The sequence below is a fragment of the Selaginella moellendorffii genome, unplaced genomic scaffold (assembly GCF_000143415.4).
Source record: "Selaginella moellendorffii unplaced genomic scaffold, v1.0 SELMOscaffold_60, whole genome shotgun sequence".
Classification (NCBI taxonomy): Eukaryota; Viridiplantae; Streptophyta; class Lycopodiopsida; order Selaginellales; family Selaginellaceae; genus Selaginella; species Selaginella moellendorffii.
The window spans coordinates 577841-647689 of NW_003314321.1; the positions used below are offsets into that span (position 1 = coordinate 577841).

The following is a 69849-nucleotide window of genomic DNA, read 5'->3' on the forward strand; positions in this document are numbered from 1 at the left end:
TTGAGAAACTGGTCAATGAACATGCACTTAGATTGGATAAACATAAGGTAGGAACCCTATGTGTTTCTTGCTGAGCATACTCGGCCTAGTTTGAGAAACTTGAGTCATTGGCTTGCACTTGCTAGTATCAAGAACCCCCGTGATATTGAGATTGGTCCCTCAATATCGCTAGATGATAGCTTACCGTGTCTGCCAAACACCCTCGCTATCATGCCCTTTGTGTTAGTCTCATTTCGGTCCCAAATACTATTTATGGAAAGTGTCCAGATTTGCTCATTTGGCATATCTACGAAATGTAGAGATCATCCTGAACACAATGGTGTTCGTCCCGTGTCCAAATTCGCAATCTAGGGATATTCCATATTTAGTAAGTTTCGAGCTTGTCCCAGAGACTAACTCCTGATACTAAGGGAGGCTTGGGGTGAAAGCCCAAAGCGTGTGTTCCTCAAGGGGGGGGGGGGGGGGCTGTGGGGGGTTCCAAATGTATAGTAGGGATAGTGGGTAGGTTGGGCATGGCCGACCAACCTGAGGCATAGTCTAGCGCCCGCTTGCGTGCCTGTCCTTGTTCTGCATTCAGCTTGGGTCTAAGCCCAAGTTCCATTCCATGCTAGCTGGTGGAGTACCCATGTCCTCGCGTTAGGCCACCGGTATGCCGAAATAGTGCCAGACTCTGTTTGGCTCCGTTTTGCATGTTGGTCCTGGCATTGGGATGCTGGTTACTCTAGGACTGTTCCAAGTCGCTTCGGGCTCCTGTCCCTTCGCTCCTTGGGCTTTATGCTCGGGAGTTGCTCCGTGGTTCGGTTCCATCATTCCTTGGCTCCATGCTTGGGAGTTTGGCACCGTTCCCTCGTTCAGTGGCCCAAGGCCCTGAACCTCGGGTTCCTATGGACACGTGGCATGGACATGTGGCATGTGACACGTGGCATCTGTCACGTGGCACAAAGAGGGTTTAGGTTCCGCTTCGTGGTGTTATCCTATGGTAAATCACCATAGGATAAAGGGTCAAAACCACGTGCGCTACATTTGGTATCAGAGGATGAGTCTCAACGAGTACTATTCAATGAGATTGGGCAACGAGTCTCGTTGCATACGCAAAGATGAAAACGATGTTCCGAGTGGGTACACGTTTGGTGCAAAGGGTTCACATTCGTTCCTTGGGTATGGTTTTGGTTACCTTTTATACCTAATAATGTGAGCTTGCTCTTGGGTTCATAGGATGGATTTGAGATGATCCGTTAGCACGAGTTTACGCTTGGGCTTGTGTGTGAGGCACATTAGCAACTCAAGGTTACGTTTTGAGTTGCCAGGATTAATGTTAGCCTATCGGCGGTTCCATGAGTTGTTCCATGTACCGTGGGTAAAAGCAAACCTTCCCTGAGTTTGCTATGAGTGCAAATAGGCTGGTCCGTAGCTGTTTAGCACAGCACTAGTGGATCCTTCCTAGGCATGATTACAAGTGAATCAACCAAGACTGTAGGGATTAGTTTATTGGTTCAAGTAGTCATTGCCGTGCTCTCTCATAAACTTTTCTTGGATTGGACTGAAGGCAATGCGAAAGCAAGCTTGAGGTTTAGTCAAAGATGAGACCGAAAAAAGAGTCATCGGGGACGAAGGATCAAACACGTAAATCATGTTCTCTTCTCGGAGGGATGATTTGCAACGAGGTGTGACTCATTGCTCATGTTCACATTATGCAATCAAGAGTCCCTACCTTGATGCATGTTGGAGATGATGGTCTTACAAATGGTGAGTTGTGGGACGGATAGCGGTGAAGCGCTATACCATTTTGTCTAGGCTTGCTATTGGAAGACTTGGGTTGCAATGCTCAATTCTTTTCCGGGGAACCTTGCTATTGTTCCTTGAGTAGCTTGGTGTTGGATTAGTTTTGAGTTTGGTCGAAAAAAGAGTGGCATGTGCTTATCCATGTTGTGAACAAAAGTTAGTGGTGTTGGGTGTTGTAAATCTCTATCGGTGGAGTGTGGCATTTATGTTGCATTTTGTCGAATCGAGTTGACACTTGATAGTCACATAAACCTTTGAAGTAATGACATGGGTGTTGCTCATGGTGTTTCTCAATTGATGATCAAGTCATTGTAATACTTATATCATATCCATGTGATAATGAGTAATGTGTTTACGAAATTGCTTGGTTAAACGATGATCAACCCCAAAGTGGTTGATGGAAAAGCTAGTCTACTTGCACGAAGTAGCATTGTAGTAGCTTTGACTGGATTCTCGATAGTGGTCCATTATGCTAAGCTTATATTGGTACCTCGTTCCCTTGAGTTTGCCCATAAAGTGTTGGAAAAAGGGTTATAGCATTCATTTGCTATAGCTTGTTGAATGATCTGTTAACACTTGGAGTAGATTGTTAGATGGAGACGATGTGTAGTTGAGGCATTGACATTACTAGCACTTGTGTTAGTGGAAGTGGCATTGTTGATTCGAGTGATGAGGAATTTTCCTTAGAGCTTGATTTTCCATGTCATTTTTTTTGTTAGTGTTTTGGCTTCACATTGGATCTATTGGATGGTTGAAGAAGAGTGTTAGTGCAATGTGGATGTCCGAAGATGTGGTCTTCGTGATCAAGCTTTAGATGTTCATTTTTGCACTTTGTGGATGTCAATGTTAGATGTCGGAAGTATGGGCAAAAAGAGATGTTCGAGGCTTAAGCATACTATGGGTCTCGAGAATTTGTGTTGAGGTGAACATATATGAAGTTGTTAGTAGGAGGAAGTTGGTTGAGTCTTGAAAGTTTGCATTCCTGGATTGAGAGCTATTCTTTCTCTAGGATGGAAAATTTTCCACAAATTTTCTTAAACTTTTCCAATGGCTGATCTGTTATCACTTTGTCTAAAAACCATTCTGTTTTCGTAAGCCAGTACAAACTAGTGAAGGGGTTGGAGTTGACTTCAGTTGGCTTAGATCTTAGTAGGTAGTTTGTATGATGCAGCCCGAAAGGGATGCTAGCTTTTGGGGCTAAGGCAATTGAGTTGGATAGAGTCTGGAGTTAGTGTAGAAAAGTGGCTGTTGCACTTTTCTAGAAAGGTGACCCTTGTGCCTTTCTTCTGTAGCGTTATGCTTGGTGGCAGGTTGCACCCTGCATTTCGTTAGACTCTATGAGAGTAGTGAGCTCTCACTCATCTTGACTTGGTCTTGGTGGCTTTGCTCCTTGGCTAAGGATGGTGATGTCCAACTTAGTTGTTTAAGGTTAAGATGTTGGTACCTATACTATAGCTTTGTTTATGAGGAGGTTGTGTACCGATATGAGTCCATCTCATGGTCTTTACTTTAGTTTCGACTTGGTGTTGATCATGTGTAGCTAGCCTCTTCAAGGCATGCTCAGAGCTATTGACTAAATGTGTTGGTGAGCTTATCGTAGTTGAGTTGGATTTGAGTGGTCATTTAGTTCGTGCTTGTCCATAAACCTTTATCTCGTACCTGGGGTATTACGTTTCTATTGGACAAGTATATGACTCGATGACATGAGCTTAGTGTTTGGGCCTTATAAAGGCAAGTTGAAGGGTGATTGTTGGTTGCTTTGCAACTAGTGATTACCTGTAAACTTAGTCGAGGACTGTTGACACTTGCTTCACTCGATGAACATTTAGCAGTGGTGGGCTTGCTTTACCGGATGGTGTTGCAGAGGATCGTGTCGTTACACTTACGTGGGTTTTCCATGTTGGCATTTTGACTCTACCTCTGTCGATATCATTTGGTTACGTTTGGTCTGTAGTGTTGGATTTCATTGAGTCGTGGATGTGGTGAATCACTCCTTGATGATGTGTTATCTATAAATGAGTTTTGCTGAAAGATTGGTCTCGGATACTAAGTAAAGTATCTTCGACCTTGGTTAGCTTGGTTGTTAGAGAGTTTTGAGTGGTGATTCACTCTTGCTTTCTTCTAGCTTTGTTATGGTGTTAATGGCATTGAAGTGATGCCTTGTCATTGATATTATTGATGTTGAGATTCAAGTGAAATGAAATGTTTCTCCTTAGGTTTGACATTGAGTTTCATTAGTCTTGACGAAGATAGTGTTGATGATTTGGCTATAGCTTTGTGTTATTGGCATTCGTGCATTTGCTAGTTAGCAACTGTATTGACGTTCAAATGCCCTGAGTGGCAAGTTGAGTTAGTGGTGTTCTAGACGAGATTATTTAGTAAGGGTTAAGCTTTGGCTTTTCCTTGAAAAGTGATTCAGTCGTGGACTATGCTAACTCTACAAGCGGAAGAGTTAGTGATCGATATTGGAAAGTTTGAATCTTTATTGGGTTTGAGTTGGAATATATCGATCATTAATGATTCTTCTTGTGCTTGTTATGAAGTGAATTACGTCTTGCTATAGATGGATTCATGGAGGATCGTTTGGTGATCACTTGTCAAACATAGCTTCGTTATGCTTAACTTTTGGATTGATGCAGATATGCTCTTCATTAGCTTTGGCATTATGAAGTTTAGCTTATGGATGTGTTGAAGAGAATATTGTGGGTTATACCATGCTTTCTTCTTTGGCATTGAAGTTAGTTCATGCGAGACTTATGATCATTACTAAGCATGACTTGGCTATAGACTTCTTCGAACTTTTGGTTCTTTGAGTTTTATGCTCATTATTCCATTTGGTAGAAGTTGTTGGGGAAAGCATTTTTGCTCGTTAGTTTCGATGTTGAAATTGGCTTTTGCATCTGGCAATCATTGGTGATGATTGACTATCATCTAGGATAGTTACTTATTTTTGTCAAAAGGTTTTGTTTGATTATTGTCGATATGGAATGATTTGTCATTCTTCGGGATGGTAGATTCTTTCTTCAACAATGATTATGCATCTCTTTATTGATGGGATGATTGATGATCTTTCGTGATAGTTGTTCTCCTTGATAGCTTATGGCTTTTTGCAATACTACAAGTTTTTTGTGGTTTGCTTTGGATTGGTCTCTTGGGTTTGAGACATCAATAGGATGTTGCTGACACTTGCTTGAGCAACTCTGGTTCCTTGGTATTGTTGACCGGGATCTATTTAGATTGACTTCTGCGGTAGTTGGCATGAACAAGTGTTTGTTGGTTTTACCATATTCATTCTGTTCTGTTAATTATTGCTTGAATTAGTTCTAATAGATTAGGATGTTATTTCCTTCGGGTGATACATTCGCGAGCATTTTGCTTGCTTGTCGATGATACTTGGTGTTCTATGAGTTCCCTTTTCTAAGTTGTTGGCTTACTGTCTGCTATCTTCGGTAGTTAAATTTTATCATTAAGTTTCCTTGATGATATACTTGCTATTGGATTTTATGGGATGGTGAATCCTATGTTTACCAACTATGATGATCTTGGTGGTTCCTATACTCTACAATAGTAGTTTATCGGATGATAACTTACTTGGAATACTTTTGTGTTCTAATCTAAGATTTAATCACTGGTAATTAAGTCTCTCAGATATCATTATCTCTGACTTTGATAATGTCCATCTATTGATCTTTGAGTTTGGGCCAGTAATGGGCAGACTGGCTTCGGCACTTCGTGTGCATGGTGAAATCTCTAGTCATGGGGTAGCTACTATAGACTGGTCACATAACCCGCCTCTTTGTCGATGTTCCTTATTCTGTTGAAAGGGCGTGACTGTGTAAACAACTCTAACTGCCTGTTTACAGTAGTCTATCTAAACCTTACCGACGGGTTTGGTTTCTTTGCTCAGGAGGGTTAGGGCCCCTGGCTCCTCTCTCTATGTCTCTGCGGGCAGGGCATATCACACTTTTGTAAGCTGGATGACAACCAGAGCAGCAAGGGTGGCTGACTCCATTGGTCATTTCCTTGTCGGCGACGGCCGGAAGGTGTCTGAGCTGGTAGCGCATCCACGTTAGACAAAGAGGTTACCCCTAACTCATTTAAGTTGGTGCATTTCTCACATAGTGTGAGTACCGTGAACTTTTTCTGGAGTTGTTTCCTTGGCGGTATTCTAGACTCGAGTATGCATCGACGAGGACGTCGATCTTCCCAAGGGGGGGAGAGTGTTGCGAATATGACTTCGGGTATCGAAAGTTACCTGTTGGCTAGTCCTTTCGGATATTCTTTCCTTACTGTCACAATGGCAGGAGGTCGGTATTGCTGGACCCGTTATCAGTTCCCACTTGAGCTAGTTGAGAAACTGGTCAATGAACATGCACTTAGATTGGATAAACATAAGGTAGGAACCCTATGTGTTTCTTGCTGAGCATACTCGGCCTAGTTTGAGAAACTTGAGTCATTGGCTTGCACTTGCTAGTATCAAGAACCCCCGTGATATTGAGATTGGTCCCTCAATATCGCTAGATGATAGCTTACCGTGTCTGCCAAACACCCTCGCTATCATGCCCTTTGTGTTAGTCTCATTTCGGTCCCAAATACTATTTATGGAAAGTGTCCAGATTTGCTCATTTGGCATATCTACGAAATGTAGAGATCATCCTGAACACAATGGTGTTCGTCCCGTGTCCAAATTCGCAATCTAGGGATATTCCATATTTAGTAAGTTTCGAGCTTGTCCCAGAGACTAACTCCTGATACTAAGGGAGGCTTGGGGTGAAAGCCCAAAGCGTGTGTTCCTCAAGGGGGGGGGGGGGGCTGTGGGGGGTTCCAAATTGTATAGTAGGGATAGTGGGTAGGTCGGGCATGGCCGACCAACCTGAGGCATAGTCTAGCGCCCGCTTGCGTGCCTGTCCTTGTTCTGCATTCGGCTTGGGTCTAAGCCCAAGTTCCATTCCATGCTAGCTGGTGGAGTACCCTCGCGTTAGGCCATCGGTATGCCGAAATAGCGCCAGACTCTGTTTGGCTCCGTTTTGCGTGCTGGTCCTGGCATTGGGATGCTGGTTACTCTAGGACTGTTCCAAGTCGCTTCGGGCTCCTGTCCCTTCGCTCCTTGGGCTTTATGCTCGGGAGTTGCTCCGTGGTTCGGTTCCATCATTCCTTGGCTCCATGCTTGGGAGTTTGGCACCGTTCCCTCGTTCAGTGGCCCAAGGCCCTGAACCTCGGGTTCCTATGGACACGTGGCATGTAACATGTGGCATCTGTCACGTGGCACAAAGAGGGTTTAGGTTCCGCTTCGTGGTGTTATCCTATGGTAAATCACCATAGGATAAAGGGTCAAAACCATGTGCGCTACAATTATCAACTGAGTTTGATTGTTCAATTGCAATCACATACCATCGAACAATTGCACCAACTGCTACTCCAGAGTCAAAGGAGGAAAAGATTGTTATTTTGCCATGAAGATGAATGAAAAAGAAAAAGCAAAAGAAATGAATGAAAAATAATTAAAAGGAAAGGGAGATCTAGACAATGCAAAAGCTAGATCTAAACCAAAATCCTAAAAGGAAATAACAAAAGAAAGGAAATGGAAAAAACTAAATCTAGATGATATAAAAGTTAGATTTAAACCAAAATCCCAAATTTAAACACTCCTCAAACACAATCAAAAGTGCCCCTCACCTCCACCAATATGAGTGCATGGAATATGGAAAGGGATATAAAAAATATACATATCAATTAGCCCAAAAATCCTAGCTTATATACAAAAGCGAGTGGTCCAAATTGAAATTAATCCGACAACTACTAAAATCCCACTATGTTAGTATTAATATATGGCATCATAACTATATACTTAAACCTCACATATATATACATATACATACATATATATATATAGAGAGAGAGAGAGAGAGAGAGAGAGAGAGAGAAATGTGATAAATCCCAATTACAAGAGTGATCCTTAAGATTATCTGTTTGTGTGAAGAAGAAAAAAGGTCATAATTAGAACCTTTTTTAAAGTACTGAAGCTACCAATTGTTAAGGGAAACTAGTGATGGCTAAACTTGATGATCCAAGGCTAGTTAAGTCTCTACTCTACTTCTGCTCAGTGAGGATGTCGCTGGGCCTCATGCCCGCAACTCTTATCATGTTTCGCAACTATGAAATGGACCTGCAGCAGCTTCAAATCTGAAAACCATTGAGGTGTGAAGTTTTCAAGGAAACACCAAATGGTTTGTTTGATTGTATTGTTTCAGGTAAAGGATGCTGATGTCGACGTGATCTTTGCGAAAAAAAAGATCACCAATTTCACAACTTTGACAGGAGCGTGCATTATAGCATGGGGCAAAGTTGTTTAAGACATTCCAACTCTATAGCAAAACAGGCATGACTCCCAGTGACAAGCTTTATTCCAAGGTGAAAGATGGTAGATGCCAATGGATGAGAGCTAATGAAAATTGGAATCACGAACATGGTGAACATGGGTGGACGTTCAGGCAGGTCAATAATCGCGTCACTCTTCTTGAAACACGTATCTTTTGTTTTGTTCTTTTGCAAGAAAACTCATCAAAATCTTACTCAACTATAAACTAACCTCTTATATATAAACGACGCGGCAAGCGGTTCACAACCCACTGTTTCTTGCAACTGCGTAACACCATTGTTGCCTTGACAATGCAAGTGAAGCAAGAGGCCAACATGAGAGAAAAGCTAAGCCAGCAAAAGGAGAACAGCTCCTTCTTGGGAGGTGTGCTTCACTCTGTGTTCCTTTTCTGTCATGATTTTATTCCTCTTGTTTCCTCCAGCTTCCCAGGCAAACACTCGGCAGCCACACCAAAATCTTGTAGCCCTAGCAGTAATTCTTACGTGTAGCATTCTCCCATCTTCCAGGGGACTCGCACATGCTCCCAGAATGCTGGAGAAAGTGTATATATCCGGTGTCCAGTGGAACAAAGAAAATGCGTCCTTGTCATGTCCATAGAGAGTGTAAGCAGCGATCACACTTTGCATACATGGTGATGAGAGCGTTTCTCACACTTATGTTTCCAAAGTGCTCGCTCTCAAGTATGTGCTTGCCGTTGAGCAAGAAATCCGGACAGGGCAAGCTCCAAGGATTGCGGCATACGTGAAAGCATCTGGCTCCAGCCCCTGCAATCGCATCTTCCAGTAAGTATCAAGAGCCATATCATCGCAGTCACCGAGATAAAGCTCCCATGTACCGAAAGGCCTCCTCTAGGCACCCGGACTTCGCGGAGAGATGGATCAGAGACGTGGCTACCACCACGTCTTTCTCAAATCCAAGCTCCTCGGCTTTTCACTGGACCATTCTCCCTTATTCCACGTCCAAAAGTTTCGTGCATGTCGCCAGGACGCTGGAGAGGGTGTAAGCGTCGCTTTTCTCACCATCTCCTTGTAAACTTCCAGTGCCTCTTGGTACATTGCGTTCTGGACGTAGCACTCGACGAGGATGTCCAGGAGAAGGTGTTCCGCTGATTGATTCGATCGAAAACCTGGCAGCCATCCTCGTGCTCAACACCTCATCTATTTGGCTCGAAAGAATGCAAGCCCTTGTGAACTCGCACCCGGATAAGTGAGTGAAACGAATGGCGGCAGTGAGCAGTCTGGCCGCGCTACAATGCTGATAATGTCGAGTGAAGCCTCAAACAGCTCGTGTGCTTCTGCGAAGGCTGCCACCATTGATGTGCAAAGCAACGAACTTCACTCTTGGCGCTCTCGCATTTTCCAATTGACGTGAAGCTCATCACCTTGTTTTCCCACTTATCCTAAAGAAAGAGATGAAATTGTAATAAATCCCAACATTGCTGATGAAAGTCCCTGGCTTGCATAGGAATGTGCCTCCGAGATGTAAATGGAGCTATTTTGTGCATCATAGCGAAGAAACCATGTATTCACATAGTTTGATAGGAATCCAAACCGAAGATTATTTTTATCTAAATACCATGCAATTTGACCAATGATATGGTAATAAGGTCCTCCGGTTGGATGAGGATTCCTCTTCCCCAGATGGGGCTTTGGATGATGTTGTTCCCATTTTTCATGCAATTCGTCATATGAGCTCACATAAAGTGCATTCAACGTTTTCATTTCACCAGGAGATATTGGTTGCCACATTCCATTTTGCAATGCACAAGCTAGCAAATGGTCAGGCATGCCTTTGAAACTGCGGTCAAGAGATCTGACAGATCTGAACGAGCTCCGTTGCAAAGGCATTTCATAAACATGCTGTAAAATCAGTGAAGCCACCTCTAACACTTGTGTAAGTGCGCTTTGAAGGCATATTTCCTGGACAGCATGCACAGTGTGCTGATTAAAAGCAGGGATCCCAATGGTGTTGTCTGGATCCAAGATCAGCAACGTTTGTTGCTTCAATTGGTCAAAGTCTACCCACCTGACCATGCTTTTTGGAAAGGTTTTTGCGGAGTCTCTTTTATGCGTTGATCGATTCATATCCGGAGCAATATCAACATGAGGCAATCTTCCCAAAACGATCTCTCGAATTGTTTTTTGCTCAGATAGTGGCCATCTCTGAAGAAGCGGAGCCCAATCCATCGAGCGGCACAAAGAAAACAGATCAAGAGCAATCGGTTCTTGGCATCTTTGGTAAACGAGCACTGGCCTGATCGCTCACAGCTCCTGGCATCTTTGGCGGCGCTAGATACTCCCAGAACGCATCCGATGAAGAACTCAAGCCTTCCAATGGATCACCGGCATCAGATGTCCCCTTTCCGGCTATTGCAACCAAATCCGAGCTCCTGCGCGGGCAAGATTGATTGAGGAACCTCAAATCCGAGCTACTCTGCGTGCAAGATTGATCGGTCCTTCACTGCTTACGCTCTAGCCAGAGCAACCAGACACAAAGATTGTTCCTTTAGAGCAACCCGGCTGCCATGAGCCACCGCGCGTTCGCCGGGAACAAAGATTGCTTCTTTAGTGTTGCTGTTGCTCCAGGAAGAAGCCCCGACATAAGCTCACCACATCTCGATCTCCCGCTCAGGGTCAGGATCCCGGAGGCCTTAAGGCGCTTCCTTGTGCTAGCCACAAGCTTATGCTGGATCCCGAAGGCCTTAAGGCGCTTCCTTTTGCTAGCTACAAGCTTGAGCAGGATCCGGAGGCAAGGATCTTCCTTGTGCTAGCTACAAGCTCGCGTTTCCTTGCTGATCAAGCGAGCCAAGCATACATTGCATCAACGCAACGGAAACAGAGCACTTTAGCATACATTTTTATCCGCGCAGCAGAGAGACACCTCTGTATCTTGTCAAGCCGCGAACACCGTCATTTCCAGTAGAACGCGCGCCCGAGAGAGTGAAAACTGCCCCAAAATCCCGGGGAAGAGCGATGAAGTTTCAAGTTTTGTTGGAGTGTTTTTGTTTTAATCGGGGCCGTCTGATCCTGGCGATCCGACGGCTGTGAGGCTTTCCGATGGGAGCTCCTAGGGCTTGTGAATGAAACACCCGCTCGCCCTCAATCCATCTCCGTGTTTCTCCTACTTGTGCCAGATCGCGATGCAAATCCACCTCGTTTTTAACTTCCAGGAGGGCGAGAGGCAGAGACAGCTGCCAGTTTTCAACGCTGGAGAGGTCGCTCACCCTCATTCTCAAGAGTGGTGCCAAGGGCCTCCTCCGGATTTATGGAAGAGATGCCCGATCGAAAGCAGGGAATGTTCTTTCCCAGTAAGGTGTGAGCTTCTTTTATTTTCTCTTGTAACGCTCTTGTGTGGATCGCTGTACAATGACCGCTGTATCATACTGGCGATGGCGATCTTCGCGATCTTCATCAGGCCAAGAGCGTCTTTGATCGAATGCCCGAGTGGAACACTATCTCCTCTGGGATCCAGCGGAGAAGTCGAGGCCTGCAGAGGAGATGTTTGAGCTGCGAGCCAGAGGAGAGCTCCGGGACGTCGTGACTTGGAACTCGATGATCGCGTCCAAGCGGAAGTCTTCTTCACGACGAACTGGAGCGCTTGCTTGATCTTCGCTCGGATGCGGACTTGAGTTGCTGCTCATCTGACATGCCGCAGCTTGGAAGATGCTCGCAAGTCCTTCGAGAAGAGCTCTGCCACCACTAGTGTCAGATCCTGGACTGCCTTGATTGGAGCGTTCGTGGCAAACGACTCAAGCCGGTTGAGAGCTTCCACAAGATGGTGCCAGAAGGCGTCCACTTCGACAAGGTGGCGGTGCTGAGCGGCCTGGAAGCCTGCTCTGGAGCCAGCAGAGGAGAGCTGCTCCATTGCTATGCGGTTGAGAGAGGCTGGCAAACGGACGTCTTGGTCGGGACCGCGGCGCTCAACATGCATGTCAAGTGTGGGAGATTCGAGCAGTCGAAGCTCGTCTTCGATGCCTTGCCGGAGAAGAGCCTCGTGTCCTGGTGTCGAGCTATGACGGGAGCGGACGGCGCTGAGCATGGACTTGGCCGGCCTGGGAATGGACGGTGTCGCTCTGCCTTGCATCTTCGACGTGCGCGCGGCCTGCACAGCTCTCTCGGACGGCAGCGCTGTCTACTCGAGCGTCGAGGCGAGCGGCGAGAAGCTCGATGTCACTGCTGGAGCAGCCGCCATCAACATGTATGGAAAATGCGGAGATGTGTCGAGCGCGGCGGAGATCTTCTCCCAGTACCGGGCCTGGGAGTGGAGTTTGGTGCTCTCCACGACCATGGTGGCGGCCTTTGCTCGAAACGGACATGGCCGACGAGCTCACGAGCTGTTGGAGTTGATTGAGAGTAGAACTGGACGTTGTCAGCTTCACCACCATTCTTGCTGCGTGTAGCGCTGCCGGGCTGCTCCACGATGGCCACGGGTACTTTGTTTCCCAACTTTGTTACGGCAAGGAGTGCTGATGCATGTGAATTTTGCGTGATGACTTCCGTGGGCGAATCTGGCAAGGGGTTCTCGGCAACATCCGCTGGGAAGTTCCGTCGATGAACTTCTCGCAGAGCGTGGGCCGAGAGCCGCCATAATAGCTCCACAAATCTAGAGAAGGAAAAACCAAAAAAATTCAATCATAGGAAGCACGGAGGCAAAACAAGACCCACCTCTGACCACAGCATGTAGCTAGCGAGGAAACCCGAGAGCTACTCCGAGGTAAAGCCCCTTGAGCCTCTAGCTCGTTGATAAGACGCTGGACAATCTGCAAAGAAAGAAATTTCCATCCCTTTGAGGACTCTCACACGAAACGGAAACACAGCGAAAGCATGCGTATCACTGTACTTTCCGGAAGTCGCAAGAGTGTGCCGCGTCGAAAATTGGCCAGACACCGGCGAAATCCTGCGAGATCGAGAGCGCCTCAACTCAACCTACATTCTCGCCTTCTTCCTCACCTTGGCGGCGAGGAGAAAATGTAGCAGGGCTTGGAATGCGCGCCTTGCCCTAGAATGCTGGCATCCCGTAGCTTCCATCTCCGTCTCCTTGTCGCGGATCACATCCTTCTTGCAGAGAAGACCGCCAACATCCATCACCGCTCAAAGCAAAACATCAAGCAGCGTGTCCCTAGCAAAGACTCAGTGCAAAGCCAAAGAGTCCCTGGATGATGTGGCGATTAAAAAATGGTTGAAGGGAGGAATGGTTGTTTAATTCGGACCGTTTGATCTATGCGGTCCGACGGCTGTGAGGCCGTTCTCTCTCCAGAACTGGATCAGATCTCTGGAGCTCCTAGGGTTCGTGGCTTTGTGTCGCATGGCGGCTGCCTGTGCGATCGAGGTGAAAATTCTCTGGGGCGTGGAGAATCCAGGCGCTCGTCATTGCATGGGAGAATGTTTTCCGCCGATTTCTCTACAGGAGGCCCCCCGTGGAGATATCCGAGAGCTTTCCCTCATACATTCCAATCTCCATTCCCAGCGCATTCACCCATTCTTTTGTGAATCCAGTCTTTGACTCGTGTTTCTCCGCGGACGTCTTCGAGGAGGAGACTTACAAGCTCTACTTGCGCCAGATCGCGATGCAAATCCACGAGCAGTTCCCCGATTCGTCCTTCCTCGTCTTTAACTCCCCGGAGGGCGAGAGGAAGAGCCAGCTGACAGAGATGTTATCGCACTACGATATGACGGTGATGGATTATCCACGCCGCTACGAGGGCTGCCCGATTCTTCCCATGGAGATGATCCATCACTTCCTGCGATCCAGCGATAGTTGGCTCTCGCTCGAGGGGCAGCAAAACATCGTCTGATGCACTGCGAGAGGGGGGGATGGCCGCTGCTGGCGTTCATTCTCGCCAGCTTTCTCATCTACAGGAAGATGTACACGGGCGAATTCAAGACGCTCGATATGCTCCACCGGGAGGCTCCAAAGGGATTGATGCAGCTGCTCACTCCTCTCAATCCGATGCCATCGCAGCTGAGATATCTCTAGTACGTTGCTAGAAGGAACAACACTCCAGAGTGGCCACTCCCGGATCGCTCGCTCAGCCTCGACTGCCTCATTCTCAAAGTGGTGCCAGCTTTCGATCCGGACGAGGGGCCGGAGTTATGGAAGAGATCCCCGATTGAAAGCAGGGAACAGGACGACGAGGATGCTTTTTGCCTTGGGAAAGATGTCCGGCATTATTGACCGGTAAGGTGGTGAGCTTGTTTTCTTTCTCTTGCTTTGGTCAGTAACGCTCTTGTGTGTTCCAGACAGATTGTGATGTGATGAAGATCGATGTACAGTGTGCTGTGCAAGAGCAAATCCAACTCAATGAAATCTACCAAGAAAAACTAGTGAATTCAACTCAATGAAATCTAGCAAGAACTACCTATAGGGGCTTTCCACGCTAGAATAGTAATCTTCACTCTGGCCTTCCTCCACATCCTCAGCGCCATCTTCTTCCGATGATGAATCCTCTGTGATCCCGATAGTTGACATGACACAACTCAACTCATCCTTCCAAGGATTATGCTCAATTGAGACAATGCCGCCCAAGGAGAAGCCCACGATGCTAACTTTGGGTGGCAGATCACCGTCCACAGAGATCACAACATCTGATGCCTCAAAAGTTCCATGATAAGCACCGCACTGGTAGATCTCTCGCAACACCCTTGTGGCAGGCTCTTTGAGATGGGGATATGTTTGGGAAGGAAGAGTGTTATCACCTTCGTCAGACATGACAATCACTGAGAACATATCCCTATTGAGGACGCCATACTCTAAGAGCTTGGGAACTCCACGACCCTGCATGGATTTGAGCCTGGAATACATGAGGATCTCCCGAACAAACAACATAGCAGCACCTAGTTTTGAACCTGGTTGAGAGATGTCCACTATTTTCACCACCACCTTCTCAGATCCTCTGTACACAGCCCTTGCCACATTTGGTGACAGCACCATTCCCTGCCGAAAGTCCCTATAAAACTCCCCAAACCTCCAACACTTCAACTTCTTGTGCACTTTGGCCATGGAGATGTATGCCAACTCGCTTGCCAAGTGCTTCATGTTGCGCTTGACAAACTTGTTGAAATCCTTTGGCAGCATCACATGATGAGGGGGAGGCACCATTGTGAGCTCCTCGCAATTGTCCTGATCGTCTTGCCGAGGCAACTCAGTGGCATTGACCACACTAGAGAAGATAATGTACCAGAAGTGCTTCATTGGCACCTCAGAGATCTTCATCGGTTCAGCTATAGCAAAGCCATTGTAGCCACGCCTGACACAAAACCACAGATGGCGTGCACCAATAATCACTGCATAATCTGTCTTCCACTGCTCACAGTAACAATAAACCTCTCCACAGCTTCTCTAAAAGAAGAGCCATGTTCCAGATTTGTAGCAATGTCTCGCACGCACAGCCCCTCAAGCTCCAAATGAATTACTCGCACGAGACAACCTCAAGGTTTCACGCTGCGATCACTTCCTGTCAACAGTACATTAACCTCGGGAACCAAGCCTACTCGACGGATTGCCCCCGGCAGCCGCTGGAAGAGTTGGGAGCTGAGGATTCTTGCCATCGCACCTGGAGAATCCACAGGATGAACTTGTCGATCCCGATTGGGCACAAAAAAGACCTCTTCCGTATCATTGATCTCTCTTGCAACAAAACGATCGACTAGCTCGTGGATGTTGTGCCATACATAAAGCTTGGATGGGAATAACTCCCGTCTGACTCCCCAATCAGTGAAGGTGTCCACCTTCATGTTGCTGCTGATGAGCGGCCGCATAAATAGTCTACCAAGGAAATTCTTGGCATTCAACAAAGGCCCATCTCCATCATTCCATAGCATATTGCCTCTTTGAGGCTCTCAGAGCACTTGTAAAACTGCACGCGCAGCAAAGGAGCTTACCCTGTATCGTGCTTCTTCTTCTGCCATGCTCTAAACCCTTCTGCGTGAAAACCCTAACGTTCTGGGCATGCTAGTAAAACAGCCTTGGAAACGTATCATTGAATTTCTTTTCTTCAAAAATCTTCTTCATGTCAATAATCTATCCGGAAGAATGTACAAACAAAGACCCCCTTTCAAAATCTCCGACTTAAATGGTCACGCTATCCTGCTTCGCCGGGGCGACAGTAGCCCATCCAGCTCTCTTCTCAGCGGGAGAACCTTGTCTTTGTCGGCCTCCTTCTCAGCCTTCTTCCTTTCCATCTCTGCTAGCTTGCTGTTCTCTTCCAATGCACGCTTGAACATCACGATGAAATTAAAAATGATCGACACCGCTGCGAACCAAATCCAAGAGACGTTTGTAAAATCCAGTGCATATAGACCAAATGGTTAAGTACCTTGCTCAAATGGACAGCGAGCGGGATCTTCATTGAAGTAGCGCGCCAAGGAATCGGCATTGTGGCCCTGCAAAGTGACAATGCTTTCAACGAGCCATACATACAAACTTAACATCTCTTACCACTTCAGAGTACAAAGACGCCAGTGTTCTCACCTCCGCCTCCGCTGTATCAAGGAAACTCTTCAAGCTCTGTGCGTCCATGGAAAACATTAGGACAATGCGCGCAAAGCAGGCAGACATCACCTTCCGAAACCCATCAGAGACGGCTCCATCGTTTTCAGACGCTGTCAATTCCTGCTCAACCTTTTCCAGGCCTTTGCTTACGGCTTGCATTTCTTCTGCAAGAGCTTTCAATTGAATCTGTAACACAGGTCAGAAAACCAAGACACAAATACTGGAGTATGAAATATAAGAACCTTGGTGGCTGCCTCAAGGTGAGGCAATTCCTTGTCGAAATCAAGTATTTCGGGCATTTTCTCGGATACAATCTGCCACCAGTGTCACGTGTCAGCCAAGCCAAAACAGTTGCACCTAACTTACTTTACACAGATAATGTAATAACGTAGTTCTAGAATTACGAGCTCGAGTTTCTGTCAGCTTAAGTAGACTATCGAGTCTGAATCCAATCGCCGCCCCTGGAACAACAGCCACACTTGTTACTTAGCTCAAGCTCCCGGGCACTCTTCTTACCTCTAGCAGTTCCTTGGTTTAACGCATTTCCCAGGGACAGAACCGTTTGCATCACTCTTTTAAGCTTAGGAGACTCTTTCACCTGCAAGAATCCGGCTTCAGGCAACATACAAGAAGAGTGCGAAATTACCTCTGCTGAAGCTTCATTGACTACTACCAGATTTTCTCGTAAATCTGACACCTGATACCATCGTTTGAAAGGGTAGACAAAATAATTTTGACCAAACCTGCGACGTGAACTGAAGTTTAAAAGAAAAAACCCTCAATTTGGACTCTACCCGAGGAACTTTCATCATCTCCAGAAAATACTGCAAAAGCAAACATATTGTCTAGTAAACGATACTGTTTCGGACAAAGCGGGACAAACCTGCTCACATTTGCCCAGGCATTCTTTATCGCCCGTGTAGTTCTGCAAAACCACCAGCGTGTAAGTTAGATGGCAAGATCATATCTGGAAATAAAACCTTGAGCGTTTCCATCTCCTCCTTTGTTGGACAAAACTTGATCAGATTATCAACCTGATCTACATCCAGTACTGTCCCATCCAACGCTAGTATTGCTTTCTGAGTGCTCAAGTAAAAACCACATAGCATAATGTAGAGAGCAACTTACAACAACTTCTGGCAGTGGCATCTTCACTTTTGTCAGCATTATCTCGCAATTGTACGCTCGTCTATGTTCAATCTGAATAAAACAAAAGTGAGGCCTCCGCTTCTACTACAAAAGGCAGCTTACCAGGAGCACTTTTTCTTGCTTGGGAACTAGAGATGCACGACGACCACCCGCTCTGTCACCACCCGCAGCAGCATTCGGAACAGCGGCCGAGAAGAGGCTCTCTAGCTCGTTCATGTCAAATTCAGGTTGCCTATCACGCAACAAAAAGAAATTGTGAGCACACGTAACAAAAGAAAAAGACCACAAGACACACCTTGACTGCTCTTCCTGCTTCTGACTCTCCGCCCATAGACTGCCCTGCATAGCCCGTGTAACCTTTACCCAGTGGTATGGCTTCAGAGAGGTCTTCTTCGGCGTAGCAGATGCCAGACCCGAAGCACCAGCAACCTGTCCTCGGCCTCGACCACCAGGAGGCGAAGGTGTCAAAGGACTACTACCTCGTCCTCTCCCCAATGCAGGTGGCGGAGGAGGTGGCAATGGTGACTTCACACCGAGAGGAGGTGGCGGTGGCGGCGGAGCTGCTGATCCGGGAGGAGGCGGCGGAGGTGGAGGCGGTCCTTTCAAAGGCGGAGGTGGAGGCGGAGGAGTGCCTCGCATTCCCGGTGGAGGCAGCGGCGGCGGTGGCGGCGGCAGTGGTGAGCTTGATGAAGCTAGAGGCCGCGCAGCTTGTGGAAGAGGAGGTGGTGGCGGTGGAGGTGGCGCAGCGGTATTGCCACGTGGCGGTGGAGGAGGTGGTGGTGGTGGTGGTGGTGGTGGTGGTGGTGCAGCTGAAGTTCCTCGAGGCAACGGAGGAGGCGGAGGCGGAGGAGGTGGTGCAGCTGAATTCCCTCGAGGCAACGGTGGCGGAGGCGGCGGCGGCGGGGCAGTTGAATTCCCTCGAGGCAGCGGCGGAGGAGGCGGAGGTGGCGGTGGCGGCTTTGCAGTAGAACTTGGGAGCTTGAACGGAGGTGGTGGAGGAGGCGGAGGAGGGGGACGACCGGCAACAGAAACTACTGGTGGTGGTGGTGGTGGTGGTGGAGCAGGAGGTGGAGACCGCGAAATAGCCAACCTCGGAGGTGGTGGAGGAGGCGGAGGCGGAGGTGGCGAAGGAGTACCTGGTGCGAAGCTAGGGTTAGACGATGACGTTGGACTTGTCCCGTTTTGATCGTCGGTTAGGGGTGTGGTGGAGGAGGTGGTGCTGCTGGAAATAAGTGTCCACTCGTCGTCCGCTGCCGCTAGTGCTGCTCGATCCATTGGAAGTCTCCTGTCCTCAAACCCATTGCCAACCGTGGTCAGCTGCTGGAGGAACTTCAATGCCGCGTCTCCGCCACCGTCTAACCAGTCCCCGCTACTGAAGAGCTCCTGGACCTTGGCAAAAGCTTCCATCGGCAAGCCACCTTTGTCTTCCATCAGCGACGGCACAGGCGCCACAGGGGACGAAAATCCATCCGTCTCGCCAAAAAGCACCTAAAAGGAAAAGATTGATTTTGCCAAAATTGGTCCAGCTTTGCTTGCTTACCTCTGCTCGGAAGTCCTTGGAGAAGCGCTCCTTCCCGTTCCAGAGTATGTCAATGTCGTCCCGGTTGAGCATCAGGATGTTGGAGCGGATGAACGCGGTGTTAAACATGACCCGGAACATCATCTCCTCCCGGTCCGACTCCAAGTCCAAGTGGATGCACTCGAGAACCACGTCGCCTTGCACGGCACACTGTACATCGATCTTCATCACATCACAATCTGTCTGGAACACACAAGAGCGTTACTGACCAAAGCAAGAGAAAGAAAACAAGCTCACCACCTTACCGGTCGATAATGCCGGACAGACTTGCTCTTCTTTCCCAAGGCAAAGAGCATCCTCGTCGTCCTGTTCCCTGCTTTCGATCGGGGATCTCTTCCATAAATCCGGACGAGGGGCCGGCATCCATCCTCGGCATCGAAAGCTGGCACCACTCTGAGAATGAGGCAGTCGAGGCTGAGCGAGCGATCCGGGGGTGGCCACTCCGGAGAGTTGTTCCTTCTCGCAACGTACTGGAGATATCTCAGCTGCGATGGCATAGGATTAAGCGGAGTGAGCAGCTGCATCAATCCCTTGGGAGCCTCCCGGTGGAGCATATCAAGCGTCTTGAATTCGCCCGTGTACATCTTCCTGTAGATGAGAAAGCTGGCGAGAATGAACGCTAGCAGCGGCCATCCCCCCCTCTCGCAGTGCATCAGGACGATGTTTTGCTGCCCCTCGAGCGAAAGCCAACTATCGCTGGATCGCAGGAAGTGATGGATCATCTCCATGGGAAGAATCGGGCAGCCCTCATACTGGCGTGGATAGTCCATCACCGTCATATCGTATTGCGATAACATCTCTGTCAGCTGGCTCTTCCTCTCGCCCTCCCGGAAGTTAAAGACGAGGAAGGACGAATCGGGGAACTGCTCGTGGATTTGCATCGCGATCTGGCGCAAGTAGAGCTTGTAAGTCTCCTCCTCGAAGACGTCCGTGGAGAAGCACGAGTCAAAGACTGGATTTCACAAAAGAATGGATCAATGCGCTGGGAATGGAGATTGGAATGGATCGAGGGCGAGCGAGTGCTTACCGAAAACCCTCTCGGATATCTCCAGGAGCCCATCGGGGGGCCTCCTGTAGAAAAATCGGCGGAAAAGCGACATTCTCCCATGCAATGACGAGCGCCTGGATTCTCCACGCCCCAGAGAATTTTCACCTCGATCACACAGGCTGTGATCTTAGCTCAATGCGGCCATCGCGAACCCGCAGCGCATCGAAATCCCTGCCTGGACTTGCCTGATATCGATCGGCGCCATAGCCAGTAAGCTCATCCGCCGTGCGACAGAAACCCAGGAACCCTAGGAGCTCCCAAGAGATCTGATCCGGTACCTAAGTTTAATCCCGCCTCTCCTGGAGAGAGAACATTGAGCGCCGGAGAAGGGGCCTCACAGCCGTCGGATCCAACAGATCGAACGGCCCCGATTAAAACAACCATTCCTCCCGTTAAACCTCTATTTTCTCATTTAAGGGGAGTTATCATTAAATTTAGGTTAAATTTGGCCAGCTCTTTGGCTTTGCACTGAGTCTTTGCTAGGGAGACGCTCCAAGGAGGATGTGATCCGCGACAAGGAAACGGATGCTTGCTCTGGATGCCAGCATTCTAGCTGCAATCCGCGAGTCGGCGAGCGCTGGGGAAGAAGGCGAGAATGTAGGTTGATTTGAGGCGCTCACGCTCGATCTCGCAGGATTTCGCCGGTGTCTGGCCGATTTTCGATGCGGCACAGTCTCGCGACTTCCGGAAACAGTAACACGCATTTTTTCGCTGTGTTTCTGGAAAGAAATTTCTTTCTTTCCAGATTATCCAGGGTCTTATCAACGAGCTAGAGGCTCAAGGGGCTTGGAAGGGGCTTTACCTCGGAGTAGCTCTCGGGTGTCCATGCTGTGGTCAGAGTTGGGTCTTGTTTTGCCTCCGTGGTTCCTATGATTGAATTTTTTTCGTTTTTCCTTCTCTAGATTTGTAGAGCTATTATGGCAGCTCTCGGCCCACGCTCTGAGAGAAGTTCATCGACGGAACTTCCCAGCGGATGTTGCCGAGAACCCCTTGCCAGCGTCGTTCACGGAATTCATCACGCAAAATTCACATGCATCAGCACTCCTTGCCGTGACAAAGGTGGAGTGTTCAGGCACGTATTGCTCTATAGCGTAGGCGTTTCCTGCAAGGTGCGTCTGCGGCCATGCATAAACAAGCGTTGTGGTCCGGTCTAGCTCATGACATGAGATCCATGGTGGCAGCGAGAGCATAGTCCCCTCTCATGGAAACAAAGTACCCGTGACCATCGTGGAGCAGCCCGGCAGCGCTGCACGCAGCAAAAATGGTGGTGAAGCTGACAACGTCTAGTCCTAGTCCTTGAAGCTCAGTCAACTCAAACAGCTCGCGAGCTCGTCGGCCATGTCCGTTTCGAGCAAAGGCCGCCACTGTGGTCGTGCAGAGCATCAAACTCCACTCCCAGGCCCGTCCTGCGAGAAGATCTCCGCCGCGCTCGACACATCTCCGCATTTTCCATACATGTTGATGGCGGCTGCTCCAGCAGTGACATCGAGCATCTCGCCGCTCGCCTCGACGCTCGAGGAGACAGCGCTGCCGTCCGAGAGAGCTGTGAAGGCCGCGCACGCGTCGAAGATGCAAGCCAGAGCGACACCGTCCATTCCCAGGCCGGCCAAGTCCATGAGCTTGAAAGCTTTCAGCGCCTCGGCAGAGCGTCCGCTCCTGGCATAGCTCGACACCATCGACGTCCATGACACGAGGGTCTTCTCCCGAAAGGCATCGAAGACGAGCTTCGACTGCTCGAATCTCCCACACTTGACGTACATGTTGAGCGAGCCTCTCTCAACCGCATAGGAGCAGCTCTGTCCAAGTCTCCGGCTCCAGAGCAGGCTTCCAGGACGCTCAGCACCGCCACCTTGTCGAAGTGGACGCCTTCTAGTACCATCTTGTGGAAGCTCTTGATCGCTCTCCGGCTTGAGTCGTTTGCCACGAACGCTCCGAGGCAGTCCAGGATCTGACACTGGGGTGGCAGAGCTCTTCTCGAAGGACTTGCGAGCGCCTTCCAAGCTGCGGCATTTCCCATACATGTTGATGAGCAGGCAACTCAAGTCGACGTCCAAGCGGAGATCAAGCGAGAGCTCCAGTTTTTTGTGGAGAAGCCTTCCATGGTGGAGATTGTCGCAGCAGTCGAGGATGGTGATCCACGTAGGGTATGGAGGCTCACCTTCCAAGTCCATCCGCTTGAGCAAGCTCAGAGCTCGAGAGAAGCTCCCGTGGCGAGCGTAGCCCGCGATCATCGAGTTCCAAGTCACGACGTCTCGGAGCTCTCCTCCGGCTCGCAGCTCAAACATCTCCTCCGCGGCCGCGACCTCCCCGTTGGATCCCAGCCCCGCCAGCATTGAGTTCCGAGAGACAAGCTTCCTCTCGGGCATTCGATCGAAGAGCTCAGTTTCTCCGATCCAGTCTGGCCCTTTTGGTTTCACGCAATGAATCTTCCATGGGCAAACCAATCAAAACACTAAAGGCATTTTTAGGTTTATATAATTAGTATATGGTACGTGTATTTCCGTCCTCGCCAGAGGATTATCTAGAGGAGCTTCTAAGGAATTTGCCGCTTTTTTGTGGAATGCAATGGACGGCAAAATGGCTGCTAGAGAGGCTGACGGTTGAAGACCTTGGATTCCATTACAAGCCACTCGTTCTGAAGCTTGTTGAGCAGGGATGCTTCCGTAGTGGCCACGAATGGAACAGAGCAGGAAAGAAGATCTAGGAGGTCGATGTCACCTAAGCAGAAGAGAAGCCAAACCGACCGTGATATCCCTTCAAATGCCCAGGACCTCTTCTCGAATCTGCAAAAAGCTCTCTTTCTCGGTTTCTGGGAAGATGTATCACTTCAAAGGGAAATTGCGTTTCAAAAGGAGTTTGAGCAGTTGAGGAAGTGCATCGAAAAGTTGGGGGAGTCAAACGACTTTGTCTTTCTCATCGATAACTATCAGAAACTAGATGAACCCAGGGTGGCGGACATTAGAGGAAAGATTGAGTCCGTTGAGAGTTTATGCTCCAAGACTCTTTGTGCACGCCGCGACACTGTCATGAGGAGTTTGTTAAGTGGCATAGATTGCCTTTTGTACCGAAAAATTGCAGTGTTCACGGTGGGGGAAGCTCAAACCTTTCTCGGTGCGCATGGAATTGCGAAGGGGAGCGATTTCCTACCTGACCGGGAGGCTTCCTGTGCTCGTGTCCGGGTACGTCACTGCATCCAAAGCGAAGTGCGACTTTAAAGCTATGAAACAAGTCAAGGTCATGGTGACTGCTCTAGAAAGGATGGTCCGGGGTGTTGATTCACTCCCTGCGGCCGATCGAATTGCTGCAGTTCAGGCGTTTATTGTTTGTTCCAGAAAGGGTGGAGGTTGTTTGCTCAAGTTTCTTGATATGAGATGGGTTCTGGAAGGTGCCGAGGACACTACGATTCGTCTCCGATTTTGCAAGGGACATTCTGATCCAAACACTCGAAAAACTGTCAAATCAGTTTTGTGAAATGATCGTGATTGATTACACCAGTGAGATCGTCCTGGAGTGTAGAAACCCTGGCAAAGCACGTTTTCATCAATGTTGTCCGGAGGTGGTCCTTTTCTGGTCATCCAGATCCACAAAGGTGCTGCTTCTTTTCAGATAAGCCCAATGGATTCACGCATATTCCAACTCTTTACATCCCTCCTGTCGGCTATTTCTACGTGGACGCTGGATTGAGATACGAAGCCAACGGGAGACTTGTGGTCAGAGTTTTCCAAGTTAGTTTGGGCCTCCAGAGTGGAGACGATCATTGGAAAACCACAGACAAATTCATGGATTCTGAGCAATGCGGAAATTTTTCGGCACAATGTGATCCGTATCAGATCCACTGGATTTACTCGTGGATTGGAAGGGAATGCGATCGCCCTTCTTGGGCTCCCATGAAGACGACTCAGACAGCCGCCGGAATTACATGTCAGGAAGAGTTTTTTTCGTTTGAGGACATAGCAAAGGAAATTCCTTCCAAGCTGTCAACAGGGGTGTACATTGTACAAGGGTTACAAAGTGTCTCAGGCTCGGAGTACAAGTTCAACAGTGCCTCTTGTCTTGGGCTCCAGCTCTGGCTCTGGCTCGGGCTCGGGCTCGGGCGGATGCGAAACTGGAAGCACCACTATCCCGAGCCCGAGCGTAACTGAATTAAGAAGTCCACCAAACGCCGACCACGATGTGGGGACAGCATGCAGAAGTTGGCAGCGAAGAAGAAGAAGGATTAAACTGTATCTGGATGAGCTTTCCCTTAATTCGAAGATTTCTTGTTCCCCAAGAGTTTGCCGGCTCAGGGTGTTGCCAGATTGCCTTCAGCGGGCTCCAACTCACGCACTTTTACTCGAACTTCGCTCCCTCGAATGCCAGGCACCACCACTCGGGCGAGAAATTCTCCGTGTCGATGTAGGGTGATGTCAAGGGTGACTCAAAGCTGATGGCTATAGAGTGAGTGCGAAAGAGAAGAGGGAGGTTACTTTCTCTGCAGTCGTACCTTTGCAGAAAGTTTCTCCAGTTTCTCGACGTCTGCGCGGCCTTCACAGCTCTCTCGGACGGCAGTGCTATCTATTCGAGCGGCGAGAAGTTCGATGTCACTGCTGGAGCAGCGGCCATCAACATGTATGGAAAATGCGGAGATGTGTCGAGCGCGGCGGAGATCTTCTCGCAGTACCGGGCTTGGGAGTGGAGTTTGTTGGTGACATGGCCGACGAGCTCACGAGCTGTTCGAGCTGATTGAGCTTCACAATCCATGGTTTTGAAAGTGGAAACTGCAAAGAAAAGGATATATAAATGAATGCTCTAAGAAATGCCGCAAGGTGCAATGATCCGTTATCACCTCTGCTGGAGTGACTGCACAATGGCTTCAATGTCATTGCACTTCCTCTAGAAGTATGAAACTGGATAATCATCTTCAATGCAAAGTTGGACGCATCATACAACACTCATCCAAAGTCGGACAATACTAGGAAGGAATCCAATCCTTGGTGGATCGAGTCAATCTTGGATTGGAAACGAATGCCATGAAGTGTGAAGTTTCTTAGGATTGAACCTCAAACTCGCATTTGGTTTTCGTAGCATAAAGTTTATTCTTGCGCAATCATTTGGAATGCCATTTGCAAATGTTCAAAGTGCTTGAGGATAGTCCGCAAAAACTTGATTCACATGGCATCACCACGTGGTATTGCATAATTGTCCCTCGCCATTACCTCGTTCAAGGCATAATAGTCGACACACCATCTTTTTTACATATGAACAAGACAGAGGCTCCAACCAAAGGGTGACTTCAAGGGGCAGATAAATGTTCAGTTAGCAAAACATCTAGGAACTCCAATAGTTTCTCAATTCTTCATTCTCCCAACTAACAGTATTTAAACTCAGTAATCCCACCCATCAAGAATTTGCACTTCAAAAACGAGAGGATTCCCTCTCAAAACGTTAAAAGTATACTTTTGAGGCAACTGGGTCAAAAAGTCAATGAAAGTCAGCTTAATCAATAAAATGCCAACAGAGTCAATTCAAAGTAAATGTAAGTCTTCAAAGGCTATGTTAGACTTTCATTGACTACCCTTGACTGAGTTGAAATTAAGCTCACCTAATGAGTTGAGCTGAATTTTGGTCCATCTCTGTTTCTAGGATTGCTAGATAATTTTATTTGCATCCCATCAAATCTCTTATCAATTACATCAAACTCCACTATTTTCCAATAGCTGGTTGACCATGAAAACAGATTTCTCTCTCCCCTTATCAGCATCTTATAGCAGCATGAGAGAATGAATCTTCTCCTCTTAATCCTTTCAGTGCTTTAATATTTCCATACCTCTCTGGTTTCTTGCTAGAAGAAGAAATTCTGAAAAACTTCCTTCAGGACCATTCAATTTGCCAGTCATTACCTGCACTCCCTCACACTTTACTCCACAAACTTTCGCGGGCTGAGGATACGTTTTTAAATATAATTGATTTATCCTTTTGCACTCAACAAAGTAAATGAGTGATATGGTGATTTAAGGCTTGGCATATTGTAATTACCTCAAAAAGAGCCGCCATAGAGATTTTTTAAGTTCCATGCCTTTGAGATTGCTCTATTGATATTTGATAAATATTTTGTCAATGGAGCTTTTTATACTAAACTGTATAAGTTCTATCCTATGTAGGTACATGATGACATTACTGCTGCCATGATGTCCACTTTGATGATCACTGAGATTACTGTTTCAATGTCTCATCAAGCTTGTGGAAAGTAGTAGTTGTTGATCTGCTCAGGTCTCCAGGAATTACACACCAATCAGTCAGGAATAATTTATATATAGAGTGTGATTGACATATGAATTGCAATTCATTTTCTCTTCATGATATTAGAGCACAGGCTTATTACTTTTCTTTTCTTTTTTTTGTTCCTATTTCTTGCTCTCGTTACTGATAGAGCAATTGGCTGCTACCATTCTTGCAAATCTCTAGCCTCAAAGTGTTTTTGGTACCAAATGTTTTTGTGTATATTTTTTAAAGACCCAGTCAAAAGTGGAGAATACATGTACTTACCTTTAAAATAGTTTAAGTTTTTGTACGAAGAAAATGGAATATGCGGCATTGAGCTCGCAGCAGCGCAAGAACAGCAGCTCCGATCGCCCGGTTTCAAGCCTGGCTTTCGTGTCGGACGTGGTGGACAATAGGGGATCGATTGCCGCCTCAAAATCCCGCTCTACTTCACCGCCCAGGATAGCTCGCCAAGTGGCTCGTTCGCAAGTTTGAGAAGACGCCACTGTTGCAGGGAGTGTGCACCGCCTGCTGTTTTGCATTGACGAGTGTTGTTTTGGAAAGGAGTTTAAAGAGGTCTTTAACAAACGATTGCCAAGAACAGTGATCAACTGCAAGGCAAAGATCAAAAGAAGAAAGACACCCAAAAGACAAAGAAGTGGAACTAGAAGCTAGAAATCTCTCATTCTAACTTTGAAGCTTACAAGAAACACTAGTATAAACAAGCTAGACTTTAAACCAAGGATTGTAGAAACTCCCACTTTCCTTCAGGCCTCTTCTCTTGCTTGGATGATTCCTCGTTCTTCTTTTTCTTGTTCTTGCTCTTGTTCTTCTTACTCTCTGCTGATGGCTTGTCTTCCACCTTCTTCTCGACCTTCTTCTCGCTTTCTTCCATGATCACATCCTCCGATTCCGTAGGCTCTGGGAACCCCTCAATGACCTTCATGAGCTCGCGGGTCTCGTCGTTTGGATCGATCTCAAACCTGGCCAACATTCTCGGCCCCGGCCGCTTCCCCGCCGCAACGTAAACTTTGAGCATCTTGTTATAGAGGTAGACGTCTCCACGGTACTGGAAGAGATAGGCACGGATCAACTTCTTGGTGGCGAGTGTGTCTTTTTTGCTCTCGAGCACCGGGAGGAGGCCCACAACTGCCTCGTAGCTCGGGCGGCTCGATCCGAGCTCCTCCATCTTCTTCAAAGCCTTGTCCGGGTCGTTTAAAGACAAATATCCCTCCACCAGAGCGTTGCAAGGATAGAAGTTCCGGTACTGATCCTCGGCTCTCTCCTCCAAGAGCTTCTCCGCCTTGTCCATCATCCCCATCTTGGCGTACACGTCGAGCATCTTAAAGTACTGGTTTCTTCCCGGGATCACCTTGACCACCTCCACGGACTCCCGGAGCAGCTCCTCGGCTCTGTCCACGTCCTGGAGGTAGCCAAACGCGAGCATTGCACTGAAGTAACAGTTGCGAAAGGTCCCTCCCGGCTGGGCCCGTATGATGCTCCAGATGTTCTCGACTTTGTCTCGATCGCCCAAGTATCCATACATCTCCAGCATGTAGTTCCGGATCAATGGCTCTGCGGCATGCGGATCAATCTCTTCCAGAGCAGCTCGAGCTTCTTCCTCGATTCCTGGAAGACCCCCAACCCTCTTGTGGTACTTGAGAAGCATCAGCATGACGATCTCCAGGGTCGGCTTGATTCCCAGCTCCTTCATGTCGGTGTAAAGAGCCAGCATCTTTTCGTGCATGGCCAAGAAGGCGTACACGGAGATCATGGAGCTGTAGAGCGCTGGGGTGGTGGGCTTGAGATCTTTGATCAGAGAAAGTGCCTTGGACGCTGCGTTGATCCTTGTCAGAGCCCGGAGGTATGCAGCTACTACTTCCTCGTTGGACCGGAACTTCTCAGGGAGGGAATTGATTTTTTTCTGCCCTGCGAAGGACCCAAGCTTGCGAGTTGCAATGGTCACCTCCTGCTTGGCATCCTCGAGCGAGAAGACGAAATCAGTCCTCTGGCGAGCGAATTCCATCACCTGTTACAAAAAAACTTTAGGGAACGAAAAACAAATCACAGTCACTCAACGAGAACACGCCAAAACTAAGACGCGAGAAAAAAAATCAATGCGCAAGAACGAAGAAAGCAAAGATACGAGAACAACACGCAAAAAAAAAAAGCAGCAAGAAATGGGAGAACGAAGAACAGGAAAGAGGAGAAAGAAAAGAAGAAAGCCCTTACCCGCAATGCTGCGAGAAATCTCTTCTGGACACAAAGAGCTTCGATGACCTCGGAGATATTTCCCTGCGTGACAGTGTTGCCTTGGGCGGCCCATGCCTCGATCCTCCTCACAGAGAGATCGGGAGTCTTTAAGCACAGGCTAACGAGGCTGCCCTTCTCCTTCTTCCCTTCTTCCGGATCGTTGCCACTCTCATCTTCATCCTTGGCGTCCGCCGCCTCGGCATACGCTCGCCGGCAGCCAAGACTCGCAGAGGGATTTAGCCTCGGAGGAGCGAAAGAATGCTGGCCATTACTCCATCTGGAAGAGCGCGGGGATGAGATTGCAGCTAAAATGCGTCTGGGAATCCCCGTTACCTGGATGGCGCGACGATGATTCTCCACGCCCTCGACGCAGTAGCACGCATCGCGAGAAACAAAACCCTAAAAAAGGGTTCAGGGTTTATGGCTTTAAAGCGGCTAGGGTTTAAACGATCTTCTCTTTCGAAATGGAATGGAGGAATTGGCAGCCCAGCTGCGATCGTGTGGGCGCACTCGCGATCTCGCCCATGCCCGGACTCTCCACAGTCGGATTCGCCACAGCAAGCATCGCAACAGTAGATTTCTCGCCAATCTTGTCGTGGAGATGTATGGGCGCTGCGGGAGCACGGCCGACGCCCTGGCGGCCTTCCAGTCAATCGACAAGCCCAATTCCTTCTCCTGGAACATCGTGATCGCGGCATTCGCCCACAACGGCCAGATCGACACCGCGCGGGCCCTCTTCGACCAGATGCCCGAGAGAGAGAGAAGCCAAGACCCAATCTCTTGGAATTGTCTCATCACTGCGTATGGCGAGCGCGATCGTTCGGGCGAAGCGCGCGAGCTCTTCGATCAAATGCCCTCTCGCGACACGATTTCCTGGAACGCAATGCTCGCAGCGTATGCCCAACAAGGGAATCTAGACGAATCTAAACTCCTCTTCGATCGCATGCCCAACAAGGACATTATCTCGTGGAACACCCTCATCTCTACGTACGGAAGAACTGGCCAGTTTGAAATGGCCCAAGCTACGTTCGACGCAATGGCTGTACGTAACTCTGTGACGTGGAACTCTCTCCTAGCAGCATATGCCCAGACCGGGCATCTACACAAAGCGGAATCTTTACTAGATTCCATGCCCGGGCATCTACGTGATGCTGTCACCACGACCATCATGGTAAACGCATATACCCAGGCAGGGAAAATCCAGGAATCTAGAAGAATATACTCCAGCTGCCACAACAAAGATGATTTTACTTCCAGCGCTATGATACACGCGTATGCCCAACACGGGCATCTCCACGAAGCTAAGCAAATTTTCGACACATCTCCACACCACGACGCTGTCTCCTGGAACTCCATGCTTGGAGCTTACACCAAAAACGGCCACTTTCACGAAGCTTTGCTTCTCTTCCAAAAAATTCCCACCAAGGACGTTGTCTCCTGGAACTTGATGATTGTCACGTACTCTCAAACCGGCGATTTTGCCTCGGCGATTCGGTTCTTCCGCGCTATGGATCTCGATGGCGTTCATCCTGACAATGTAACTTTCCTCGCTGTGATAGAAGCCTGTGGAAGCCAAGCGGACCTGTTGCTGGGACGAGCAATCCACTCGGAGGTCTCCCACCCCGATATACTTCTCGTCAATGCCTTGATCGGGATGTATAGCAAGTGCTCGAGCTTGGAGGCCGCCAGAGAAATCTTCGTGTCCTGGCCTTGCAAAGACGTGGTGTTGTGGACGAGCCTTGTCTCGTCCTATGCTGAAAATGGTCGAGGGCAGGAGTCACTCCACCTCTTCCAATCGATGCAGCTCGATGGTATCAATCCCGACCAGGTGACTTTCATCGCTATCCTGTCCAAGTGTGCTCAAGCCGGCCTTCTTCACGCGGCTCACACCTTCTTCTCCTGTATCCCCAACCACGGCCTTGTTCCAGCGCTGGATCACTACGTCTGCCTGGCTGATGCTCTGGGACGATCTGGCTGGATAGAGCAAGCCTCGGAGCTTCTCGACTTAATGCCGTACGAACCCGACGCTGCCGCTTGGACGAGCCTTCTCTCTGCCTGTAACGTTCACCACCACACTACTTCCAGCATTGGTGGAGCAGCGGCTCTGCGAGCTTTGAGTCTACACCCGAGCGACGGCACTCCGTATCTCCTGTTATCAAACCTGCGCTCTCAAACTGTGATCTCGGCTGTCCAGAGTCACTCCTCGTAATCGGTCATAAAGTCTGGCTCGCTGGGCTTGTAAAGTAAACGAGCCGTGGCTCTGCTTGATCTCAACCGCTGGACACCCCGCATTGCGTTGACAGCAAACTTAGAGGCGAACAAGGCTGCTCCGAAGCTGATGGAAGTAGAAGTTTTAAGCGGTGCCCCTCCGTCGTCTATGAGACTGGCTAGTAACTCGAGTTGCCGCTTTTGGTCTTGTTTCTTAACGTGACGTCTCCAGGCAGCTTGAATGTACTGAGCTGCCCAGGTACGCCACTGCTGCGAGTAGTAGCGTATCGTATGCTGGAGCTGTTTGCTGTGCATCCTTCGGAACTGACCGGCCACAAATCTCAAGTCCTCGGCTTTGAAAGAGAAACCTTCCACCTCTTTCAACGCTTTAACCGTCCGAGTCGAGGTCGGAAGGTTTTTCGGCTTTGGGAGCAAAGCCCAGGACAAGAGTTCTTCGCCACAGAAATCTCCCGGCCCCAGAATGCTCACGTTCAAAAAACCTGTGCGCCCTCCATCTGTAGTTACACTTTCCAAGTTTCCTCGGATAATAAACAGCATCTCGTTGACAGGATCACCTTCCCGAGTAATAAACGTTCCTTCCGTGTGAAGAGCAGAGGTAAGTCTCTCACACATAGCATCTAAAAGTCGTTCGTCCATCTGACTAAACAATGGGACCTGTAAACATCATGACTTAGCTCGAGATGAAAGTAGATAGCCAAGCAACTTACCCTGCGAACTAGATTCAGGCAAAGATGCCGCTTGATATCTCTTTTCAGGTCAACTGGTAAGCTTTGGACGAGCGCTTCTTCGTCAACTCCCCTTGTTGCCACCCATTTCTGCTGGTCATATCTCCGTACTCGATCACGTAGCTCAGGCGGCAATTGCCGGTGGCTCATCCACTGCTCTGTGTCACGACGTTTAAGCCTCATTTGTTCCAACCTCACTGTAACAGATTGCAAGTACGTCTGCATAAACACAAAAGAAGCTAAAAGAATGACGCTTTGAGAAAGACAGGGCAACCGACCTGCATGTTTCCAATGAGCAGAGCGAACAGAACTAATCCCAGGATCGCGATAACAATAGCAAACAGAATCTCCCAAACAAACGTACTTGTTTCCAGATTTTGACCCAGCGCACTACAGAGCGCACGTTCATTGTGAGTCCAAGAATATAAAAAGACGCGCTCATACCTCAGGTTACGCAATCCCCACCACAGACAGTAGAAATATTTCTTGAAGAACGCGGTGTTTGTTGTGATTCCGTTCTTGAGAGCTTCATTATAAATGCCAAAGTTGAAGCTGTCCTGATCGGCGGAGCATCGTTGACTTATATCGGTCGAGTTAGCCCATTGCCTCCGCTGCCCGGATAAACCATTTGTCCGACTTTGACAGTCCAGAAAGCGCTTGCACAAGTGTATACCAAAAGTGGTATCACGCCGACATTCTCTACGCCAGCAAGTGTCCTGGCGTTCCACCGCTAGCAAGTACCACGTAGCGCCAAGTACCTGCAATAAAGAACAACGGTTTCCTTAAAGTTGGATGGATGTAGACGGCACGACACAGACTTACATGACTTGCGAGCATGAAAAGTATAAGATTGTATGCCGCTCCAGCCCACGGAGTCTCCAGCACCATTCCAGTGCTCTTGACCATCTTCATTGTTAACGGATAGATCCTGAGCAGCCGCGGGAGGTACTGGAAAAAGACCACGAATCTCAAGGCGGTCTTAGTGCTTGCTGCCGGTGTGCTCTTCAGAACTGGTATCAAAATCCAGATTATGAACTAGAACAAAAGTTTGGATTAGCCTTGCCGGAAAAAAAAAAAAGAAAAAAAAAAGAAATAGAGAGAGAGACAATAAAGACGGCAGACCTGTGGAAGAGGCAAGACAGCAACCAAGTCAAGCCAGAAGTTCCTGGTGAGATACTTCATGGCAATTTGCTTCGTATCCACGACGAGCTCTCCTTTCCCAAAAACTTGCGAAGAGGGAGCGATGAAACCCATCCGGAACTCCAAAACCATGTGTAGAATGTAGAACAAGTCGGTGAGTGTTCGCAGCAGTGTCACGGCGATGGCGAGATCGGTCTCGATTCTCACGCAAATGCTATTGCTCACCACCGGAAGGTAGAAGAAGAGTGGATCCACAAACACGGCGATCCAGCAGGAGACGACGAAGAATTTGTTCCACTGATGCACGAAATTGCTGCGTGGATCCAGGACCTTGGAATTCGGCAGCCTGTCATCCAGCTTAAAATCCGATGCCTCCATCACTTTGTCGAGATCCCACACCGCCGCGCCTGGAATCCCCTGGCTGTCCCACTTGTGCCTAAGAGCAGCATCATCCATGGGCTTGTAGTGCCCATTCTCGGCCGGGCGCACCGAATTCGAGACATCCGAGCTAAGATCGCTCGGGAACCTGACGGGCGAGAGGAGAATCGAGGGAAAAAATAAGCTTGAGATTCCAAGAATGTTCCCTACCTGACGAACGATCGCCCCATTTCTGATCGCCGATCAACAATGACGCGAATCCCCCGCCGAGAGGGCGCATCAAATCCTTGACCCCAGCGTCGCGATGAACCCTAAAGACCGTCCTGTTCACGATAATCAAAACACACGATGCCGGCACTTTTGTCCCAGTCCTTTCTATCCTTTAGGTAACTTGGGTAAATCCGACAACTATCCAAGTTAAAAAAATAATTGATAGCTGATCGATCACTCGGGAATTTTCTCTAGAGCTCCATTCTCGCCCTCTAGATCTTTCGCCGGAGGGGGAAGAGGATCGCCATCCTCTTTCACTCCTCCATCGCCACCATCGCCACCATCGCCATCGCCATCTTCTTCTTCATCGCCATCGCCATCGCCATCGCCATCGCCCTCCTCCTCGTCGTCTCCTTCATCGTCTTCCTCATCCTCATCCTCGTTCTCCTCCTCTTCCTCCTCGTCGGAGTTTGCCCGGTACTCACTGTCCGCAACCTCGCGGGTGGCTTGCTCCTCGGCCCGCCGGAACCAGTCGGCGATGGCCTCCTTGTAAATCTTGGCCTTCTTCGCCTCTGGAACCTCCTCCTCCGCCTTCTCGATGTTCCCCTTCCTCTCCGACCAGGGAGGGATCGTCACCACCACAGCGCTCGAGTGAAACCACGAAACGTCCACTTGCTCGGTCCGGTAGCGTCCACACTCCTTCCCAGTGATCCACGCAAAATTCCTCAAGCACCACTTCAAGTTGGCGTCCGTCTTGACACCGTCGCGACCTCTCGGGAGCTCCTCGGCTGCGGTGGTATCCCTGTCCAGATCGTCAAAGCCTTCCCGGAACTCTCCCAAGAATCCTGGAGCTTTCTCGCCGACGATCTTCCCCAAGTAGAGCAGTGCCGGGTTCTCGCTCTCGCTGTTCTTGTAGACTGGCTTGAGCTCCACTTCCAGCCCCGCTGCCTTTGCTGCCGCGAACAGCATGGCATCGGCCCCCTTGAGCAGCCAAGTCTTGTCATCCCTGAGACCATCGACCCTGAGCTCGTCGCTAACTTCGTACTGCTGCTGGCAAGCAAAACCCAGGACACCACCATCGGGGTAGAAGTTCGCGTTGTTGGTGGCTTCGATCCAGAGCTCGTAGAGCGGCAGGGTGTGAGCGTCAACCAGAGTGTCGTTCACTCCTACCACTCTCTTTCTCTTGTTACTGTCCACCAGTCTGAAAAGCTTGTAAGTCAGTGTGATCTGGTAGCCCGAAGTTACCTCGGTGATCAAGTGGTCGCAACCGGCAATGAAAGCTACCCAGTGGATTGACTCGGTGGTGTCCCAGGTCGAGAAAGTATTGAGCTTGCTTCCGGACTTTCTCACCATGACCTCTCCGCCCGTGAAAGAGAATGGAAGTCCGACGATCAAGTAGCCAAAGACGTCGCCCTCTTCGTTTGGGAGCATCGAGTCATTGAGCTCTCGCTCGCCGCCGGTGACGATCACTGTGAGCTTGTGGAGCTGCGCGCGGAGGATGGCGCCGGGGCCGAGGAGCTTGGTGATCTCGTCCATGATGAAGAACTTGCCCAGATCGAAGTTTGTGGCGAAAGAATGGGGGTCGAGCTCGTGAACAAGGTGTCCTGGGAGTTTTTCTAGAGCTAGAATGGAAGAAAAGAGGATTTCTAACTACCTTCTTGGAGATTTGCGGTCTCGTCCAGGAGCTCCTCGATGCCGGTATCATCGTAAGGCTCCACGGGAAGGTGGAGATGGCCGTGAGAATCGTTCTCCTGGACGATAGATCGATCGATGAGAAATGTATTTTGGTAGACCGATCGATCGATCGATCGATCGATATATTTTCGTACCTTCGTGTACCAGATCCCAATCCCTTCCTGTGGCAGCGGCAATGATCCGCCGCAGCAAAATCTCCCTTCGCTCTTCTTGATGGCGGAGTTGATGCCGCGGATGATGCTCGTCTCGTCCATCTGGCCTAAAACCCTAGAACATAAACCCTAAGGTGGAAAAAAAATCAAAATAAAGGCTGGAGCAAAATGGCGCTTATTTTTGGCCATGGCCGCCTCGCGATCGCTCCTCCTCCTCCTCCTCTCTCTCCACGCGCGGAGAATCTCGATCGAGCCGGCCAGACCCGGCGCACGGTTCTCACCGATCGTAATCGCACCAAGCTCAACATCGCTCCAGATCGCGATTTCTACGCATTCCCCAGGCTCGTCACGCACGTCGACGATGGATTCATCCGGGAGCTCACGGATGTCTACCGGCAGCGCATTCCAGCGGGATCCGAGGTCCTGGATCTCATGAGCTCCTGGGTGAGCCATCTCCCCCCGGAATTCTCCTACAAGAGAGTCGTCGGCCATGGCCTCAATGCCCAGGAGCTCCTCAAGAACAAGCGCCTGGACGATTTCTTCGTCAAGGACCTCAATCGCGATCCATCCTTGAGCGGAATCGCGGCCGAGAGCTTCGATGCCGTGGTGTGTGCCGTGAGCGTGCAGTACCTGGAGCAGCCGGAGAAGATTTTCGCGGAGATTCTTAGGGTTCTTCGCCCCGGGGGAGTGTGCATCGTGAGCTTCAGCAATAGGATGTTCTACGACAAGGCAATCGCGGCGTGGAGGAATGGGAGCGATTACTCGAGGATCCAGCTCGTGGTCCAGTACTTCCAGGCCGTGGCTGGATTCACGCAGCCGGAGATCATCAAGAGGATTCCCGGAATGGTGGACGATTCGACTCTCATCTCTCGCCTCCTCAATTTCTGGCGAGCGCCAGGGAAAGATCCATTCTACGCTGTGATCTCCTACAGGAACATCAAGCCGGTGTGATCCTGGATTCGCAATGCTCCTTCGCGATCGATCGATCAACCGGAGTTTCGCATAAGATTTTTGCAAAAAAAAAATTACCATTAAAAATTTTACAAAACTTCAGGGGTCGGAATATGACTTATACTTCGAGACACACAGACGGGTCATCAGACGCATACTCTACGACCCAAGAAGTACATGTGTACAAAACGCGACACTATTTAAAGAGATGAGCTTCATTTGCGCTTGGGCATGTGGGATAATTGTGCTTTGCCCTAGACCTAAGCAGGGCAAAGTCATCAAAATATGGAATATGTTGATTTTTAAATTGTCAGTTTTTAAAATTGATTGCGTCAAGAAGCTCCCATCCAGCTGTCAAAAATGGAAGGGCTGAAATATGTTCTATCGGAGAGCAGCCTGGATTTTCCCGAGTACGTGAGATTGCTCAAGAAATGTGGCCAGGAGAGGGCTTTGGCCCATGGCAATCTCGTCAGGGATCACGCCAACGACGAGCACGACACCAATATGATCATCCAAATGTATGGGAGAGGGGGAGATGCAAGAGGCCCGAGGATGCCCACGAGGTCTTTGATCGAATCAAGCATCGCAAAGCCTTCTCCTGGAGCAACCTCGTCGAGTGCTACGTCCAGAATGCTATGTACCAAGGAGGCACCGGAGATTTACAAGGAGATGGTAAGAGAAGAGATCTCCATCGACACTTACACACTTTCCAGCATCTCCTCTAGGCACCCGCACTTCACGAAGAGATGGATCAAAGAAGGGGTGGTGGCCACCACCACGTCCTTCTGAAATCCAAGCTCCCCGGCTTTTCACCCCTTCTTCGTCCAAGAGCTTGCATGCCGCCAGGGCATGCAAGCTTTCGGTCCATGGCAGCAATGCGAGACACACTGGAAGATGCGATCACAGGGGCTCGTAGTAATCCTTGGAGCTTGCTCAGTCCGGATCCTTTGCGATAACGGCCACAAGTCATGACAGTCCGAGCATGGCGTCCAAGATCATAGACTGGCATATTATTGCCCGAGATGGAACTCGGTTTCATCACTTTGATATAGAATTTGCTCTACTGTCTCTCTTTCTTCTGGGATTTTAAGTTTCAGTGATCGAAGATCAAATAGAGATCTCGTCAACCAAAGGGGGAACTCTGCAACATCGGACGTTGGAAAAACCATTGTACGGCAAGACACAAAGAGAAGCAGTGTAAGACCTTTGATGGTGGTCAAAACTATCCAGAGTGTTCTTGCACCGGTCTTGCAAGATTGAAAAGAGGTGCCTGTTTTGATCTTATTGCTTCTCCAAACCTTGGACATCCAGCCAGCGAATTTGTTGATAAGTTTCCTGTAAAATTTCACTTCTGGAGTGTATTGGCTGAAAGCTATACCATTGTAGTGGTCTCCAAAGTAATTTCCAGAGACGAGAGGAGCAACACCGTTTTGCTCGATCCCTCTGTGACGAACGCGGGAGTCTGGTCCTTCTGCGGCATGACCATGAACGTGATAACTTACATGCTGGCTAATGTCGAAGCGATAGTGGACATTTTGAGGCTGGCCGGGGTTTTCAACGTACATGCCGGGGAAACTCCGGTCAATGGAGCTTTAGAAGCAAGCTCGAGGGAATGGAGCTTAAAAATCTCTCTGGCAGCTCTCTCGGAGCTAATTACAGTTTTCTAAAATTTCTTCTTCTATCAAGAAATTAGTCATGCCATCATTATGGTTCTTTTTTTTTTTTTTCCTTTTAAATGGTGATGAGCAAGAAACAGCAGTGACTATGAGAGCTATATTTTATTCATCAAAGCTGTGCGAGTTAGGGTTTGCGATGGAGAGGATGAGCCCAAGCATTAGGGAGGCGCTCAAATTAGCAGAGGAGCGAACTCGTGAGGCACTGAAGAGCTACGAGGAGCAGTCCCGGGCTGTCAAGGCTGCCCGGTCAAGGAAAGAATCGGCCGACAAGAAGAAAGGATTGGAGGCGCCCAACCCGGAGTCCGAGGTATCAGAAAAAGCTCCGCAAGAACTCCTTTGACAAGCCGGACAGGCGTCTCTGTGTCAAGGAGAGATGACTGTGTAAAATGATCTTGGGTAGTTTCCAATAGGATGTTTAGCGATCGCTGAAGGATTGCAGGTAGTGATCACCTCCTCCTCCATTAGCGATTCCCGCGTCGGTAAGGGCAGGGATATACAGGGACCGGATTTTTTTTCTTGTGAAAGATCTTGCTCGCATCATATGCCCAGCATGGGCAGCTGGACGGAATCGAGAAAAGCACCATCAGCCTTGATCGGAGCATTCTACAAGGTGGCGTCCTGAGTCGAGGATCACCATTTGCGCACGAATTGGAGCACTCGCTTGATCTCGGCACGGATGCGAACTTGAGTTGCCTGCTCGTCGACATCAGCAGCTTGGAAGATGCTTGTGAGATGCTTCCGCATGAGGATGGCGCTGGACTTCGACACACGGTGGCGTTGCTAAGCGTCCTGGAAGTGAAAGAGAGCTCCTCCACGAGAGAGGCTGGCAAACGGACGTCTTGGTCGGACCGTGGTGCTGGTCTTTGATTTATTTAGCGAGGTGTACAGGTCCGCACGCTAATGCTAAATGAAAATGGTCAAAGGAATATCAAACTTACCAAATCAGTGGCATCCGGAAACAAGTGTAAAACTTGCGAGTAGTAATCCTGATCGATTAGATTGTTACGTCTCATGTTCAAGAGTCTTTCTCCAAGACGTACTTTCGTTATACGAGGAATGTCATCCTCTACAAACGGTGTATAAACACAAATAAAACATTAGAAATAAAATTCAAACCTGTCATCTAGGTGCACGATGTTAGAGGAGCCCGTCTTGAAAGGTAATATATGAAGCAACTTTCGATGTAAAGTGAATCGAGCCAGGGTGCTGCATCATATACATCACTCACGAAATCCGTGTAGATTTGCGCTGAAAAGAACGAGTAATCCAGATTCAAGCAGTACTCGCCATCGTGAGATAGTGTTCGGAAGAAGAACTTCGTGAAATCGTAGAAATTGACGTGAGCGTCAGTGGGAAGAGTGATACCGAGGCTGAAGAGTCCTGTACTATGCCGGAATATCACAGTGAAGAAAATAGCCACCTGAAAGTCCACAGGTAAGAAGCCATGCATGACCTTTCCGAAATATCCACCTCACAGTCTACAGGTAAGAAGCCATTTCGCATTTCTCTAAAAAAACGTTTAAAAGATGCCGTTAAAGCCTGCAACATAGAGAATTATTTTAGTTCACGTAGAGAACCAATTTTGATAAAGACTTACTTCTCTCCATCCTCGATCATCAGCAGCAAGCACAATGAAAAGGGGGGCATAATCCCATGCCGGATCTGGAGCAGCATTTAGTAATACGATCCAGATGACTTCCAGCTAAGAACATTTACAAATGTTTGATAAGTAAAAATGATTGAGCTCATATCTTCACAGCCATTGAGAGACTGAGGCCTAGAACTCGTCCACTGGCAGCGAGAGTCTCAGCACCTACATCGGTGTGTGCTGCTATGAAGAAATCATTGATCCTCCTCTGCCTCCTTTCGGTTGCCTCGTCCTGCCTCTGGCGCACGCGTTGGAAGAAAAGCGTGGCCACGACTGCCAAAATGGAGACAGCAATAAACAACACCATCGCTATACTGAGGGAGTTTGTCTCCAGTGTATGCCCTCCATGGCCAGATGGTGGCTTTTGAGCCAGAGAAGGGCTGAAGAGAGGTCCCAAGAGTGCAAGAGTAGCAATAGACCCAAAGATCTCCTGAATATTCCAGAGAACTTGTCATTATTACTTAAAAAGGGTTGATTACTTTAGTTTGAGTTGAAGGAGGCGTTGCAACTCGTGGCTGGTAAAACAAAATTGAATCCAAGAAAGGTCTGAAGAGTGCAGGAATGGCAGCTGAGCTGAAGAGCTCCTGAAAATTCACCAAGAACCGGGTCTGAGCCTCGATTAACCAGTCCGAGCCTGTTAACTTGCCTTGAGCTAGATCGTGGCGTGTCGACGGCGGCAATGCGCCAGGATTCATCTGGAATAGGCACGAAATATGTCACTGACGATGAATCATGGCCTGGAAAACCTTGGATCGATGCATTGGCGCTGTCGCTGCCGATTGGAGCTACACTTGGTGTCGTCCTCTGAAATTTGCCCCGAAATATCATCCAGCGATTGATCAAAGCTGCGATTTACAGGTCGATCGCGGCGCGTCGATGAAAGCCAGGAGCTTCCAAGGTAGAACCCTAAAGCTATAAGGAACCCCGAAGTTTAAAATCTTTGGGCGGGCAAGTGATGAGCTGGGCAGACACGTAAGCAAAACGAGGCTGTCGCCGTGGATTATATTATCAAAGCTCTGCGAGTTAGGGTTTGCGGTGTGAGGTAAAGGAAATAGAAATGTCTGCCTCGGCTGTTTCTAGGGCTGTCTTGTGGACGACGCGATCCAGCAGCAGCATACTGGCGAAGGCGATCCTCGCTATCTTCATCACCTCCAGCAGGCCAAGAGCGTCTTTGATCGAATGCCCAAGTGGAACACTATCTCTTGGAACTCAATGCTGGCGGGGCTGGGATCCAACGGGGAGGTCGCAGGACGTTTGAACTGCGAGCCGGAGGAGAGCTCCGAGATGATCGCGGCCTACGCTCGCCACGGGAGCTTCTCTCGAGCTCTGAGCCTGATCAAGCGGATGGACTTGGAAGGCTAGCCTCCAAACCGAGTTACGTGGATCACCATCCTCGACTGGTGATCCCCGCCATGGAAGGCTGCTTCACGAAGAACTGGAGCTCTCGCTTGATCTCTGCTCGGACGCAGACTTGAGCCATCAACATGTATGGGAAATGCCACAGCTTGGAAGACGCTTGCGAGTCCTTCGAGAAGAGCACTGGTGGTCGGCATAGCTGGACAATCGACGTCCACGACACGAGGCTCTTCTCCGGCAAGGCATCGAAGACGAGCTTCGACCTTCTAGAACCATCTTGTGGAAGCTCTCAATCGGTCTCCGGATTTTTTGAGCCCCGGCCAGTGTGTCGAGCGCGGCGGAGATCTTCTCGCAGTACCGAGCCTGGGAGCGGAGTTTGGTGCTCTGCACGACCATGGTGGCGGGCTTTGCTCGAAACGGACATGGCCGACGAGCTCACGAGCTGTTTGAGTTGACTGAGAGTCAAGGACTAGAACTGGACGTTGTCAGCTTCACCACCATTCTTGCTGCGTGTAGCGCTGCCGGGCTGCTCCACGATGGTCACGGGTACTTTGTTTCCATGAGAGGGGACTATGCTCTCGCTGCCACCATGGATCACTACGTTTGCGTGATCGATCTGCTGGCAAGGGGCCTAGCTTTGCTGACAACCATTCCTTTTGAGCCTGATGGAGTCTCGTGGGTGACTGTGTTGAGCAGCTGCAAAACTCATGGCGATTTTGATGTAGCTGCTGGAGCTGGATTGGAATCATAAAAGGCCCAGAGTGAAATCACGACAGAAAAGAAACAGAGTGTAAAACGCACCTAGCAAGTCGTCGTCCTGGTCCTGGAAACCACAGTGGTGGAGAGGACCGTGTTGGATTGACGCTTTCCTTTTGTACAGTCAAAGGCGTGAAATAGTGCTCTGAGGTCGTGTTACTGGTGCTGGTGTTCTCAGCCACGGCCTCAACAGGCTTTGAGAGTGCGGCTTCGTGAACTGCTTGCCACAATTCTTTGAAATCATCTGGAATATAAAAGCCAGCGTAGTCGATATATAAGACATTACATCTTAGAATACCTTCGTAGTCCTTGTGGTCAGAGAAAGCCAGTGAAGACGGGCGGAGGTCCAAATCATCGTCGTCACCACCTTTGTGCAAAAGAGAAAACGGCGAAAACAGTGTTGGCAGCTGAGGAAGCTTTAGTGTCGGGCTTGGAGGTGCCAGTTCTAGAGGTCCAGGAGTGCCTCTATCATCAGCAACACAGTCCGAAGTCACGTCCTGCTAAAGCTAGTCAGAACATGGCTCAAACAAGGTGGTCACGTACTTGAGAGGAAAGTGCAGAGTCAGAATACACGCTATACCCAGCGAAAACAGCTTGAGAGGCAGAAGAAACCGCAGGGTGATTGACATGTTGACGGACTTTGTTAATGTTTGCTTCCATTCCTGGAGTGGTTTCCTTTAGCTGCGAAATGAGCACCTGAAGAACAAGTCCTTTTTAAACAAACAAATAACCGCAAGAGAAGAATCTAATACCTGCATATTTGAGATGTGTTGTTTTTGCTCCGCTAACGTTGCCCGTAATGCTTGTGTGTCCCTCACAAGCATCCACCGCATTTATAAGATTAGGAAGTGCCTTCGTGACTGTACGATAATTCCAGTCATGTAAGCAAGTTAGACACAGCTAAAGTTTTTACCAGCTTTTGAGCTTGTTTGTGTATGCGTTGCAAAGCATGGGTCCACCGTCTAATAACTTCAGCAACATCAAGCGGGCTCGACCCTTTAACTGCCCTGTCTGTTCTGGCTTCGTCGCCACTCTCCTGCTTTTCTAGTTGCCGATTGCAGTCCTCGTCATTGGAGCTCACGAACTTGGTATGACATTCATCCCTCGGTCGATGGCCACACGCAAAGCCGATCCATCTATAAGCACAGCGTCAAACAAAATCCAGGAACCAAAAGATTAAACACCTGTGGTCACGATGAGCAATCAAGTCTTCTATAGGGCCGCTTGCTAGTTTGTCGTGCCTCTCTACAATCAACACAAAATCAGACAAAAATAAGAACATAAAAAAATCCAAGAATTACGAACTGACCAGTATGTTTTAGAAGAGACTCCCAATGCGTTGTAGCTCGAGAGGCTGACAGTAATTTTTGATTTGCAAATGCTCTAGAACTTTAAAGCTCCTGCATTTTCTCCAGCTCTTGATGTAAATAAGCCTCCGTTCAGTGTAATCGACAAGTTAGTCGAATTCAAAGCAGGCAGAAAAAGAAGTCAGATACCTCGCCTACGCTCTAGAGCAATACGTGCCTGCCAAAACACTTAAGTTCCAACAATCAACAAATCAACCAAATCTACCAATCAGCACTCCACCTTGTCACGGCAAGGAGTGCTGATGCATGTGAATTTTGCGTGATGACTTCCGTGAGCGACGCTGGCAAGGGGTTCTCGGCAACATCCGCTGGGAAGTTCCGTCGATGAACTTCTCGCAGAGCGTGGGCCGAGAGCTGCCATAATAGCTCCACAAATCTAGAGAAGGAAAAAACGAAAAAAATTCAATCATAGAAACCACGGAGGCAAAACGAGACCCACCTCTGACCAGCATGTAGCTAGCGAGCTACTCCGAGGTAAAGCCCCTTGAGCCTCTAGCTCGTTGATAAGACCCTGGACAATCTGCAAAGAAAGGAATTTCCATCCCTTTGAGGACTCTAACACGAACCGGAAACACAGCGAAAGCATGCGTATTACTGTACTTTCCGGAAGTCGCAAGAGTGTGCCGCGTCGAAAATCGGCCAGACACCGGCGAAATCCTGCGAGATCGAGCGTGAGCGCCTCAACTCAACCTACATTCTCGCTGGCCGCCAAGGTGAGGAAGAAGGCGACGGTCCCGAGGAGAAAATGTAGCAGGGCTTGGAATGCCGGAAGAGGCCAGCTCGCGATCCAGCGCCTTGCCCTAGAATGCTGGCATTCCGTAGAGCGCCGCTTCCATCTCTCCTTCTTGGAGAGAGGACCGCCATTCTCCATCACCGCTCAAATCAAAGCGTCCCTAGCAAAGACTCAGTGCAAAGCCAAAGAGTCCCTGGATGATGTGGCCATTTTTAACGGGAGGAATGGTTGTTTAATTGGATCGTTTGATCTATATGTGGTCCGACGGCTGTGAGGAGAGGCAGCAAAACATCGTCCTGGTGCACTGCGAGAGGGGGGGATGGCTGCTGCTGGCGTTCATTCTCGCCAGCTTTCTCATCTACAGGAAGATGTACACGGGCGAATTCAAGACGCTCGATATGCTCCACCGGGAGGCTCCAAAGGGATTGATGCAGCTGCTCACTCCTCCCAATCCGATGGCAGCTGAGATATCTCCAGTACATTGCTAGAAGGAACAACACTCGCTCAGCCTCGACTGCCTCATCCTCAAAGTGGTGCCAGCTTCCGATCCGGACGAGGGGCCGCATTTATGGAAGAGATCCCCGATCGAAAGCGTTGAACAGGACGATGAGGATGCTCTTTGCCTTGGGAAAGAAGAGCAAGTCTGTGGCATTATCGACCGGTAAGGTGGTGAGCTTGTTTTCTTTTGCTTTGGTCAGTAATGCTCTTGTGTGTTCCAGCTTCCAGACAGATTGTGATGTGATGAAGATCGATGTACAGTGTGCCGTGCAAGGGGGTGTGGTTCTCGAGTGCATCCACTTGGACTTGGAGTCAGACCGGGAGGAGATGATGTTCTGGGTCATGTTTAACACCGCGTTCATCCGCTCCAACATCCTGATGCTCAACCGGGACGACATTGACATACTCTGGAACGGGAAGGAGTGCTTCTCCAAGGACTCCCGACCAGAGGTAAGCAAGCAAAGCTGAACCAATTTTGGCAAAATCAATCTTTTCTTTTCGCGAGACGGATGGATTTTCGTCCCCTGTGGCGCCTGTGCGCTGATGGAAGAGAAAGGTGGCTTGCCGATGGAAGCTTTTGCCAAGGTCCAGGAGCTCTTCAGTTGCGGGGACTGGTTAGACGGTGGCAGAGACAGCAGCTGACCACGGTTGGCAATGGGTTTGAGGACAGGAGACTTCCAATGGATAGAGCAGCACTAGCGGCAGCGGACGACGAGTGGACACTTATTTCCAGTACCACCACCTCCTCCATCATCGCCCGTTTTGATTATCAGTTAGGGGTGTCACGGTGGACAAGTCCAACGTTATCGTTTAACCCTAGCTTCGCACCAGGTACTCCTTCACCACTCCACCACCTCGGAGGTTGGCTATTTTGCAGTCTCCACCTCCTGCTCCACCACCACCACCACCACCACCAGTAGTTTCTGTTGCTGGTCATCCCCCTCCTCCGCCTCCTCCACCACTTCTGTTCGAGCTTCCGAGTTTTACTGCAAAGCTGCCACCGCCACCACCACCTCTGCCTCCTCCACCACTGCCTCAAGGGAATTCAACTGCCCCACTGCCGCTTCCTTTGCCACCATTGCCTCGAGGGAATTCAGCTGCCACAGGATTATTCTAAGAATATTCTATGGCCTGTGGGATTTAAAGCTATAATGAGGGTTCACTCTTATTTGTTTCATCAGTATTGGAGCAGCACGTTCTTTTAAGGATGGCAAGTGAGCAAGATATTGATCCTGATGAGGAGTATGGTGTTAGTGATGATAGTGATGATGGCTATATGATGATGAAGAAGAGACTTTTGATGATGTTGTTGTGCGGCAAGGACATTAGATTTTTGAGGTTCAAAGCAACATAAAAGAGGTTAAGGATTCTATCAATCTTATTAAAAATTTCTTGCTTCACATGGACCCTTAAGGATTAACTCAATCTCATATCTATGATTACTATTGGTATATCAAGCATATGGTATCATGGAATGAAAGTCATTATTGAATGTTTATGATAGTCAAAAAGTTTGGAATTATGGGAAAGTTGTTAGTCTCACAATCTTTATAAAGAAAAAGTGAAAATTGATTTTTTTGTAACGAAGCTTACGGGCCATGCTTTTTCGTGATGAAAGAGTTACATCAAAGCTAATCCGAAGCCAACTTCTTAAACTGATTTGATGAAAGTTTTCCACACTTCAGTTGTCAAGAAGCTTGAAGAGGTTATTTTGTGAACCAGCTGTTAAAGATTTAGCAAGGGACTTTGTTTTTAGATATGTATGTGATCTTTGCCTTAGTTTCATGGGCACTTATAATGAGCTGCTAAAGGTGCAATGTTTCATCAAAGGATTGAGCTCATTAAATGTGCAACAGAAAGTCAAGAAGGATTTTCTAGCAACATTAACTAATGCTATCACTAAAGCCCAAATCTTTTCACCCAAACTGTCAATTTGGTCAACTCTGGTTAATGTAATGACTAACCTACCAATACTTCATCTTTGGGGAAGAAATAACTATTGTTCCATTGTGGCTCAAAGAATGGAGATAGTAATGTGGCCAAAAGATATTATTTGGACCAGCGAGAGAAAGATAATGTGGAGGGCAATTGTTTTCATTGTCAGAAGGCTAAATATTATGGCAAGGATTGTCCTCTTGTAAAGGGATCAAAGAATATTAAGATGAATATGGTGGAATCCATCATGGATTTAGCTTAGGCATCTACTATGGTGGCTCTTCCATGCCCTGTGGCACAAGTTCAAGAATCTCAATCTCAAGTTTGTATCAACTCTATAGACATTAATGGTTCTATGCGCAATTAACTTATGAGCCAAAGGGGACATTCAGGGTAGTGTTATTAGTATTCTTTTCGATCCAAGTGCTACTCACAACTTTTTAAGCTCCAAGGTGGTGTAGAAACTTGGTTTACCTGTGGAAAAGAGCTCAATAATTTATATGGTGGTTATGGCAAATGGATGTAGCACTCGTGTTTATGGAGGTCGGTATTGCTGAACCCGTTATCAGTTCCCACTTGAGCTAGTTGAGAAACTAGTCAATGAACATGCACTTAGATTGAATAAACATAAGGTAGGAACCCTATGTGTTTCTTGCTAAGCATACTCGGCCTGATTTGAGAAACTTGTGTCATTGGCTTGCATTTAGTAGTATCAAGAACCCCCGCGATATTGAGATTAGTCCCTTAATATTGCTAAATGATAGCTTACCGTGTCTGCCAAACACCCTCGCTATCATGCCCTTTGTGTTGGTCTCATTTTAGTCCCAAATGCTATTTATAGAAAGTGTCCAGATTTGCTCATTTGGCATATCTACAGAATGTAGAGATCATCCTGAACACAATAGTGTTCGTCCCGTGTCCACATTCGCAATCTAGGGACATTTCATATTTAGTAAGTTTCGAACTTGTCCCAGAGATTAACTCCTAATACTAAGGGAGGCTTGGGGTGAAAGCCCAAAGCGTGTGTTCCTCAAGGGGGGCTGTGGGGGGTTCCAAATATATAGTAGGGATAGTGGGTAGGTCAGGTATGGCCGACCAACTTGAGGCATAGTCTAGCTCCCACTTGCGTGCCTTTCCTTGTTCTGCATCCGGCTTGGGTCTAAACCCAAGTTCCATTCCATGCTGGCAGGTGGAGTACCCATATCCTCGCGTTAGGCCACCGGTATGCTGAAATAGCGCTAAACTCTGTTTGGCTTCGTTTTGCATGTTGGTCCTAGCATTGGGATGCTGGTTGCTCCAGGACTGTTCCAAGTCGCTCCGGGCTCCTGCCCCTTCGCTCCTTGGGCTTTATACTTGGGAGTTGCTCCGTGGTTCGGTTCTGTCACTCCTTGGCTCCATGCTTGGGAGTTTGGCACCGTTCCTTCGTTCAATGGCCCAAGGCCTTGAACCTCGGGTTTCTATGGACACGTGGCATGGACACGTGGTGGCATATGACACATGCCACATAGAGGGTTTAGGTTCCGCTTCGTGGTGTTATCCTATGGTAAATTACCATAGGATAAAGGGTCAAAACCACGTGCGCTACATTTGGTATCAAAGAATGAGTCTCAACGAGTACTATTCAATGAGATTGGGCAACTAATCTCGTTGCATACGCAGAGATGAAAACGATGATCTGAGTGGGTACACGTTTAGTTGCAAAAGACTTCGCAATCATTCCTTGGGTATGGGTTTGGTTACCTTGTTGTACCATATTCTGTGAGCTTGAGCTTGGGCTCACAAGAAGGATTGAGTTGTTCCATTTACACGAGTTTGTACTTGAGCTCGTGAGTGAGACACATTAGCAACTCGAGATTACACTTTGAGTTGGCGGGATTAATGTTAGCATATCGGTGGTTCCATGAGTTGTTTCATATATCGTGGGTGAAAGCAAACTTTCCCTAAGTTTGCTATGAGTGGCAAATAGGCTGGTCCGTAGCTATTTAGCACGGCACTAATGGATCTTTCTTAGGCATGGTTACAAGTGGATCAATCAAGACTATGGGGATAAGTCTATTGATTCAAGTAATTGTTGCCATACTCTCTCATAAACTTTTCTTGGATTGGACTAAAGGCAATGCGAATGCAAGTTTGAGGTTTAGTCAAAGTTGAGAATGAAAAGAGAGTCATCGGGGACGAAGGATCAAACACGTAAGTCATCTTTTCTTCTTGGAGAGATGATTTGCAACGAAGTGTGACTTATTGCTCATGGTCACATTATACAATCAAGGGTCCCTAGATGCATGTTGGAGATGATAGTTTTACAAATGGTGAGTTGTGGGATGGATAGTGGTGAAGCGCTATACTATTTTGTCTAGACTTGCTATTGGAAGATTTGAGTTACAATGCTCAATTCTTTTCCCGGGAACCTTGCTATTGCTTCTTGAGTAGCTTGGTGTTGGATTAGTTTTGAGTTTGGTCGGAAAAAGAGTGGCATGTGTTTATCCATGTTATGAGCAAAAGTTAGTGGTGTTGGGTGTTGTAAATCTCTATTGGTGGAGTGTGGCATTTATGTTGCATTTTGTCGAATCGAGTTGACACTTGTTAGTCACATAAACCTTTGAAGTAATGACGTGGGTGTTGCTCATGGTGTTGCTCAATTGATGATCAAGTCATTGTGATTTTATATCATATCCATGTGATAATGAGTAATGTGTTTACGAAGTTGCTTGATTAAACGATGATTAACCCCAAAGTGATTGATGGTGAAACTAGTCTACTTGCATGAAGTAGCATTGTAGTAGCTTTGACTGGATTCTCGATGGTGGTCCATTATGCTAAGCTTAAGTTGGTTCCTTGTTTCCTTGAGGGTTTGCCCATAAAGTGTTGGAAAGGGTTGTAGCATTCATTTGCTATAGCTCATTAGTTGATCCGTTAACACTTGGAGTAAATTGTTAAATAGAGAAGGTGTGAGGTAGAGGCATTGACATTACTAACATTTGTGTTAGTGGAAGTGGCATTGTTATTTTAAGTAATAAGGAATTTTCCTTAGAGCTTGATTTTCCATGTCATTTTTCTTGTTAGTGTTTTAGCTTTACATTGGATTTTGAAGGTGGTTGAAGAAAAGTGTTAAGTGCAATATGGATATCCAAAGATGTGGTCTTCGTGATCAAACCTTGGATGTTCACTTTGCATTTTGCAGATGTCGGAGTTGGATATCGGAAGTATGGGCAAAAAGATGTTCGAGGCTTAAGCATACTATGGGTTATGAAAATTTGTGTTAAGGTGAACCTTTGTGAAGTTGTTAGTAAGAGGAAGTTGGTTGAGTCTTAAAAGTTTGTATTCTTGGACTGAGAGTCATTCTTTCTCTGGGATGGAAAGATTTTCCACAAATTTTCTTAGACTTTTCCAATGGCTGATCTGTTATCACTTTGCTTGAAAACCATTTCGTTTTCGAAAGCTAATACAAACTAGTGAAGGAGTTGGAGTTGACTTTGGTTAATTTAGACCGTAATATGTAGTTTGTATGATGCAGCCCAAAAGGGATGCTAACTTTTGGAGCTAAGGTAATTGAGTTGAATAGAGTCTGGAGTTAGTGTAGAAAAGTGGCCGTTGCACTTTTCGAGAAAGGTGACCCTTGTGCCTTTCTTCTGTAGCGTTATGTTTGGTGGCAAGTTGCACTTTGCATTTCGTTAGACTCTATGAGAGTAGTGAACTCTCACTAATCTTGACTTGGTCTTGGTGGCCCTGCACCTTGGCTAAGGATGGTGATGTTCAACTTAGTTGTTTGAGTTTGAGATGTTGGTACCCGTACTATAGCTTTGTCTATAAGGAGGTTGTGTATCGATATGAGTTCATCTCATGGTCTTCACTTTAGTTTCGGCTAAGTGTTGATTATGCATAGCTAGCCTCTTCAAGGCATGCTCAGAGCTAGTGGCTAAATGCATTGGTGAGCTTATCACGGTTGAGTTGGATTTGAGTGGTCATTTAGTTCGTGTTTGTCCATGAACCTTTATCTCATACCTGGGGTATTACATTCATGTTGGACAAGTGTGTAACTCAATAGCATGAGTTAGTGTTTGGGTTTTGTGAAAGGCAAGACAAGTGATTGTTAGTTGCTTTGCAACTAGTGATTGCTTATAAACTTTGTCAAGGGCTTTTGACACTTGCTTCACTCGATGATGGTTTAGCAGTGATGGGCTTGCTTTATCGGATGGGGTTGCGGAGGATTGTGTCGTTAGACTTACATGGGTGTTCCATTTGGCATGTCGACTCTACCTCTGTTGATATCATTTAGTTACATTTAGTTCATAGTGTTGGATTTTATTGAATCTTGGACGTGGTGAATCACTTCTTGATGATGTGTTATCTGTAACTGAGTATTGTTGAAGAATTTGTCTCGGATACTGGGTAAAGTATCTTTGACTTTGGTTAGCTTGGTTGCAAGAGAGTTTTGAGTGGTGATTCACTTGTGCTTTCTTTTAGCTTTGTTCTAGTGTTGATGGCATTAAAGTGATGCCTTGTCATTGATATTATTGATGTTGAGATTCAAGTGAAATGAAATGTCCTTTCAAAAGATTGATGTCAAGTTTCATTAGTCTCGATGAAGATAGTGTTGATGATTTGGCTATAGCTTTGTGTTATTAGCATTCGTGCATTTGATAGTTAGCAACTATGTTGACGTTCAAATGAACTGAGTGGCAAATTTGAGTTAGTTGTGTTCTAGACAAGATTATTTAGTAGGGGTTAAGTTTTGGCTTTTCCTTGAAAAGTGATTCAGTCGTGGACTATGCTAACTCTACAAGCAGAAAAGTTAGTGATTGATATTAGAATGTTTGAATCCTTATTAGATTTGAGTTGAAATATATCGATCATTGATGATTCTTCTTGTGCTTGTTATGAAGTGAGTTACGTCTTGCTATAGATGGATTCATGGAGTATCGTTTGGTGATCACTTGTTGAGCATAGCTTCGTTATGCTTACCTTTTGGATTGATGTAGATATGCTCTTCATTAGCTTTGGCATTATGAAGTTTAGCTTATGGATGTGTTGAAGAAGATATTGTGGGTTGCACCATAATTTCTTCTTTAGCATTGAAGTTAGTTCATGTGAGACTTGTGATCATTGTTAGAAAAGACTTGGCTATAGACTTCTTCAAACTTTTGGTTCTTTGAGTTTTATGCTCGTTGTTCCATTTGTTAGAAGTTGTTGGGGAAAGGCATTTTGGCTCATTAGTTTTAATGTTGAAGTTGGTTTTTGCATCTAGCAATCATTAGTGGTGTTTGACTATCATCTAGGGTAGTTGATTATCTTTGTCAAAGGTTTTACTTGATTATTGTTGGTATAGAATGATTTGCCGTTCTTTGGGATGGTGGATTCCTTCTTTGACAATGATTATGCATCTCTTTATTGATGGGATGATTGATGATCTTTCATGATAATCAGTTATCTCTTTGATGGCTTTTGGCTTTTCGCAATACCACATGTTCCTTATGGTTTGCCTTGGATTGGTCTCTTGGGTTTGAAACATCAAAAGGATGTTGCTAACACTTGCTTAAGCAACTTGAGTTCCGTGGTATTATTGACCGGAATCTATTCAGATTGATTAGTGCAATAGTTAGCATTAACGAGTGTTTGTTGGCTATGCAACATTCATTCTATTCTGTTGATTATTGCTTGAGTTTGTTCTAATAGATTGGAATGTTATTTCCTCCGGGTGATACATTCGCGAGCATTTTGCTTGTTTGTCGATGATACTTGGTGTTCTTTGAGTTCCCTTTTGTAAGTTGTTTGGCATTCTATCTGCAATATTTGATAGTTAAGTTTAGACATTGAGTTTTCTTGATGATACATTTACTATTGCATTTTATTGGATAGTGAATCCTGTATTTACCAATTTTGATGATCTTGGTGGTTCCTATCTACTATAATACTGGTTTATCGGATGATAACTTCATTGGAATACTTTTGTGTTCTAATATAAGATTTAATCACTGATAATTAAGTCTCTAACATATCATTGTCTCTAACTTTGATATTGTCCATCTATTCATCTTTGAGTTTGGGCTAGTATAGGCAGACTGGCTTCGGCACTTCGTGTGCATGTTGAAATCTCTAGTCATGGGGTAGCTACTGTCAACTGGTCACATAACCTGCCTCTCTGTCGATGTTCCTTATTCCGTTAAAAGGGCGTGACCATGTAAACAACTCTAACTGCTTGTTTACAGTAGTATATCTAAACCTTACCGACGGGTTTGGTTTCTTTGTTTAGGAGGGTTGGGGCCTTTGGCTTCTCTCTCTATGTCCTTGCAGGTGTAAGCCACAAATTTTTCCTTTCCAATTTGCCAGCTTACCTCGTCTATCCGTCTGACACTGCCTTGGCTTTTGCTAAGTTCCCTCGCCAAGGTTCTCACCTATGGTACCAACTCCTACTTGGTCCTACTTAGTTTCAGCTACTCACTGCACGAGCAACAGAGCGTTAGCCATCCATCCACGGATTCCCAATCTCTCCTAATCCCCCTCCCCGGTTTAGACTGGACTTAAGGTTCGGCTACACTCCCCACAAGCACAAGCAGCTAAGCACACCAAGCTTCCAGGTTCCTAACATCCCTTGGTACCACAAGACTTGATCATGGGACCCTCTAAATCCCAAGTCTTGAGTGCAACACTTACTTCGGGATGCCGGGGCGAAACACCGTGGCCTAGCGGCTTGGTATGGGTACCTCTACCCCCCCACTTCCATCCTGAAGGAAGGCCCAAGCCCCTAGGAAGGGCGAGGACCAATGAGCCGCATGGTACTCAAGTGGGGCACCACTCCACATGAGCCGGGAGCACCGCAATCGGTTTCCCTTTCGGGAGTGGGAGTTGCTCTTGAGCAGTTCCTTGGATGGCCCCTCCGGCACCACCCAAGTCCATACTCACTCCCACCCAAGGCCCCTCGGTCTTAGTCTCAACCTCAAGTCGGTTTGAAAGCCCCACTGGAGAGTCCCTTCAAAACTAGTTCCTGGACCTCACTATCCCTACTATACTTTTGGAACCCCCTGCAGCCCCCCCCCCCGGGAGACGCACGCTTTGGGCTTTCACCCCTTGACCCATATTAGTATTTGGACTTAGTCTCTGGCTCGATCTCGGACTCGATTTCGGATCCGACTTCGGATTCGGTCTCGGACTCGATCTCGGACCCGATCTCGGACCCAACCTCGGACTCGACCTCGGACTCGGTCTCGGACCCGATTTCGGATCTCAGACTCCGTCTCGAACTCCGTTTCGAACTCGGTCTCGAACTCGGTCCCCGAGTCAGCCTTGGACTCAATTTCGGACTCTATCTCGAACTTGGTCTCCGAGTCGGTCTTGGACTCGATCTTCGACTTGGTCCAATTCGACGAACTCTTTGTCATTTTGGTCATGCTTTCGGGGTTTCTTTAGCCTACGACACCTCGGCGAGTTGGTTCCTTATAGCAGGCAGGGGCGTATCACACTTTTGTAAGCTGGGTGACTCTTAGAGCAGCAAGGGTGGCTACCTCTGTTAACCATTTCCTTGTCGACGACGGCTGGAAAGTGTCTGAGCTGGTAGCGCATCCATGTTAGACAAAGAGGTTGCCTCCTAACTCATTAAGTTGGTGCATTTCTCACATAGTGTAAATACCGCAAACTTTTTCTGGAGTTGTTTCCTTGGCGGTATTCTAGACTCGAGTGTGCATCAACAAGGACGTCGATCTTCCCTAGGGGGTGAGAGTGTCGCAAATGTGACTTCGGGTATCAAAAGTTACCTGTCGGCTAGTCCTTTCGGATATTCTTTCTTTACTGCCACGATGGCAGGAGGTCGGTATTGCTGGACCCGTTATCAGTTCCCACTTGAGCTAGTTGAGAAACTGGTCAATGAACATGCACTTAAATTGGATAAACATAAGGTAGGAACCCTATGTGTTTCTTGCTGAGCATACTCTGCCTGGTTTGAGAAACTTGTGTCATTGGCTTGCACTTAGTAGTATCAAGAACCCCCGCGATATTGAGATTAGTCCCTCAATATTGCTAAATGATAGCTTACCGTGTCTGCCAAACACCCTCGCTATCATGCCCTTTGTGTTGGTCTCATTTCGGTCCCAAATGTTATTTATAGAAAGTGTCCAGATTTGCTCATTTGGCATATCTACAGAATGTAGAGATCATCCTGAACACAATAGTGTTCGTCCCGTGTCCACATTCGCAATCTAGGGACATTTCATATTTAGTAAGTTTCGAGCTTGTCCCAAAGATTAACTCCTAATACTAAGGGAGGCTTGGGGTGAAAGCCCAAAGCGTGTGTTCCTCAAGGGGGGCTGTGGGGGGTTCCAAATGTATAGTAGGGATAGTGGGTAGGTCAGGTATGGCCGACCAACTTGAGGCATAGTCTAGCTCCCACTTGCGTGCCTTTCCTTGTTCTGCGTCCGGCTTGGGTCTAAACCCAAGTTCCATTCCATGCTGGCAGGTGGAGTACCCATATCCTCGCGTTAGGCCACCGGTATGCTGAAATAGCGCTAAACTCTGTTTGGCTTCGTTTTGCATGTTGGTCCTAGCATTGGGATGCTGGTTGCTCCAGGACTGTTCCAAGTCGCTCCGGGCTCCTGCCCCTTCGCTCCTTGGGCTTTATGCTTGGGAGTTGCTCCGTGGTTCAATTCCGTCACTCCTTGGCTCCATGCTTGGGAGTTTGGCACCGTTCCTTCGTTTAGTGGCCCAAGGTCCTGAACCTCGGGTTCCTATGGACATGTGGCATGTGACACGTGGCATATGACACATGCCACATAGAGGGTTTAGGTTCCACTTCGTGGTGTTATCCTATGGTAAATCAACATAGGATAAAGGGTCAAAACCACATGCGCTACAATAGTGAATTGGCTTTGAGTGTTCCTTTGACAGTTCAAGGGATTCTCAACCATCCTTCGTTCTAGGTTATGGATCTTGGTTGCACAGACGTTATTCTTGGGGAGGAATGATTTTATGATAGGAAGCTAGGGATTGATTGGGAGCGTAATGTTTTGCATATCAAAGTTGGTAGCACTGTGAAAGAGATTGTTGGGATAGACAATAATGATACTCCATTGATTAACGCTTTGGAGTTAGTGACATGCACACATGAGATAGCTGATTCTGTGGTGTACCTGTTTCTTTCTAATATAATCATATCCGATTTGGAGTACATTTGTGGGCATAGGGCTTGGATGGATTCCATTCAGGAGGAGTTCCATAACGTATTTCTAGATGAGTTGCCTAATGGTTTACCTCTCGACTGTGGAATTCAGCATGAAATTGACTTGGTACCTAAAGCTACTCCTTATCCACGACAACCGACTCATACTAGTCCTGCTGAAGATGAGGAGATTAATAGGTAACTTGTTGAATACCTGTGGAAAGGGTGGTTATAGATCAGCAAATCTCCTTGGGATGCTCCAGTGGTAATGGTAAAAAAAAAAGATGGTACATGGTGTCTCTACATGAATGACAAGGAATTGAATGATAGGACGGTAAAGAATATGTTCCCAATCCCTCGTATCGATGATTCACTCGATCATCTTTGTGGTGCTCGATATTTTTTGAAAATTGATTTGAGGTAAAGGTATCATCAGATTTGTGTCAAGCCAGGGGATATTCCGAAAACTACATTTCGGACAAAGACAACACTACAAGTTTTTGGTGATGTTGTTTGGTTTGACAAATGCTTTTGCAATTTTTCAGAGATTGATGAATCGAGTTTTACAGCCTTATTTGGGAAAGTTTGCAATTGATTATTTTGATGATATCTTAATATTCAGCTTTTCAATGGAGGAACATGAGATGCATGTGTGAAGTGTTTTACAACTTTTGAAGGACAATAAGCTCTACTTGAAGTTATCAAAATGCAAGTTTGTTTTAGAGATTGGATATCTCGAGCATTTGATTTTAGTATATGGAATGAGACTTGATCCCGCAAAGATTCAGGTCATGGTTGATTGGCCTATATCTTTGATAGTGCATGATTTCTATAGTTTCCTTGGTGTGGCTGGAGTTTTTCAACGATTTATAAAGGACTTTTCAAAGATAGCAGCCCCTTTGACTAATCTTCTCTAGAACATGTCAAAACATGTTACTATTCATGGTTAAGATGAGAATTGTGAAGTGGTATTTCAATGTTTGAAGATTTTTGATCCTGAAAAGCCTCTTGTGATCAAGACAAATGCAAGTGACATTGTTATTAGAGCCATATTGCTTCAAGTTGGGCATCATCTTGTGTATATAAGCCATAAGTTTGATGCCACACAATGGAATTAGCCTACTTAAGATAAAGAGTTATATGTTGTGATTGCTACTATGAAGGAATGGCGACATTATCTATATAGATCAGACTTCTATATAGATTCAGACCATTAGTGTCTCCAATATTTCAATCAATAAAAGGATCTTTGAGGCCACCTTGCTCGTTGGCAAGAGTTCCTGTAGGAAATGTCTGTTAAGATCAGATACAAGCATGAAGGTGATAATAAAGTGGCTAATGCATTATCTAGGATAGTAAATTCTGTTTCACTCATAAAGCTATCTAGCAATTTCTTGGATGAGCTTAAAGAGTTTGTGGACTTCGACTCCTTTATCAGTGATATTCGTGCAAAGGTTTTGTTAAGGGACTTCTCTACAGATTTAAAGGGTGACAAGTTTGCATCATTCGAGATACAAGATGAAATCCTAGTGAAGAAGGGACATGTAGTGATTCCTTGTGTTGACAAACTCATCAAATGGATTTTAGTTGAGTGTCATGATATGCCAAATGTTGGGTATCCAAGGGTATTAAGAACATATATGTTAGTGAAGAGGCATTTCTTTTGGCTTGGGATGAAGTCAAATGTTGAAGAATCAGCTATTAGAAGATTTGCTAAGGTCTTTTGTGGGAAACTTGACTCAACAGATAGTATGGGAGAAGTACTTACCTTTGCTTCAATTTGCTCATAATAGCGCTCATCAATTAACTATTGACATATCTCCCTTTATGGTGATATATGGCTATGAGCCGAGGTCTCGTATGAGTTTGAATTTAGCTTTGATTCAGGTACCTCATACTTGTGATTTCCCAGAGGATATGCAAAACAAGCTTGAGTTGACAAAGTTGAACATGAGCCAAGCTTAAGAGTGAAACAAAAGATTGGCTAATGAACATTGTCATCATCAATAGTACAAAGTTGGTGACAAGATTTTCCTTAAGCTGTCAGATGCACAATGGTCTCTAAAAGGAAGTGGCAATGCTAAGTTGTCTCCACAATATTGTGGGCTTTGAACAATTTTACAGCATATGGGGGATCTTGCATACACTTTGGACTTGCCAATTAATTTGAAGATTCATCCAATGTTTCATATGAGCAAGCTTAAAGCATGTTTGCACTCTAGTGATGTCATGGATCAGTCCATCATCTAAGTTCCAAAGATTGATGCAGAGAAGTCTCAAAGATTAATGAAAACACGCTGGAAGACAACTAAAGAGTTGTTAGTTTAATAGAATGATTATTCCATGGATGAAGTTATATAGGAAATTGAGGATGACATGAAGAGAGTGTTTTTGAATTTTGGTTATGACTTGGATGACATTCATGAGAAAGGGGATAATTGAGTTCTATATCTGTATTACTATATAATTTGAGCCATTTGTTCTATTCTCATTCTCTGGTTTCCATAACCACATTGTCATGTGAAAAAGTTATATTGCTTTCTTTCTTTTGTGGCATTTGTTGTGATGTTAGTGTTGCCATTTACACATCTCTTCTCCATGGCCATATTGCTTTAGACTCCCTACATGTGAGGCTTGTTTAGCTTCTTGAGGCTGCTGTATGTGGCTCATGAAGGAGGGGAAAACCATAAGAATATTCTAAGAATAATCTTGGGATTTAAAGTTAAGGGTTGGGAGGTTGGTCTAGGGTTGGAAAGTTTCATGTTACCTCAAGGAACTTTAGCTGCACCACCACCACTACCTCCTCCACCACCACATGGCAATACTGTTGTGCCACCTCCACCGCCACCACCTCCTCTTCCACAAGCTGCAAGGCCTCTAGCTCATCACTGCTGCCGCTGCTGCCTCCACTGGGAATGCAAGGCACTCCTCCGCCTCCACCTCCACCTTTGAAAGGACAGCCTCCACCTCTGCCACCTCCTCCCGGATCAGCAGTAAGATCTTCTCCACTGCCACTGCCGCCTCCTCTCAGTGTGAAGTCACCATTGCCTGGTGTACCACCTCCTCCGCCACCTGCATTGGGGAAAGGACGAGGTAGTAGTCCTTTGACACCTTCGCCTCCTGGTGGTCGAAGCCGAGGACAGGTTGCTGGTGCTTTGGGTCTGGCATCTGCTACACCGAAGAAGACCTCTCTGAAGCCATACCACTGGGTAAAGGTTACATGGGCTATGCAGGGCAGTCTATGGGCGGACAGTCAGAAGCAGGAAGAGCAGTCAAGGTGTGTCTTGTGGTCTTTTTCTTTTGTTACATGTGCTCACAATTTTTTGAATTTGACATGAATGAGCTAGGGAGCCTCTTCTCGGCCGCTGTTCTGAATGCTGCTGCGGGTGGTGACAGAGCAGGTGGTTGTCGTGCATCTCTAGTTCCCAAGCAGGAAAAAGTGCTCCTGGTGAGCTGCCTTTTGTAATAGAAGCCGAGGCCTCACTTTTGTTTTATTCAGATTGAACATAGACGAGCGTACAATTGTGAGATAATGCTGACAAAAGTGAAGATGCCACTGCCAGAAGTTGTTGTAAGTGGCTATCTACATTATGCAATGTGGTTTTTACTTGAGCACTCAGAAAGCAATACTATGGGACAGTACTGGATGTAGATCAGGTTGATAATCTGATCAAGTTTTGTCCAACAAAGGAGGAGATGGAAACGCTCAAGGTTTTATTTCCAGATATGATCTTGCCATCTAACTTACGCTGGTGGTTTTGCAGAACTACACAGGCGATAAAGAATGCCTGGGCAAATGTGAGCAGGTTTGTCCCACTTTGTCTGAAACAGTATCATTTACTAGACAATATGTTTGTTTTTGCAGTGTTTCCTGGAGATGATGAAAGTTCCTAAGGTAGAGTCCAAATTTCTTTTAAACTTCAGTTCACGTCGCAGGTTTGGTCAAAATTATTTTGTCTACCCTTTCAAACGTTGGTATCAGGTGTCAGATTTACGAGAAAATCTGGTAGTAGTCAATGAAGCTTCAACAGAGGTAATTTCGACTCTTCTTGTAAGTTGCAGAGTCTCCTAAGCTTGAAAGAGTGATGCAAACGGTTCTGTCCCTGGGAAATGTGTTAAACCAAGGAACTGCTAGAGGTAAGAAGAGTGCCAGGGAGCTTGAGCTAAGTAGCAAGTGTGGCTGTTGTTCCAGGGGTGGCGATTGGATTCAGACTCGATAGTCTACTTAAGCTGAAAGAAACTCGAGCTCATAATTCTAGAACTACGTTATTACATTATGTGTAAAGTAAGGTGCAACTGTTTTGGCTCGTGACACTAGTGGCAGATTGCATCCGAGAAAGTGCCCGAAATACTTGATTTCGACAAGGAATTGCTTCACCTTAAGGCAGCCACCAAGGTTCTTATATTTCGTACTCTAGTATTTGTGTCTTGGTTTTCTGATCTGTGTTACAGATTCAATTGAAGGCTCTTGCAGAAGAAATGCAAGTCGTAAGCAAAGGCCTGGAAAAGGTTGAGCAGGAATTGACAGCATCTGAAAACGATGGAGCCATCTCTGATGGGTTTCGAAAGGTGATGTTTGCCTGCTTTGCGTGCATTTTCCTAATGTTTTCTATGCACGCACAGAGCTTGAAGAGTTTCCTTGATATGGCGGAGGCGGAGGTGAGAACACTGGTGTCTTTGTACTCTGAAGTGGTGAGAGATGTTAAGTTTCTATGTATGGCTTGTTGAAAGCATTGTCACTTTGCAGGGCTGCAATGCCGATTCCTTGGCGCACTACTTCAATGAGGATCCCACTCGCTGTCCATTTCAGCAAGGTACTTAACCATTTGGTCTGTATGCACTTGATTTTACAATGCTCGACATCTCTTGGTTTTGGTGCGCAGTGGTGTCGATCATTTTTAATTTCATCATGATGTTCAAGCGTGCATTGGAAGAGAACAGCAAGCTAGTGGAGATGGAAAGGAAGAAAGCCAAGGAGGCCGACAAAGACAAGGTTCTCCCACAGAGAAGAGAGCTGGATGGGCTACTGGCACCCCAGTGAAGCAGGATAGCATGACCATTTAAGTCGGAGATTTTGAAAGGGGGTCTTTGTTTGTACATTCTTCTAGATAGATTATTGACAGAAAGAAGATTTTTGAAGATAAGAAAGTGAATGACATTGTCCATTCTTCTATATATGAAGTACAAATGTATAGTTATAATGCCATATACTAATATTAGTGTAGTGGGATTTTAGTAACTGTTGGATTGGTTTTAATTCGGACCATTCGTTTTTATATATTGGGTTAATTGATATGCACATTTTGTGTATTCCCTTTTTATATTCCATGCGCTCACATTAGTGGAGATGAGGAGCACCTTTGATTGTCCTTAAAGAATGCTTAGATTTAGGATTTTGGTTTAAATATAACTTTCATATCGTCTAGATCTAGTTCTTTCCATTGATTTAGATCTAACTTTTGCATTGTCTAGATCTCCCTTTCATTCTAGCTTTTTTTCATTTCTCTTCTTTTGCTCTTTCCTTTCTATTCATCTTCATGGCAAAGTAATAGTCTTCTCGTCCTTTGACTCTAGAGCAGTAGTTAGTGCAATTGCTTGATGCTATGTAATTGCAATTGAACAACTAAACTCAGTTGATGGCAGCATTCACGGCACGTGGTATAGCTCCTCGTGCTCTTGGTTCCAATTCTTGCGTTTAACTAGAATTCTTTCGTGGGAATCCTAGGGATGATGTGTACCATTGGTTTGATTACTTTACAGTGATTGCCACATATCATTCTTAGGATGATGCTCAACATTTGCATGAGTTTTCAACGTGTCTCCAAGGGTGTGGCTAACACTTCATTAAGATCTTATTAGACTTATGCATACACTTGCTTCAGCCACCTTTGATGATATTCTTTGCTTGGCACAACATTATGAGACATTGCTTCTTCCACTTTTCATTATACGTCCTTCAGCTCCACTTCTTGTGGGCGATGGTTTTGTTCCAATGGAGGTTGATGTTGTTGCTACTCGAGTCCAAGGACAAGGGCAAGGATGTGGTCATGGCCGTGATGTTTGTTGTTGAGCGTGTGATGAAATTGATCACACTTATTAGCATTGTCGGTGTTTTCTAGATTGGTAGCCTCCATTTCCTAGATGGAGACCTTGGCATCAACAATGTCTTATTGGTGTTGCTATAGTGCAAGGTCTGGACACTGAAATACATCTAAGAAACGAGGAGTCACGTGAGTAATGGAGGGACCTTGTGTGAATAAGTCAGTGACCCTTCCATCTTTCTTTCGGGAGTTAAGGGGTTTATTTGGCACTAGTTCATTAAATGTTTACTTTCCAAGCTTGTTTTTATAACAAGAGGTCTTCTATTATTCTCTCCATGTTGGTTGATACAGGTTCAAGTTTACCTTCTATTGCTTGACCTATTGCCACACAATGCCATCTACACTTGCATCGTGCGGTGGAGCCAATTTTCATTCTTTATGGCAACAGTCATATATATATGAGGCGGACCTAGTTGTGCGTGTGGGCGATCTCAAGCTTGGGTTGCAATCGCCAAGTCAAGCTTTTGACCTCATCTTTGGTATAGATTGGTTGCAACGCAATCATGCCAAGTATGACTTTGAGGCTTCTCCCTCTTGTATCATACTTCTTTATATTTCATCCGTTCCTCTCACTTTCGTACTTTTTCATCCCTCTACTTCTCACTCTATTTCTATTACTTTTGTTTCCCCACTACTTCCTTCTATGTTTTCGTCTTATTCCACTCTTCCCTTTTTTAATGCATCCAATAGTCTTCGTGTTGCAGTGGTGGACCAGCTCATGAAGGAGTATGCTGATCTCTTTGAATTTGACCTATCACTAGGACCAAGATTGCCACACGTTATTTGATTCCAACTGAGGATGCTTATCTAATCAAGGTTTCTATTCATTGTCGATCACATAAAGAGATCAAAATTTTACGTATAAACGTCAAAGAGATGTTGGAAAATGGTGTTATTCGAAAGTCGTAGAGTCCTTGGGCATGTGAATCTCATCTTGTGACAAAACCTGATGGGAGTGATTGTTTTTGTATCGACTATTGTCCGTTAAACAAAGTGATAATCCCGGATGTGTACCTTCTTCCTCACACTGCTAATCTCTTGAATCATCTAGGAAGAAGTCATTGGTTCACCAAGCTAGATCTTGCTTCTAGGTACTGGCAAGTACTGATGGCCAAATTAGATATTTTTAAAACTGTTTTTTGTATACTGTTTGGTTGTATGAGTTCTTGGTAATGCCATTTGGTTTGAACAATGCTTTAGCAACTTTCCAGCGAATGATGGACAAAGTTTTTTGCGATATGCTGGAGGCGACTACTAACTTTATTGATGATATCTTGATCCACTCAAAAGGGCCGTGGGAGGAACATATCCATAATGTTTATAAAGTGTTAGATTGACTAAGGAACGTTAGTTTATAACTGAAGTGGTCGAAGTGTGTGTTTGGGTCCAAGGACACAATTTTTCTTGGGTATTATATTTCTCATAAGGGTTTGCAAGTTGATTAACAAACTTATAGCTATTATAAAGTGAAGTGTGTGAATAATGTGCAATACTTCTTGGGCAAGGAGTAATATCTCAGTCGTTTTGTGGATCATCTTTCTAATCACACTACATCATTGTGAACATTGCTGAAGTTATCAACGTCATTTTTCATTTGGTCTCTGAATTGTGAGTTCATAGATCTCAAAGAGCTAATGACAACTCCTCCAATTTTGGCATATCCTAACTACACTCTACTTTTCATTTTATGCATGGATTCTTGATTAGTTTTAAAGGAGTGTTGATGCAAGAGAGCCCAAGTGTGCCTTGTCAATGCTATCCCATTGTGTATATAAATTGCACATTACAACTAGTGAAGGTGAACTACTCCACGATAGAGAAAAAGTGTTTAGCAGCAATTTGGGGTTTTGAAAAACTTCATGCATATTTACATAATTCTCAGATGTTACTAAAAGGTGATCATGCTGCTGTTATTTCATTATTGAAGCGGAAGAACCTAGTTGGTCATACTACTCGGTGGGATTTGAAGCTTCAGATATATAATTTTGATGTTGTTCATCACCCAAGGAGTTCTATAGCTAATGCTAATGCATTTTCTTGAACTCCTCTTCCTTCTTCAATCTCTTCTCATGTTTTTAACAAATTTGTTGTTCCAGCATTTATGGATTTTTTAGACGAGGATTTTGTGCCATCGGTAGTTGTTATACTTGACGTTCAGTATCCACAAAAGCAAAATCTACCTTCTCTTGATGAAGTTCGCGATGCTCAAAAGATTGAGCCATGGATTCGAAGATTTTGAGATGGGTTTAAGAATTTTGCATCATTTGCTGATGACTTGCTATTCCGGCATTTACATTCTTAATATCACCTTGAAGACAACCTTCTTTATTTTGTAGGGACAGATCCTAATAATCATTTACAGCTAGTGGTGTCTTCCGTCTTTATTCCATGGTTTCTCCATGCATACCATGATTCTCCTCCATTGACCAGAGTTTCCCCGGGATGTAATCTCTCATGTTGAAAACCCTAGCCAGCCTCAAAATGTCCACTATCGCTTGCACAAACTTGTCGACATCAGCCAGCATGTAAGTTATCATAGTCATGTTCATGCGAGTAGAATAGACTCCCACATTCGTCAAAGAGGGATCGAGCAAGACGGTGTTGCTCCTCTCGTCTCTGGAAATTACTTTAGAGACCACTACAGTGGTATAGCTTTCAGCCATTACACTCCAGAAGTGAAATTCTACAGGAAACTTATCAACAAATTCGCTGGCTGGACATCCAAGGTTTGGAGAAGCAATAAGATCATGGACAGGGTAAACAGGCACCTCTTTTCAATCTTGCAAGATCGGCATGAGAACCTCCGGTTTTCACCAGCGAGGAGCCCATGGCATTCATAGACTTGCTCATTTCCAGAGAAAATCTCTGAGACATCATCATAGTCTCTTGCTCGTTAAGTTTTAGCTCAACATGGAAAAATGGAATCTCACAGGATCTGTTGCTGGGAGCTCTAGCTACCTCGGCTCTCTCGCTGGAATGGGCTATGGCTGATCTTCTCAGGAATCGCTGAGTTCTCGGCTCAGAGCCAAATCGATGCAAAGAAAAGCTTGTGGACGAGTCGGACATTGCAAAGCTTCCATTCATCGAGGCCATAGCCAAGGAAACACTGAGACTCCTGGCTCAGCTAGCTCTTCCCAATATCGTCCATGGAGGCCCGATTAAACTCAGGGGCTATACCATCCCAGACGGGGATGGTCCAAAGTTGAGTTGAGCTCATGAGTTGAGCTCAATTCAACACAAGTTAACTCAAGTCAACATAGTCAATAAGAAATATTACAAAGGAGATCTAAATTGAATAAATGAAGGTTCTAGCAAACTTTAAAATATTAAAATACGTAAATATCTAAGTTAAAAGTTTCTATAAGATTGAATTGTTTAAAAAAGACAAAGTCCTATCTTTTATAAAACTATATTATTTTATTATGACAACTGTTACAGCTGTCATATTTGATTTGACTACTTAATATTTTGAATTCTTTTACAGCTGTAGATACTATTCCTTCATTCAAAAGATTTTTTAGGGTTCTTGAGAAGATGGGAAGCAAGGAAAATACAAGATCTGTGAGTAAGAGTTGTAGTGCAAAAGAATGTGAGAATGTTAATTTTGTTTCACTACCACAATCTCCATATTACACTCCCGGTCCTTATTACCCATCTGGGAATGTGGAGACCATTATCACGATTGATAAAAATGCTCCTGTTACTTCTGAAACAACAGTCCAGAGCAAGAGAAATGAAGAAATGAACAGCACGGCGGAAAACACCAAAAAATCTACTCTAAAAAACTTTCCATGACATTTGTAATTTACATATTAATTCATATTAAAAACTCTATTGCTTGCCTATATCGCAATCCTCTCATATGATAAGACCAAGGTATATTTTGCAGTGAATCCTCATTAAAAGTTTTTGGGAATTGTTTGTAAATAATGATAAAAGAAATCAAAATCTTTCGAAAGACTCAAAAGTAATATCACATCAAAAAATCAACTTTATCTACATTTCCAAGACTAAAAGGTAATCTCACATGAGAGAATGGTAGCGTGCCAACGTGCTCTACCACTATAATGTGGTTTATATTTCCTTGCAATTTATTTCCCTAGACATTTGGCATGTGTAGAAAAGAATATATGTGTAGCAAAGTAGGATTCATCATAATGATAGAGCATGTGTATACATGATAATCTAAAATTTTAGAAGCTCTTATGTTTACAAGAAAGCTATGATTATGAAGCCCCATTTCCAAGACTGACATTTAAAGAATCTGAGTATTGTCAGTGTCATAATAAATAAACCTCATTCCCAAGAATCTGAGTATTGTCAGTGTCATAATAAATAAACCTCATTCCCAAGACTAAAACTTAGTATATAAACTATCTAGAAAAGTTATAGTCATTGTAGGTTTTTTGTTCTCCTTGAGCTCCTTAGAAGTTTATATTGAAATGGCTCAAAGGAGACCCATTGCTAATCGTATTTGGCCCCCCAGCATTTCATATCAATCTCCACCTCCATCCCCAAGTTCTACCAACATTCCACCTTCACCTCCACATAACAATCCTTTTTCTGCTAAGGGCTCTAATGAAGCTAAATTAGAGCTCCCTATATGTGAAATTCCGGATCTTGCTACTAGAGAGGGATTGCCTTTAGCGCTTCAAGAGCAATGCCACATGTTTTTGCAAGATCTTGCTCCTGACATGGCAAGACTACTTGAAAGCACAGAATGTTATTACATTCGGTGTCCAATATGCTACTTTTTCTTGGACAAGACAAATGGCTCTATGGGTTTACAAACTTTTCTTGAGCACTGTAAGAATTGCTCAACAGCATGTTTGGAAAATGTGCACGTGTGGATGTACAATAGATTCAAGAATGAATTACAGACACATACCCACTATCGCTTCATGGTGAGGAACAACATCCCCTTGGGAAACACTGCATTGGCTAGTGCAAAATATGGGGTTTTTAGGCCACCCTATAGTGGAATGTAAGATCTAGAATTACTTTACTATACTATAGTATTGTCACTATTAAAAGAAAAAATATAATAAAATGATATTAGTTGTAGGTAACATACCTTGTTCTAGAAGGTGCTATCATATCACATACAATTGTTTACAAAATGTTGAAGGAGGAGATGGCAACACACAAATGCTACAAAGTGATGGTGACAGTTGAGAATGATAATCTATAATTATGGTATCTGACACTGACACTGACATCTGACAATTTTACTGACATCTGACACTTTCACTGACATCTAACATATAACAAGTAAGGATGCAATTAACTTTCTTCTGCCATATCATCAACATAATGATTTCTTTTATACTTCCTCCTATATTGGTATTGTGGGGAAGATTCACTTTACATATGTTGAGCCATGGCTTCTGCATAGTCAGGGAGACTTCCAAAGCCTCCAATTCTAGAAACTCCAAGTGACTGTGATCTATAAAATAGAATGAAATATATATTGAAATTTTAATAAACATAATTTACCTCCTTGAGGTTGAAGGCAACTCACGAAATCCTCTGAGCCGGCGTTTGAAGAAATGATGTTCTTCAATAGCAAACACCGACCTACCAGAGTCACGTGCTGCCTCCACCATAGAACCGCTACCTGCTATGCAATCAATCACAATACCATCTGGTGGGCAATAGAGCTCAAGCAAGACTTGCATTGCTAATGGAGTTCGAAATCGGTACCCTGGAAACGTGTTGCGGATCTGCTCATCCACAAGGTTGGGTATGATGTTAGTGGAACTGTCGTACCCAGGCAAAACACGTGCTGCACGTTCGCTATCACGAAACCCATCATGTGTGTTTCTGCAGAAGGCATGATAGGTCCACATCATAACCTGGAAAATAAAAATGTTTAGAAATTAGATAAAAATATAAAATACATACTCACCTTTTCAGGCTTCCCTTGGACGCCCCTCGTATCAACGCCAATAGGATCCATGATGCACCCGGAAGAGAATGACTTGAAATGAACTTCTACTGTGCATGTCATAAGCTCATACATCCAGTTGGGGTCGTTCGGTAGGATGAAGACGACATGGCCAGCTTCGAGCATAAGTACTTCAGACAATAGGAATGCATCGCGCAAGTGGTCAGGTGTGAGAAAGTTCCAATCCTCAACTTTCCCATCGATATCTGAAAGACCATTTGGAAAGTCGAAGAGAATGAAGTCCGCAACTGGGAGCACAGGCCTTTGTATCTTTCGGCACCAACGGTTGAACTGGCGGCGTATATCCATGTTGATGTCGTCTTCCGTGAAAGATGTCAATAATCTACTGTAAGAGCCCATGAAGATACCCACAATGCCTTGTTGTGTTATTGGAGACACAGGATGGACTTATAAAAGAGCTAAGTGAATGAAAAAAGTAATAAATAGTATGATACTGTCATATGGCGTGTTGTCTATGAGAGTTCCTCCAACTCTTCTTCACGAGCATCTCGTCGAGCTGGAATGAAATTACTACCAACAGTCATTGCTGCAAAAAACATGTATTACCACCTTTAGTTTGTAAAATTCACTTTTGCTTACCTCGAGGTTGACGTGATATTCTGTGAACCGCTTGATTATCGTTATTTACTGGTAGAACCTGATCCGGATCTTGGTTGTTTGATGGTTGAATTGGAGCCTGTTCCTGATTGTCTGGTGGTGGAACACGAACTTGATCTGAAGCTTCCTCATCCTCGTCTCCATCGTCACTTGCATTGCCATCGTTGCTAGCATTGATAATTTCCTCGCGATCTAGTGTAGAGGTCTCCTTCCCTAGGAGCTCCAACTCCCAAGAGCATTCTATCTTCCGTGCCTTCGGAACTCTCGCAAACATTCTTGGATATATTCCTCCATCTCTTACACCCTTTGCAACAAGTCGAGTGCAAATTGATGCCTCAAATGGCATGCCTCTATATCGAAGATACCTGTAAACAATATATATTAAAAAACAGTCTTAGAAATCATATTATACCTATAAGCTGCACGTCACATGAAATAAGGTTAACAATGTTGGCAATCATAAGTTGTTGTGCTTGTAGACTTCTCTGGCAGCCACCCCTCTTCGATCCCTTCCAATGACGTGTTGATGTAGGTGTCGAAAGACATGAATGTGCCATCTGGATCGTCACCAATGTGTGGTGCTAAGAACTTCTCACCTTCACTTATAGTTTGTATGATGTAGACAGCCCTTCTCATCATGTTCTCAAATAGTTCTGGCAGTCCTTTCTCTCTGTTCATTAAGCAGACATTGAGGAACTCTAGAGTCTTTATCTGTTGCTTATATGGAAGCTTCAATTTTGTGATATTGTAAATCATGTCATCTGGAGTTTTGTTCACTGCAAAAGTAACATATGCATAATTAAGAAAAATGAAGTGTGATAAAAAACTTACATTCATGAAAAGAAATTTCGGCTATAGTCTCTAGCCACTCTTTCTGCTTGTGATTGTCTGCAATGCATACTAGTTTTTTCAACTTTGAGGACTTTGCATGCTGAATTTTGTGCTCAATTTATACAAACTCAGCTGAGAGCTCTTCCCGACTCTTCTCCGGATATGCAAGTTTGTAAGTTGCAAGTTTGTAAGTTTGCTTGACCTTCACCAAAGGCTAAAAACCAAAACAATTAAAAGAGGCTTTTATAAAATAAAAGGGAAAGACATACCTTACACCACATAGTGAGCATAAAACTGATTGGGTTGTTGAACCAAGTTGTACTATCATTTCGAGTGCGTGAGTGCCGAACAAGTGTTGCGAGATCATCACCATAATGTTGGCGGATGTCATCCTCACTCAAGTCTGCCAAAAATCGAAGTTGCTCGATGTCATAGACAAGATTTTGTTTTTGAACAGCGAACTGCCCAAGCCTACATTTAAACACAACAAAACAAGTTAAAGTGGAGCTAGAGGTAAAATTACAAGACTTACGCATTGATCTTTTGGCAGGCCAAGATAAATCTGTTGACATCCAAAGGTCCCCTCGCGTAGACATGGCCGACTGGAACGTTGATATGGTAGACGGGATCATCGCAAAAATGATCGTCAATACACTTCATCCAAGCTCCATATCAGTGGTTACCGTCAATAATTTACATTGTCCCCGCAAGCTGTCGAGTCTCAGGATGTCTGATAAGCATGTCATCAAATTCTAGGGACTTCCTCCTCCAAATAGGATCCCAGCTATTCACAATCTCGGGTGTGACAGTAATGATCTCCGTTGTTCCTGGCTTGCAA

General features: G+C 46.2%; 5 protein-coding genes and 1 pseudogene across 9 annotated transcripts; 2 read left to right on the top strand and 4 right to left on the bottom strand.

Annotated features, from left to right (window-relative positions):
* The first annotated feature begins 13493 nt into the window (after positions 1-13493).
* LOC9644354 lies at positions 13494-60555 on the top strand (annotated as a pseudogene).
* On the bottom strand, positions 14469-20710 carry LOC9644684 (formin-like protein 20). The gene is made up of 17 exons (XM_002983982.2): positions 20407-20710; positions 19625-20331; positions 19341-19562; positions 18096-19288; positions 17903-18032; positions 17780-17851; positions 17632-17730; positions 17535-17576; positions 17395-17475; positions 17298-17348; positions 17168-17249; positions 17018-17112; positions 16894-16965; positions 16721-16837; positions 16598-16666; positions 16476-16542; positions 14469-16412 (listed from the first exon to the last, which is right to left on the bottom strand). The coding sequence occupies exons 1-17, from the start codon at positions 20477-20479 to the stop codon at positions 16237-16239; spliced, it is 3348 nt and encodes a 1115-aa protein (XP_002984028.1). The 5' UTR covers positions 20480-20710; the 3' UTR covers positions 14469-16236.
* Positions 30286-33726, bottom strand: LOC9644351 (protein CNGC15b). Its single transcript, XM_002983984.2, has 8 exons — positions 33603-33726; positions 32997-33540; positions 32697-32909; positions 32319-32632; positions 32153-32264; positions 31857-32093; positions 31260-31803; positions 30286-30593 (listed from the first exon to the last, which is right to left on the bottom strand). Exons 1-8 carry the CDS (start codon positions 33620-33622, stop codon positions 30445-30447), a joined length of 2133 nt encoding a protein of 710 aa, XP_002984030.2. The 5' UTR covers positions 33623-33726; the 3' UTR covers positions 30286-30444.
* On the bottom strand, positions 33791-35571 carry LOC112351313. Its single transcript, XM_024688947.1, has 3 exons — positions 35432-35571; positions 35257-35353; positions 33791-35206 (listed from the first exon to the last, which is right to left on the bottom strand). Exons 1-3 carry the CDS (start codon positions 35549-35551, stop codon positions 33837-33839), a joined length of 1587 nt encoding a protein of 528 aa, XP_024544715.1. The 5' UTR covers positions 35552-35571; the 3' UTR covers positions 33791-33836.
* LOC9644687 lies at positions 35592-36508 on the top strand. The gene has a single exon (XM_002983855.2). The coding sequence runs from the start codon at positions 35618-35620 to the stop codon at positions 36398-36400; it is 783 nt and encodes a 260-aa protein (XP_002983901.1). The 5' UTR covers positions 35592-35617; the 3' UTR covers positions 36401-36508.
* LOC112351314 lies at positions 40698-44110 on the bottom strand. 5 transcript variants are annotated; one of them, XM_024688950.1, is made up of 10 exons: positions 43804-44110; positions 43643-43723; positions 43146-43579; positions 43021-43081; positions 42750-42972; positions 42589-42696; positions 42380-42532; positions 42135-42333; positions 41882-42080; positions 40698-41814 (listed from the first exon to the last, which is right to left on the bottom strand). In XM_024688950.1, the coding sequence occupies exons 6-10, from the start codon at positions 42667-42669 to the stop codon at positions 41712-41714; spliced, it is 735 nt and encodes a 244-aa protein (XP_024544718.1). In that variant the 5' UTR covers positions 42670-42696; positions 42750-42972; positions 43021-43081; positions 43146-43579; positions 43643-43723; positions 43804-44110; the 3' UTR covers positions 40698-41711. The 5 variants fall into 5 exon arrangements, with proteins under 5 accessions (XP_024544718.1, XP_024544719.1, XP_024544717.1 ...); XM_024688951.1 differs by having other exon boundaries at positions 43799-44110; XM_024688949.1 differs by having other exon boundaries at positions 43770-44110.
* Positions 60556-69849: the final 9294 nt, after the last annotated feature.

Excerpts from the sequence above, each read along its gene's own strand:
- LOC112351313 (XM_024688947.1), bottom strand. The coding sequence starts at position 35,551 with ATGGACGAGACGAGCATCATCCGCGGCATCAACTCCGCCATCAAGAAG. Across the intron at positions 35,354-35,431 it reads TTGGGATCTGGTACACGAAG|GAGAACGATTCTCACGGCCA; the intron begins GTACGAAAATAT and ends TCTATCGTCCAG. Across the intron at positions 35,207-35,256 it reads GACCGCAAATCTCCAAGAAG|GACACCTTGTTCACGAGCTC; the intron begins GTAGTTAGAAAT and ends AAAAACTCCCAG.
- LOC9644687 (XM_002983855.2), top strand. The coding sequence starts at position 35,618 with ATGGCGCTTATTTTTGGCCATGGCCGCCTCGCGATCGCTCCTCCTCCT.
- LOC112351314 (XM_024688950.1), bottom strand. The coding sequence starts at position 42,669 with ATGCGGTGGATGCTTGTGAGGGACACACAAGCATTACGGGCAACGTTA. Across the intron at positions 42,334-42,379 it reads ACTCTGCACTTTCCTCTCAA|GACGTGACTTCGGACTGTGT; the intron begins GTACGTGACCAC and ends TAGCTTTAGCAG. Across the intron at positions 41,815-41,881 it reads CCAGGACGACGACTTGCTAG|CTCCAGCAGCTACATCAAAA; the intron begins GTGCGTTTTACA and ends ATTCCAATCCAG.
- LOC9644351 (XM_002983984.2), bottom strand. The coding sequence starts at position 33,622 with ATGGGGCGATCGTTCGTCAG. Across the intron at positions 32,633-32,696 it reads TTTTCATGCTCGCAAGTCAT|GTACTTGGCGCTACGTGGTA; the intron begins GTAAGTCTGTGT and ends TCTTTATTGCAG. Across the intron at positions 32,265-32,318 it reads TGGGGATTGCGTAACCTGAG|TGCGCTGGGTCAAAATCTGG; the intron begins GTATGAGCGCGT and ends TGCGCTCTGTAG.
- LOC9644684 (XM_002983982.2), bottom strand. The coding sequence starts at position 20,479 with ATGTCGCTTTTCCGCCGATTTTTCTACAGGAGGCCCCCCGATGGGCTC. Across the intron at positions 18,033-18,095 it reads AAGCAGGAAGAGCAGTCAAG|GCAACCTGAATTTGACATGA; the intron begins GTGTGTCTTGTG and ends GTTGCGTGATAG. Across the intron at positions 17,113-17,167 it reads AAACCAAGGAACTGCTAGAG|GGGCGGCGATTGGATTCAGA; the intron begins GTAAGAAGAGTG and ends CTGTTGTTCCAG.